This window comes from Gossypium arboreum, chromosome 2 (assembly GCF_025698485.1).
Source record: "Gossypium arboreum isolate Shixiya-1 chromosome 2, ASM2569848v2, whole genome shotgun sequence".
Classification (NCBI taxonomy): Eukaryota; Viridiplantae; Streptophyta; class Magnoliopsida; order Malvales; family Malvaceae; genus Gossypium; species Gossypium arboreum.
Window position 1 is genome coordinate 56,828,533 of NC_069071.1, and position 72,089 is coordinate 56,900,621.

At 33.6% G+C, this 72,089-nt stretch overlaps 1 protein-coding gene across 6 annotated transcripts; it reads left to right on the forward strand.

The window, feature by feature from the left end:
- The first annotated feature begins 22,122 nt into the window (after positions 1-22,122).
- On the forward strand, positions 22,123-47,495 carry LOC108466916 (protein translocase subunit SECA2, chloroplastic). 6 transcript variants are annotated; one of them, XR_008278455.1, is made up of 33 exons: positions 22,123-22,509; positions 22,624-22,758; positions 22,841-22,910; positions 22,999-23,063; positions 23,215-23,335; positions 23,659-23,750; positions 23,922-23,987; positions 24,138-24,202; positions 24,280-24,367; positions 24,573-24,638; positions 24,774-24,889; positions 25,198-25,288; positions 25,678-25,761; positions 25,864-25,956; positions 26,049-26,144; positions 26,254-26,339; positions 26,503-26,581; positions 26,734-26,847; positions 26,930-27,025; positions 27,094-27,157; positions 27,284-27,573; positions 28,665-28,720; positions 37,826-37,943; positions 38,055-38,135; positions 38,516-38,595; positions 44,956-45,010; positions 45,087-45,156; positions 45,274-45,463; positions 45,554-45,677; positions 46,012-46,086; positions 46,158-46,345; positions 46,881-46,956; positions 47,046-47,495. XR_008278455.1 is itself a non-coding variant. In XM_053024803.1 (32 exons), the coding sequence occupies exons 1-31, from the start codon at positions 22,327-22,329 to the stop codon at positions 46,320-46,322; spliced, it is 3,162 nt and encodes a 1,053-aa protein (XP_052880763.1). In that variant the 5' UTR covers positions 22,123-22,326; the 3' UTR covers positions 46,323-46,345; positions 46,881-47,495. The 6 variants fall into 6 exon arrangements, 4 of the variants coding, with proteins under 4 accessions (XP_052880763.1, XP_017622775.1, XP_017622776.1 ...); XR_008278449.1 differs by having other exon boundaries at positions 46,881-46,951; XM_053024803.1 differs by having other exon boundaries at positions 46,012-46,157; positions 46,241-46,345; positions 46,881-47,495.
- The last annotated feature ends 24,594 nt before the right edge of the window (positions 47,496-72,089 follow it).

The window sequence follows — 72,089 nt, forward strand, 5'->3', positions numbered from 1 at the left end:
CATGTTCATATTTGGTTTTGGAATAGATTAAGATATCATCGATAAACGCAACGATGAACTAATCAAGAAAGGGTTGGAACACTTGGTTCATTAGATCCATGAAGGCGGCAAGAGCGTTGGTTAAATTGAATGGCATTACAAGGAATTCATAGTGGCCATACAGGGTTTTAAATGCAGTTTTAGGCACATCTGCCTCCTTTACCCTAAGTTGATAGTTCCCCAACCTTAGATCTATTTTAGAAAACATGGCACCTCAGAATTGGTCAAAGAAGTCATCGATTCTGGGCAAGGGATATTTATTTTTAATGGTTAGCTTAATTAAAAATCCATAGTTTATACATAGCCTTAGGAAACCATCCTTTTTCTTGAAAAATAAATCTAAAATATTTACAGAGAATGAGGGATTATATGCTTGTTATTCCAGAAGAGATCTTACTCTTATCGAATATACAGATTATGACTTTTAAACATGTCAAGATTCGAAGAAATCAACATTAGGTTGTGTTTTGTCCTAGACAACGAGTCCATTGTGTGTTAAGTGTCAAACTATGGAGGGTCAAATATGAGGTATGAAAAAGCTATGGCACTATAACAGTGCAGATATAGTTAAGCCTAAAAGAAACCAAATAAGGATAAAACACATTAAGGGATATGGTAGTGTTTGATGGAATAGTGTAGTCAAAGATCGCATCTGATGAGAAACCTTGGGGCTTTGTTTTTCCAAGACTCTACTAGCTAGACAGCTCTTTGGGAAACATATGAAGGGGCATAGGAATGCGAAACATGACTCATCTACTTCACTAGGGCAAGTGAGAGACTGTTGGATCTAGTGCCCTAAGTGTTGTATTTTCAACCAAGTACACTTATAGTTTTTTGAACAGATTGGTTAATAAAATTATTCATGAATTAAATTAATACTTTGTATATTGTCCTCACATGGTTTTTGCACACAAAACAAAATGGAAGCAAATGTTGCTCACTGGTTGTTTAATGTTTAACTAATACTAAGCGGTATTACATAGTTAGATTTTAATACAAAAAGACAGCTTGTATTAGTATACAAAACTCAAAATGTCCTTAGTCTAATCAGAAATGAGCAAACTGATTGAAAAACTAATATGTCGTCTATTAGGTCAAATTGAGAAAATGTTTTGTCTAGGGCATCGGAGCAAATGGATCCTAAAAGATAAAGTCATAGATGTGATTGACTAGACTGACAATACATCAGACAGGAACCAAGTAGAATAGATCTTGAATTCATTTTTGGATTTATTCTATAACACCCTATACTCAACCTGATTTACCAGATCCGAATTGTAGGATGTCATAATACTTACATACTTAACAAAATTGTTCAACTGGTGAAATACCATACTGAATGTACTTCTTATTTATTTAAAAATCTTTTCTAAGTTAAAAGATTTGAATGAAACACTTATCATTTATAACAATCTTAAAAGTAGTATAAAATATTACAAATTAAATCTTTGATAAGACAGACATATTTGTGGTGTGTAATACTATTCACCATTTGAAAACATATTCCCAAAAGTTTCCCTCTATCTGTATAATATTTCACTACAATCAACCACCTTAGCCCATTCCTAGCTTGGTCCGTTCTAGTGAACTGGTTTAACTCAAAAACCTATATTACAAATAAACACCAATAAGTTCAATGGAACTTAGTGAGTTTTAACCATTTTTACCTTTAAATGATGATGTTGAATTCCTTGACTTAAGAATCTCGGACTTCCTTTTAGATTTTGGAGAATACTTTTCTGATTCCTGGAAGATAACTATACGTCAATCTCTAACTTGACCACATTGTACACATTCTACCTGATTGGCGAATTACAAACTTCCTACCTTATAGGGGATCTTATTTCACAATTGTTTAAAATAGAAATTGGATACATTCCTCATAATGATATACCTACAGACACTATTCTTAGTGGATTCATATAGTAGCTCTAGTGGTTGTCGAAATACCAATCACGTCATATCTTCATGTCGATCGGGACAACGAATTTGGTTCAATGAAGGTAATATTTTAGATCACCCAATGGAAGTTCAGATAACATCAGATACAAAAGGGAAAACTTCCAGATTTGGCGGACACTTACATCACCCATAATTACTTATATGTTAAACTTTCTTTCTGACCTAATGAGTTACTATGGAGGATTCATCAGTCGAGTACTCTGTTGAGGACACCTTCAGAAAATGTCTCAAAGGCATACCCAGTTCTCACCATAGAGGCAGACTAACAACTCGCCACTTAGGTGATACAAAATTTGCCTGACAGGCTTTTCAGACATTACACCACATAGGTTTTACAGGTAACTTGTCTCAAGGACTTCCCAAATAAATTTCCAAGAAGGCTTTACAGGTGACTTATCACAAAGGTACCACATAAACTATCGTGTTTGATGATATGGATTTGCCTAAACTCAGCATCACCTGAGGTTTTCCCATCAATGCCCCCGGGACACGCAAAAACCCTAGTAGACAAATGCAACTCATCCGCCATTCCCAAAATGTGCCATAGCCATTTTCTTTTTTCATTTTTGCCACACTAGCCTTTTCTCTACTTTTTTTTGTCCTAAGGACAATATCAAAGCACCACCGTAGGGTCTGTCATCGTATTATGTACTTTACTGACACTACGCCGGAACCCCCTTATCGCCAACCATTCGTGGTCTTACATCACTCAAATAACATAATAGACACATATACTCAGATTTCGCTCATAATCTTAACATAATCATACTTCCTAACACATAATTTCCCATGCATTCTTACCACACATTGTCATATTCATGCAGTGTATCGTACACTTCAATAGATACATACAAGATATCCATCATTGTCATATACATACAGACAAGATATACATACATACATACAGACAAGCTGGTTAACTGCATCACAGTCACTTTAAAAATCATATCTCGAGTTCTAAAACTTGAAAACTGATTCCGTAAATTTTCCCTAAAACTAGACTCAGATATCCATCCACAAATTTTTTTCTAGAATTTTTGGTCAGGCCAATTAGTTCAGTTTATTAGTTAAAGTCTCCCCTGTTACAGGGTTCGACCATTCTGACCTTCGTGCATTATGACTTGGATATCTCCCTGTACAGGGCTTCAATACTTATGCCGTTTGTTTCTAAAGAAACTAGACTCGAAAAGGAATCTATACATGTATGGCATGACTTCTAATTATCTCTGGTTAATTTATAATGAATTTCCAAATTTGGAACAGGGGATCCAGAAATCGCTCTGGCCCTGTTTCACGAAAACTTAAACATCTCATAAAATACGGCTCATATGATCGTTTGTTACTTTTATATGAAAATAGACTCATCAAGGTTCGATTACATAATTTATTCAATATGTAATTCCATTCCTACTATTTTTAGTGATTTTTCAAATTCACATCATTCTTCTTTGTCGACATCTGCTTTTAAGGTAGACTTTACCTATTTCATAATTTCCATGATTCAACTAGCCCTTTAACATACATAGCACGAAAATATGATCGTGATTAACCATTCCAATGGCTAATCATTGCCAAGCATTTCCACACCTCTCAATAACCATATATATACAAAATGATTATAATGCTATGCTCAAAATATTTAAGCCATTTTCGCATGGCTATCCAAATATATACAATACCAAAGTACTTGACTAACAACAAAATGGCGACCCTATACATGCCATTATCGAGTTCAACTAAAAGAGTACCAAAAGGGCTTTGATAGTGTGGACGACTTCGACTTTCACACTCCCGAGTCCGATAGTTGACGAACCAAAATCTATAAAACAGAGAATCAAAGAAACGGAATAAGCATTTAATGCTTAGTAAGTTTTGAGCAATGAAATTAGGCACAATCAAGTATAGCATTCATATGACTAAACGGATAATTTCATATACACATATTCTCAAAATCATACCTACTTCACATTTCCAACCCTTATATTCATACATAAGGGATCAATTTAACCAAAGGCCTAAGCTTATTAATCGATCGACGAATACTATTTAAAAGGAATCAACTATTCCAATGCATATCTGAAACATACCTCATCGTTGGGATTTTACGAGCGTATTAATTGAAATTATTACAGCAAGATCGCTCATTCCCAAACCAAGTACCTTCGGGATTTAGCCGGATATAGCTACTTGCTCAACTGCCTTCGGGACTTAGCCCGGATATAGTAACTCACACAAATGTCTTCGGGACTTAGCCCGGATATAGTAACTCGCACAAATGCCTTCGAGACTTAGCCCGGATATAGTAACTCGCACAAATGCCTTCGGGACTTAGCCCGATTATCATCCGAATATTCATGCACGTATATCAATAAATCATATCACATCTATATTTCATTTTCATCACTAGAACTCAAACACAAGACACTTATCAATCATTCCCATTTTCGGCTCAATAGCCACATACAAAGAGCATAAATTGATTTGCTTTATGACATGATCTTTATGCACATTCGACTACCCGTCATAGGTATAACTAATTATCTCGACATATAATTCAAGTAAAATCATTATATCACTGTTTATTTGTTATGCTTATACGTCATAACTTAATCAAATCATAAACTAAGTTCCATTACTCAAAGACTTACCTTGGATGTTGTCGAACGATTTCGACGGCTATTCGATCACTTTTTCCTTCCCTTATCCAACTTTGATCCTCTAGGCTCTTGAGCTAAATCAAACAATTTACTTTCCAAATCAAACATAGTCATCGACATCCATATACATTTTATACTAGCGAAATGTACCACCAAGATATACTTTACTCAAATAATTTACTTTGGCGAACATGTATAATGTTTTGTAGCTTAATAAATTTAACATACACCATGTATTTATAATATTTTTGGTAGCCAACTATCCATAGTCATGCACACACAATCAAAAATAAATACCCAAAATTTTCATATCCTTATGCCCTAAGCCGAATATACTTGTCATGTTCACCTACATTTTCTTTTTTTTTTCAAGTACAACATTCTCATATTCGGCATTAGTATCAAGCATAATAGCCAATTCTTCCCACTTTGAATCTATGCATCCATTTAATCATAGTTTGTTCAAGCACTCATACAATAAGACATATCCATATGACTAAAAATTCTAAGTTTAAACACAATACAACATTTTAGCACCATGGCCGAATACTTCATGAAGTTGTTAAGACCCATCCTTTTCAATTTCTCACACACACTCACATTCAATCCTTTTTATTAAGCACTCAAATTCAATCATCTTCATGCCTCATCACCATAACATCAAACACCAACCAAGAAGACAACACCCATGGCCGAGTATCATCTCCATCACATAGCAAAGATTTAAACTATGGGCTAGGTAGAACTCAAGCTAACAACTAAAAATATGCATGAATCTCATGGAACAACATCAAACATACCTTAGCCTAGTTACAAGCATGGCCGAACCTCTTCAACCTCTCTTCCTTTCTTTCCTTTGATTTTTCGGTCAAGAAGAACAAAATGAGAACCTTTTTCTTTTTTTTCATCACTCCCCCAATTTCCATTATTTTATTACTAACCCTTTTATTTTATTATTTCTAACATAAAGCATTAGCACAACATGTTTATAATAGGTTTTAACCCATAGCATGGCCGGCCACTAGTTCAAATTTTGGGTAATTTGACATGCAAACCCATCATCTTTATAACATGCATTAATAGGCCACTTACATTTGCCTAGCACATTTCTAAATTTTCTCACATAAGTCCTATTAACTAAATTCACATGCAATCGACTAAATCGAAGCTTAAAACTTTCACACATTCATATTCACATATTCTAGACAATAAATATCACATTCAAATACTTCAGTGACTCGGTTTAGCGGTCCCGAAACCACTTCCCGACTAGGGTCAATTTAGGGCTGTCACAGAATGTCTTCTCTCTTACTAGATATAAACTCCTTGCCCTTCTATTATGGACTTTAACAAGTGATGGTGCTTACCTTACCTAAATGTCCTAGTTTCCTATAAAGAAAAATCCAGAGGAAGGTAAAGAGAATCTGGCAAAGATCTTCGTTACTTTTTGACCAATCATAGGGAAGGTAAAATCAATTCAACTGACTCCCAACTAATCTCGTCACAAAAAACCAACTTGAACAGTGCTCAAGCAAATCGAGCGTAATTTACTTTGACAGTGACTCGCGTATGACGTAGTCATAAAGATAATTAAATCTCCTACAGCATCCTCAAGTACTTGATAGGCTTTTCGTGCTCAACCAATATTCTAGTCGTACTCTTCATTAGGCATACTCTTTCTTGGGCGTAATATTTCTTTGCTTGTAGATGCCCTGTAATTAAATCCTTAGATACTACTAACAAGCAGATACTTTAACACTAGTATGCGTCAACACTCTGATTCACCAACAAGCCAACAAGATGACAGATTATGCTACCATATTGCTAAATCAGTTTACATACATATCTTACTCACCTTTTTGGATCCGTCGTTTTTGGGGTGTAACGTATACGCTTATGACGTTCATAGTGTGGCATACCTAAATCTTGAGTGGATGATGGATTATGTATGCGTGACCCATACACTTTGATGTAAGTAAAAGCTTGAGTTCGAATAGATAAGGATCCGAAAGTTGGTGTGTTAGGTGTACAACTTCTATAGTATGTAGCGTCACTAACAATGATGAAATTCATAGCCTGATATGTGGGTAAATGATATCCTCTCATTGGCATTACATGGTTGTTGAAAAGTAAACATGGTCACGGGTTGTTCGTCTTTTGTGAGAATGACTTATTAATATTTTATAGTAATTGACTTTTTGTAAAGGAAGATATAATGGTTACCATGAGATAAAATATAATCATATTGGGAGAGTAGATATTATCTCCAAGAGGTCAAGGATATCCTATGAGGGTAGCACACTTATGTCAAGGTCATTGGACTAGTACTGAGTAAATTCTTTGGTAATGGAATGCCATTAAGGAGAGCTTAGTGACGATACTATAGTGGAATTACTTCGTGACTCAATGAGTTTATAAATCATTTAAGTTGTAATTACATATTTCCAATTAATCCCTTCACTAGCTTGTTGAAACCAGAAATGAATTACGTATTTTAATCAAAATGAGTAGAATGAATAGAAATTGAGAAATGGAAAACATAAAGAAATGACTATGGCTTTCTCTGAATTGGAGAAATGGAGTCATTTGGAAATAAATATGGTTTTCTCAAAAATGGAAATGGAAATAAGAAATGAGAAATGATTCATTTGCAAATGCACATAGATTACTTAGAAATGATCAAAAGAATGAGTTTATGTTTTGAGCTATTTTAAAGCCCGAAAATGAAACTAAACCATTTGGCCATAGTGAACAAATTGAATTATGAAATATTATATATATATATTTAGAAATTTTACCAGGGGTAAAATCGTTATAATTTCACCGGGGGTAAATTTGGGATGAGAAAATTATTTAATTGGAAAATAGAAAAATATGTATTGGGTTGGATTAAATTATAAAGTGTTGAGTTAAAAGTCCAAATAGCACATATAATTGGGCTCAATACAATGAGAGGCCCAAATCCCCATTATAATATATTTGAGGGGAAGCACACCCTATTAGCTCCTCTCCCTTTTCTATTTGGACTAAGAAGTTGTTTTTCTATTTGAAATAAACATCTACAATTCAATAAGGGTTCTACCTCCACTCCCTATAAATAGATGACATCGATAAAGTTATTTACATAACTTACAAAGATTGTTACTCTGCAAAAATATAGAGAGAATTTATTCGTAACTATTAAATATATTTTTTCCTAGAATAACAATTCTACCGGTTTCTATTAAAGAAGAGAGAATTTTTGTTTTCACCCCAAAGATAAAAGAAAACTTTTTTTTCTAGTTCTGTGTTTTGATTCAATTGGTTCGAGCCCACACTCAAAGTAATTTGTGGTACGAGAATAACGAAGACAATCGTTTGGTTGAAAGCCAGAAAACATCAATGATAAACTTATTTGAAAACACATGTATGATTTCGGTCTATGGTTTATTGCTATAAATATCACAAGCCGGGTTGATTTTCAAAATTTTAATTTTTATTGTGCAAGAAAATTGTTTTCAAACTAGAATTTTTCCAACAGAGAGATATCTTGTCTTGGGCATCGGAGTGGACGACTTCTAAAAGATAGAGACATAGATGTGACTGGCTAGACTGATGGTACATCGGACTTGACGCAAAAAGAATAGATCCTGAATCTGTTTATGGTTTTATTCATTTGTAACATTCACAGTGTGGCATACCTTAATTCTGAGTGGATGATGGACTATGTATGCATGACTCGTATACCTTGATGCAAGTAAAAGCCTCTGTTAAAATAAATATGGAACTGAAAGCTGGTGTGTTAGGTAAACAACTTTTGTAGTATGTAGCATCATTAACAATAGTCAAATTCATAGCCCAAAACACAGATAAATAATATCCTCTCATTAACATTACATGATAAATGAAAAGTAAACATGGCCACGGGTCATTCATCTTTATGATGAATGACTTGATTATTATTTGATAGTAATTGGCTTTTCATGAATGAAGATGTAATGGTTACCATGAGATAAAATATGATCATATTGGGAGAGCAAATTTATCCCAAAGATATTAAGGATATCCTATGAGGGTAACATACTTTTGACAAGGTCATTGGACTAGCACTGATTGTGTTGCTTTTGTAATTGTATGTCATTAGGGAGAACTCAATCACAATAATATAGTGAAATGACTTCGTAATTGGCCGCTGCCAAATGTGCGAATGTCTAGGCTGGAAATACTGCAGTAAAAAGATAATTAATTAAGTAGCGATGTTTGCAAGTATATGGGTCAAATTGTAATATAGTAAAATGTTACAATGAAACACTCTGGGAAATATTCCGAGGATCGTACCCAAAGGAGGTTGAATTATATTAAAACTCATTTTCTATACTAACAGGGCTAAACAATAATAACTTAAAACTATAGTACGAAGAACCAAATTAAAATTAATTAACTGAAATAACATATATTAAACAAAATTAAATTAATTAATCAAAATAACATATATTAAACAAAATTAAAAAACAATTTAACAATCAAAATTAATACAATTAAGTAAGTAGAAGATTAACTTACATCAATGTTCCTTATTAACTTCAGGATTCGAGTTTTAGCGAATTAGCTATTAATTAACCAGTTATTACCTTTCAGCCTCTAACTAATTAACTAATCGACCAATATTCACTTATCTTTCGACCTCACTTTCTTGACCAAGATAAATTATGATTTACACGGTAAACTTATCTTTCGATCTCATTTATCCTGAATTACTTCCTAGGTTCGTCAATCTTAGGGTTTAGTCGCACATTGCGCAAGCCAAGTTGTAACATCTTGTCTGATGAAACCTTAGTGTTCAAACAATATCTACAAAAGTAAGACATAAAGAGTAAGTTTTGAGTGTGTGTAATGTATAATAAGTTGACTAAGTATAAGAATTGTTTGAGAAGGCCTATAATGTCCCGGTTTCGACGGGCATAAGGTCCAATATAATCTTTGAAAAGTACGATTGGTAAATTGGTAATCTCCCAAGTGTTCTTTCCAGTGTAAAATGGGGGCGAACACTGTTGTGTGTTCAAGATGTTTAGAGTTCCATACCAAATAATTGTGATTTGATAAGAGAAGCATATGGTTAGGAAAATAGATACTGAAGGTATGAGCCCATGTTAGAAGTAATACACCCTTTTCCCCGTGATATCGTACAAGTTAAGTTAAAAGGTAAATTGATTAGGAACTAGCCGAACGAGAACTATGATAGTTAAAAGAGAAAGGAAAAGTACTCAATTAGTTTTCTCAGAAGTTGTAGACACTTGATAAGACAAGTCAATAGTGATGCGACATTTGTTAAGTTCCAATAAAGACTTGGACTATATTAATAGGCCATCAAGTTAAAATAAAGGGAGTTCTCTTCTTCTCTTTTGAAAATATTGAAATCTATGGTTGGAGTAAAGGTGAAGCATTTTTCTTTAAGCTGGATCTAAAATTCTAGATTCTTCTAGAAACTTCTCCATGTCGATTTGAGTTTTATGGCTCTAAAAGACATCTTTACATGAATGTCTGAAGAAGTAAGGCTTTTTTTATAGGTTATTTGTGTTTAAGATGATGGAAAGGTTATCTGAATGGATTTTTATGCTGTTCTTTTATTTCGAGAAGCAATGGTTGTTGCAACTCCTGAAAGGTCTTAGATCTAGAGCTTAAGCTATTATACATTCTTGTTAGGTGATTTTCAAAGCTGACTCTTGTATGTGATATGTGCATCTGAGAAACTTCTGTTAAAAGTAAATAGATTATAGGATAGAAGCCTAGTCTAAATTACATAAGACATGATAAACTAAGTATGTGATGTGAAACTGGAAATCAAAGGATGCTTGTATATGAACATTTATAATGTATAAGTGTATGTTGAGAGCATGTTATGATTTATGTCTATCAAAAGTGAGTTCGAGTATGGTAAGTCAGTATCTATATCCGCGGAGTCATTTAAAGGAGTCCGTCGAGACTTTAAACATGATTCTCTGAAATGAAAAGTCTATGGCACTATATTGTGTAAGACCATAGCTGGTGGGATACAGCATCATATAGAAAGACCATATCATAGAAGACCATAACTGGTGGGTTATGGCATCATATAGAAAGTACTAAAGGAAGGTTATTATCTAATAGAGTTTTCTACGCAACCCAAGACAATAAGGGGCAAACTTTATGTAACACCCCAAAATTCTTGTTTCGGCTTTTGTGAAAACTTGAAAAAAAATCTATCTACTTCAATGGTTAAGTATTCTAGGTGTGTTTAAAAGGTCTCAAGTTCAAGCCTTGGATTTGGCAAATTTTATTATTTTTCTGACTTAACCCCTATTTCTGGCTACTAGGCTTTTAATTAAAAGTTTCTAAACTATATCAAAATGGGCCTACTGGTCTGGTGGTTAAGACTTGTTTTAGTGTATTGGAGGTCTGGTGTTCGAATCCCTGCGTGAGCGTGGAAGTTTATTTTGCTCCTTTGACCGATAGAGTTTCAATCAAACAAAAATTCTGTGGAAGTTTTTGAGTAATGGTTTTGAATGAGAGAATTAAGGGATGTGTATCACATCTTCTTTTTCTCTTTTTCTTAAAATTTCGGTCATCTCCTTTTTCCCTTACAAATTCTAACATTCATATTTTTCCCTCTTCTTCGTTTTCTTTTGTTTTCTTGTTAATATTCATACTTTCGACTTGGATTTCATCTTACGGTAAGTGTTATTCATCGAATGGAGAGTAAGTTTTGTTTAGTACCATTCTAGTGTTAATAGTTTATTTTCGTTAGTCTAATTGTGGGGTTTTGGCAACAACCAATCGTCAAGAAAGGGGCTTTTATTCTATGGAAGTATAGCCGTAACTGTTCGAAGTTCGAGGTAAGTGATGAACAGTGAATTGGATCTTTGTCGGTTTGTGGGTTTGATTTAATCATGTTTTAAGCATGTTTTTGAACGATTGGCATGTCAATTTTTAGGTTTTGGGGTGTTAGTAGTTGCGGTAGCATCGAAATCGTACCAGGTGTGTACCCAAAAATCCAAAAAAAGGGTTTTGGCAAAAGCTGAAAACCCCACTGTCGATGCCACACAGGCGTGTGGTTAACCGCGTGGTAGGCCGTGTGCCATAACACGGGCATGTGATCAACAAGGCCAGGTCGTGCGCGCAAGACACACCGTGTGATGGCCAGGTAGGCCATGTGCGACATACGAGCTAGACTGATTTAGGCCGTATGGGCCACACAGGCTTGTAGGATTTTAAGCCAGATCACACGGCCAAGGCCAATTTGGGCCTTGGGCAAGCCACATGGGCATGTAGGCCCATTTATCTGAAATGATCCCTAAGGTTGCACGGGTCACCCAAGTCGACTGTGAACCTACTGTAGGGTTGGTAAGTGTTACCTAGACCCCTAAATATATGATCTGAGTGGATGTGATGCATGATAAATTATGCATGATTGCTGATATATATATGTATACGTATGACTAATGGTTGCATAAAAGCATGACATGCTGTATATTTGCATTGCATTGGGTTGGGATGATGATATTTGGAGGAAATGTACTGAAAGGCTTTAAGCCTATTTATCTGGAAGCTCAGCTGTAATATACTGAATATGTGCCGCATTCGGTACTACTTAGAGTGTAGGGATGGGTGGGTGTTTTAAACCCTACATGGAGTGTAGGGATGGACGCAAATGGTGTGTAGAGGCCAGTGGGTAGGACCCTGTTACTGATTACTATTTGCGTTACTGATACTGTGATGGGCTAAAAGCCCTAATACATATCTAATACTGGACTGAAATGGGCTAAGGCTCAAACTACTACTGAAACTGTAATGGGCTTAGGCCCCATGCTGCATTTGACTGTTTACTGCTAATTACCTGTATTCATGTTTTCTATTGGGATTACACACTGAGTTTACGTAAAATTGCACCTTCTATTTAATGTGTACAGGTAATCCCCAGATTTGACGATTTGGTGCAGTGGAGGACTCGATGGTGGCCACACATATTTTAAACTATTTTACTTTCGTTTATGGTTTTACCTGATTGTGGGGTATTTTTATGTAGTTGGACTTTATGGATTGTTTTGTTTTAACTTTGGGAATTTTACCTACTTTAATGGATTTACAACTACCTCTTAACAAAAATATAGATTTCCTAAAAGCTAAGGTTTTTCATAAAATGAATGATTTCCAAAGCTTCCGCTAAAAAGATATGTTTGAGTCAAAACAGTGGACACGCATTTTTTTAAAATTAATTAAATGTTTATAGGTGGAAATGGTTTTATCGTCAACTTAGTTTTCAATCACCCTATCATGTGACATCGCCAAATTCAGCTATAATGTCCAGGCTGGGTTTGGGGGTGTTACACTTCGCGCAATATGAGTCTAGGTGAATCCTTATCTTGAACACATTAGAAAATGAAAGTCTCTGTGGCAATCTATAAAATAGAAGCCTTTGTGGCAATCTATGAAGTGGAAGCCTTTGTGGCAATCTATGAAATGGAAGCCTTTGTGACAATCTCTGAAATAGAAGCATTTGTGAAGATTTATAAAATTAAAGCCTTTGTGGAAATCTATGAAATTAAAGCCTTTGTGGCGATCTATGAAAAAGAATGCCTTCGTGATGCACTCTACAAGAAGGCCTTTATAGAAATCATCTGAAGGAAATGCTTTTGTGGCGAACCCTAAAGGAGAAGAATGGTAAGTATGACCAACCCTAGAAGAATGATATGTATAGCTAAATCTGAAGCATGGTAAGTGTGACAAACCTCGAAGGAATGATATGTGTTGCGAACATTGAAAGAATAGTACGTATGGCGAACTCTGAAGGAATAGTACATATGGCAAACTTTGAAGAAACAGTTCTGCAGGAAATGTCGTAGCATATCCTATATAGTCTTAAGATATGTGCAAAAAAGATGGAACATGCCAAAGAATGTGGCAAATTCATAGTATAAACCAAATAGAATAGAAGAATAACTCAATCAATATTGTTTTATAGGTATGGGCTCCAATATGAGAATAGTTAATGAATCACAAAAAAGCTAGGTGAAGAATGTAAGTAACGTACTGAAGATGCTAAGGGTTAGGAATGATCACAAAGCAAGGCATGACGTCTATATTATGAATAAAAAGGTATTTGCCAAAGTTAGGTTAAAGAACGAAGAATAATGAGATGTTAATGAAATCACTAGATGCATAATACTGAGGCAATATAGGTAAATGAGGTTTAACTCACTAAGTTCTCATGAGCTTACCTTTGCGTATTGTGTCACAGATAAGCAGATTTGGGTTTGTGTCAGGAGGGACGATGTCAGGGCTACGCCAAAGGAGTGGCAAAGTGGGCTATTATACATACAAAACAAGTCTAATGTCGTGTTCGAGTTTGATTTGTTTGTAGAAGTCTCTCACACGGGATAATTACAATAGACTAGGACATCAATTCAATCATAATCGTAAACAGTCTCTTTGTGTGTATCAAATAAATTCTCGCATTAATCACACCTATGTATTTCTTAGACAAATTTATAATTAAATAGTTGTTATTGAATGTAAATTGTATATTTGAGTGAAATTCATATGTTTATGAGTAGTACCACCCTAGATTTGGATCCAATCATAGGACCGGGTTTAGGGTGTTACACAACTAACTCAAAAACAAACCCTAATTTTTCCATTAATTATTCCTGCATCCGATTGTTAATCTCCCTAAATAAATTAGCCACTCATGGATCTAAATGTAATTTTCCCTAATTTCATATTCAACATGCAAAGTAGATAATTAAATAGAAAAAGGGAATAAGAAAATTAATTTGTTTCGATATCGATTTGTGCTAAAGTCGAAATTCCTTTGGAAGTTGCAAAGATAATCTCAATTGTAATTGAAAACCAAAAAAGCAATTACTATAAACTAATTAAATAAAGGCTTGAATCCAAATTGAATCCAAGTTAGAACAATGGAAAGAAAATTTCATTTAGTAACTAAAGGACTAACTTGAAAGAAAAGTAAAACTAAAATAAAATCCTAAAACTAATCTAAACGGCTCACTCAGCCAAGCCTCCTAAACTGAGGTTCAACACCTTTATTCTTAGCCAAATGTTCTGTCCTAACTAGGTTAATTAACAGCCCTAAAACTGAATAATATTTATTGTGCAGACGAAAACACCTCTAACTTAAATTCCAGTTCATCGCTCTGGTGTTGCGACACCATAGAACCGGTGTCGCGACACTGCCTTTCGAGGGTGAATTATTTGGATTTGAATCCCGATGTTGCAACACCACATGCCGATGTTGCGATGCTGTTGTTGTGCTTCGCGTTCTCAGCTTAAAATAGTGTCTTGTGCACTCACTTGATTTGTTAGTTCTCAGCTAAAAATTGCGTAAAAACACTTATTTTACTAAAATTAAACATAAACTAATAAATACGGAAAATGTAATAAAATCATATAAAAGAGCTAGAAACAATTTCATTAAGTGTTGAAAAGACTAATTTTCCACAATGAATTGTGGCAGATTGGTGGCTAAATGAGTTTATAATTAATATGTGAAAAGATAGAACTTAATTATAAATCATTTGAGCTTTAATCAAATATGTTCAATCGATCCCTCCACTATCGGAAATAAATTGCATGTTGAATCAAATGAATGAAATGGTAAGGTTGGAGAAATGACAAACATTTAGAAATGAATGTGGTTTTCTCACTAAAAAAATGACCTAAAAATTAATTTATGGATTTTCAAATTATTAATTAATTAATTAAAGTTCAAAAGAATCAAATTAATTGGTCATAGTGAACCTATTGAATATAGAAATATTAAATATATTTTTTATAGATTCTTTTACGGTAAAGTTACAATGATTTTAATAAAATTAGAATCGGGTTGAGAAAATTATTTAATTGAGAAATTAATTAATTAAAATTAATTTATGATATTTATTTTGGAAAATAGAAAAACTTGTATTAGGTTGGATTGAATTATAAAGTACTGGGTTAAAAGTACATGAAGTACTTATAGTTGGAGCCAGTACTGGAGAGGCCCAAAAGCCCTTCATGCTAATACATGAGATGACAAACCCTAGTATATTTATCTAGGGTTACCGTCCTTCTCTCCCTTAGTTAGACTAGGATTTTATTTTTCTATTGGAATAGACTTATAATAATTCAACAAGGGTTTCACTTCTTGTCCCTATAAATAGACGGCACTGGTAGGGCTATACACACAAGTTTGAGATATTGTTGTTCAACTTGAAAATAGTGTGAATTTATTTTCTAAGTATAAATTCTATTTTCTGGAATAAAAATTCTACCGATTTTTTTTTTGAAGAAAGGTTTTCTTTCCCACTGAAAGTAAAGTAAATAATTTTTGGTTTTCTGTTTGATTTGAATTCATTCGAACCCACACTTGATGTAGTTCATGGTACGAGAACAGCGGAGAAGGTCCTTTGGTTGAAAGCCAGAAACGACAAGGATCCATCTAGCCAAAAACAAATGTGCGATTTCGGAAAAAAATTTATTACTATAAATATCACAAATTGGCTCAGTTTTCAAAATTTTAATTTTCCATTGTGCAAGAAAACCATTTTCAAACTAATTTTTTTTTCCAATAGCCAATATATAATAATAAGATCCAATATATAATAATGAGATATCTCATCAGATATGCGCCAATGAGTTATTGCCTCAGTTTGGTTGGTTGGAAGGTATTTGTTATCAAGTACTGTTTTATGTTTAACACAGCATCAAATGATGTTGAGATTCCTCTTCCATTCTTTATAGTTTTTTCTGTTCAATTTGTTCTCAATTAGGATGTTAACTAAGGGAGTTGGTGTCTTTTTTGAATTGTAAAATAAAATCACCTATTCAATTATATCTATGTATTAAACAAATATTCTAGAAAAAGTTTTGCAACATACGACAAGCATTTAAACGATGCATGTGTCTTACATTAAACCTTGAAAACATTTGTAATCCGTTGGAATGATAATTCCTACACCCATTGAATTAAGTTACCATGGGGTAATCTTAATCAACTAGTAAGAGTATGGATTTCCATCCAATTAATATGTTAACCTAATTCCTTAAATATTCACATGTACTAACAATTGTTTCACGTTTGACCATTATTATAACTTAAGTAGAGCTGGAAGCTACTTAATAATTTTGATTGTATAACCATTAATTTAGCACCTATCATAATATGTACTACAATAGAGTCATCTTGGGACAATTTCAATGAGTAACATACATGACTAGTTATCCTCTTAAAGGAAATCTCCCCAGTGAAATCCACATGATAATACTCACTGTAGGGTGAGGCTAGGGGAAAACTGGCTTGAAGCATTATCATGCCATCACGCAGTGACCATTGATGGATGTCGTAAGTCTTGTTTAGGGACATATTTAAAAACATGCAAGATTTTTATTTTGATTTCAATCAGGAATGATTAAAATGCAATGACAATTACATGTGGCATTTTTTCCCTAAACTATATGGCATGCTTATCTCATACATATACATGAACATACTTTTCTGTCAATTTCAATTTCATCAAATTTGTATTATATAACATGCTATAGTATATGAAGAAAATAAATTGACTCTGACCAACCAAAAGTTTCCATGATTCCATCTTAAGAAAATTAAATAAAAATAAATTAAATTACATTTATTATTCCCAAAGCATTCTTTGGGTCTTTTAGGTTAAAGCTAAATATCATTTTTGGGTTTCTTAAAATTAGCCCAAAACTCCAAAAAAACTCAAATAGTCCACCAAAGGAGTCTACCACTGAAATTTCGTCACCATCATTGGGTCAACCATTGGCCATTGTCTTCACCAGCCACCACTGGTTGGCCCACTATTGGTCATTTTCGATCACCTTTGGTTGGCTCACTACCGATCTCTTGCTAACTGGTTTGGTTAGGTTTGGTTGTCTCAATCATTTTGGGTTACATCGTTAGTCACCTCATTTCTTCGAATTTCATTGAAAAACTTAGGTTACACAAATTCGTAGCCCGTTTTCGGCTCACATAAATTATTCTAAAATAAAAAATTCAAATAAAACCCATGTGGAGTTGATAGTCCACAATCTAAATACATATTCGAAAATTTATGAAAAACCCAAAAAACACCGGATCTAATTTCTAGCACAACTTTTGGCAAAATTACTTTATCACAAAAAATAGAACAATGACATACATTCATTCACATATATATTCCAAAACATGCATACAATTTAAAGAACGTCACACCTTATCTAATTTAATGGAACATGAGATATAGAGATGAAATTGATATTGGTTTGTACTATAAACATAACATAACCTGGCTTTGATACAAGTTGCTAGAAAATCTGTTTAGAAAATAGTTATTTTAGGTACAGCGAAAGTTTAAAATTTTCTAAAACTGAGCTCTTTTGTTACATTTATAGTAATAAACTTTAACCAAAATCATACATGTGCTTTGTATGAGGCAGACTAAAGTCGATCTCGACTTTCAACTAAACAACTTTTTCTCTATTCTCAAACCACGAATTGTATCAAGTGTGGGCTTGAGCAACACGAACCAATTCATAGAATGAAAACAATTTATTTACTTTTAATGGGAAAGTAAATTCTCTCTATAAACTGATAATTATTCATTTTTCTCAAAAAATAGAATTGATTCTTTGTAAATAAATTACCACTACTTTTTGGTAGAATAACGACGTTTATGAATTGTGTAAATTGCTTAACCGAAGGTCTTTATTTATAGAAAAAAGTATAAGAGTTTTGCTTGAATAAATCCTAAACAAATAATACTATTTTAATAAAAAAAATATAATCCTACTCTGAGTAGAGTAGAAGGGGCAGTGACACCTTTGTAATAGGGTTACGACCCTTGTAGTACATACAAGGCTTAGTTGGGCCTTTTATGTATTGGGTCCAATTATATGTATTGGGTCCAATCATTTAATTTAATTAACTAAATTAATTTCTTAATTAGATAATTTTCCCAAAACCAATTCTAATTCGTTAAAATCATAACAAATTTACCATAATAAAATCTATGAGAAAATATATTTAATTTCCTTATTTAATAAATTCTTAATGACTAATTAATTTAATTTCATCTTCAAACTTCAATTTTTAATTATAATTAATTAAAAATTTCAAGAATATTAAATTAATTCCTTAGTCATTTCTAATACTTAGTGAGAAAACACATTCACAGTGGATAGTGAGAGATGTGATCATTTATCTTACTCTATTGTTTTCATCCATTTTTATTCATTAGTCCTACATGCTATTTGTTTCTAGTATCTCGAGCCAGCGAAGGGACCGATTGAACATATATAATTAGATCTCAAATAATTTATAATTAAGTTTCGACTTTTGCCTATTAATTATAACGTTATTTAGTCATGAAGTCATTCTACTAAAATAGTGTGACTGAGTTCTCCCTTATTATATACCATTACGAAGCTATTTAATAAGTGCTCGTCTAATAACCTTATCATAAGTGTGTTACCCTCATAGGATATCTTTAATCTCTTTGGGATAAATCTGTTCTCCCAGTATGATCCTTTTTTATCTTATGGTAACCATTGCATTTTCCTTCTAAAAAATCAATTACTATCAAAGAGTAATTAAATCATTTATCACAAAGACAAATGACTCATGGTCATGTTTATATTTTTTATCTATCATGTAATGTTAATGAGAGGATATCATTTACCTTATAGTTGGGCTATGAATTCCACTGTTGTGGAATGATGTTACATACTATTGAAGTCTTCTACCCAATGTACTAGCTTTCAGTTCCTTATATAATTGAACTCAGGCTTTCATTTACATCAAAGTATACAAGTCATGCATATATAGTCCATCATCCATTTAGGACTAAGGTATGTCACATTATAAGCGTCACAAGTGAATAGATCTATAAACAAATCTAGGATCTATTTGACTTGGGTCATGTCTGATGTACTGTCAGCCCAATCAATTACATCTATGTCTCTATTTTCTGAGAGTCATCTATTTCGATACCCAAGACAAAGGCAACTCCCTAATTGGACTTGATAAATGAAATATTAGTCTTTCAATCTATTTTCTTATTTTCAATTAAACTAAGGACATGTTTAGATTATCTACTAATACAAGTTATTTTTTTGTATTATGATCTGATCACGTAATACCGATTAGTATTATTTAAACGTTAGATAATCAATGAGCCAATATTTTCTTTCATTTTACTTTGAGTGCAAAAACCGCTGAGGAGAATATAAAAAAGATATTAATGTAACTAATGAATATTTTATTAAACCAATTTGTTTGAAAAATACAAGTACATATAAACGATAATGCAACACTAAGGGCACTAGATCCCAACAAAAGGGATTACAAGCAAAGGTAAAGGCAAGCTTGCATATTGATGTGGAAAACTGGATTTTCCACTTATTTTTATTTATTTTGTTGGTAAGTTCTTTTGGTAAAATCTCAAATTTTCTTGTTAATTATGTAGATGTTTCTAAACAAACTACTATAGGTTAAGGAAAAACATTTAAGGAAAAACATGTGATATTGATTTACCATTAAATTTACTAAGCTTTGTGTTTAACATGTTGTCATTTTGCGCATAGGTTTTTTTTTTTTTTACCTCAAAAGCTCGACTCATCTCGTGGATCACCACCTCACACCATAACAAGACTACAAGAGTATGTAATTTTTGTTTTTGTGTATTTGACTCCTAGTGGCATGTACTAGGAGTTCTTAGTTTATGCATATATATTAGTTTAATTCTACTCTTGGCGTTATATTTGGATGTGACAATTGACTTTCATTTTGTGGCAAGGATAGTTGGCTTGTGTCTTAATATTTATTGAACTTGTTTAAAACGATTTCATAAGGTGCTATCATGTTTTCAATGTTATTTCAATGATTTTATATTGTAATGCATGATTGAGCATGTTTTAGGGATAGTTCTTACACATATTTTGATAATTTTTAAGCATGTTTTATGTCTACCATGTTTGGGGTGATTTGGGGATAATTTGGAGTGTTTTTGGGTTACTTAGAAGGTGACATTGTGATCTCATATTTGTGATGTCACAACATTCACCTACAACATTGTGATCTCATCTTTGCAACGTTGTGACATTGCTCAATCAACAAGGGGCATTGCATCTCCCATCGCTAAATGATTTTTTTCAACTACTCCTAAATGATTTTAAATTGATTCTAAAGCCTCTAAACTTTCTTAAACTCGATTTATTGATCTTATAAAAATGTTTTAAAGTTTTTTTTTTAAATTTTTTTCAATATTTCTTGTTTGTACTTGTTCCGGTAGCATCTCCTATCCATACTAGACGTCGGAATGATTAAGGGGTGTTACAATCCACATATCACTTTAACCGTTTTGCCTAAAAGGTTGCTTACAACCATCATCTTTTCTTTGTTGACAAGCCTGAAAGATGAACCTAAACTATTGTCTTCTTAATTTTCTCCAAGAATGGGCAAAACAAAGGTTTCTATTTTAGAACTCTCAAGTAATGGCCTGCCACAACCCATGAACTGTTAGGCAACACATAAAAATAATTATCTCATTCTGAACCCTAATTAGGAAGTAGTCATTTCCTAAAACAATTAAATCAAAATCTTATACAAGCTGCCAAATTTGGTTCAACCTATTGTTAAGGAACGATACCCAATAAATTCCCCCAAGACTTGGGTATACACAAATCAATATGTTCTTGTTCAATGATCTTTAACGAAGGCCAACTCAAGCCTCTATTTTCTTCCCAACTCCTATGATCAAAGTCAGATCCTAATACATCAACCCACGAAAGCTTGGGAGCACAACTCTTATTGAACATTAAATCCCTAAAACTCATACCTGGTTTGTCTTGGGGAGGGAGCCCTTCGGCAACATAGGATGATCAATTGCATTGTGACCATCCAAGACTTGATTACATGAATGCTTGAAAGCTGGGTTACGAACCAACACCAAACCAGACACACCAGTAGGCAAGCCCTGGATCACCGCCCCGACGAGAGAAATGACTACCTTGGCCACAAAATTTCAAGCAGTAAGATTCCCAAGACTTTGGAGAAAAAGGTTGTGTTGCACCAACAGAAATACTTTGATTGAACGGGGTGTAAATGAATTTTATTTTGTCAATATTGATACTTAGTCTCTATAGTATAATGCCATGTTAGTTTTTTATTTTTACATAAAATTCATAAAAGTTATTTTAGTTTATGGATTAATGATTATTAGATTGAAATTTCAAAATTTATAAGAACTAAAATGATAAATTAGAGCATATATTAAATTCATAACTCACTTATAATATGAGAGAGATAATATTTGATCTAATAGATTTAATTGCTATTGTTTAGGACCACACTCAACATTAAAATTTTAAATTTTGGAAAAGATATAGAGACTAAATTGATCAAATTAGAGTATAGGGAATAAATTTGAAACTTAAATATAATAACGGGACTAATGGCAGCATTTTACCTAATTAATTAAGATGCACGAACACTTGGTTCTTTCCTAAAACCCAGCAAATACACGAAAGTACTCGCCAGTGGAAGGAAAGCCGAGAGCCCAAAACCTGCAAGTGCCAGAAAGGGCATGCTCTAGACAACTGCTATCATCTTTAAAATTCATAGGGGAAGCCAACGGCAACTTCAGCTGAAACTCAAATGGTCACTGCGCTTTCTCTTCTCAACGCTCCTTTCCTCACCCCCAAACCCCGCACTCAACTTAAAACCCTCCCCTCTGCAAAACCCAATTCTCCTTTCTTCTTCCCTTCGTCTTTCCCTTCTTTTCCCAACCTTCAAGGACATCGTTTTAATGTACAACCGCCTATAGCTGCATCTCTCAAGGTGCTCTTCTGCGTCATTTTTCACCATTCCCAATTGCTGACCAACTGTTTGATTTTATGTTTCTGCAGAGTTGCTTCTGTTCACTTTTGACGCCCCCCCTTTGTTTTGTTTCAGGAGAAGGTGGGTTGTTTTAAGAAGACTTTGAGTGATTTTACTGGCTTAAACTACTGGGTTGTTCGGGACTATTATCGTCTTGTCGACTCTGTTAATGCACTCGAGCCAGAAATTCAGAGGCTATCTGATGAGCAGGTTGGTTGGGTTGTTTAGAATCAAGTACTTGGCTTGCTTTGTTTGGGTCATTGGGATGATGGACTAAGCTTGTTTGTTGTAGTTGGCTGCTAAAACTTCCGAGTTTAAGAAACGGTTGAACCAAGGAGAGGCTGTTTCGGATATTCAAGCTGGTTAGTCTTTATTAATGCTTCTGTTTCAGAGGGTTGATTTATGAAATTTGTATGACAATTAATGCTTCTTTTATTGATTGTTATATAGAGGCATTTGCTGTGGTTCGTGAAGCTGCAAAAAGGAAACTTGGCATGCGCCATTTTGATGTGCAGGTATTGATCTTTTTATGTATAAAGATTAAAGACCAAAGCATGTATGACTGTGCGGTCATTTATCTTTGATTACATCACTGTATACAGGTATCTTTTCTTTTTAAAATTCATTTTGAAGTCAGGTATTAATCTAAAGATCTTTTACTGGTAGATTATTGGTGGAGCGGTGCTTCATGATGGGTCTATTGCGGAGATGAAGACAGGGGAGGGAAAAACATTGGTCTCCACATTAGCTGCATATCTTAATGCACTGGCTGGTGATGGTGTCCATGGTATGCTCTGCATTCTTCCTCTTTTTGGAAAAGAAATTAATCTAAAGATGTTATTCTTTATTGTTTCTGTTGATATTCTAAAAGTTTGACTATGAGGCTCACAGGTTTGTGTGTATGTCAGATATTGGAGATATAAGGATCTAATAAAATATTTAAAAAAGGGACAACTTTTTCATCTGGTTTACCTCTAACTAGATTCTCAGCAGTCCTTTGAATTCCCTTTTGTTGCAGGATTTTTGGGTCACAACTTTTTACTCTTTTAATGTTCTTTTTAATCAAATGGTAATGTGTTAATTTGACATCGTTGCTTTTGTTGTTAACAGTGGTAACTGTGAATGATTATCTTGCTCAACGTGATGCTGAGTGGATGGGTCGTGTTCATCGCTCCTTAGGTCTTTCAGTTGGGCTTATTCAGGTATTTGTCTACTAAGTTGCAGAATGTTGTTAAACTTGTGTCATTCTTGCGGAGAGTCAACCACTGAACAATTTATTTTCTTTATGCATGAGAAGCAGATCTCAGTAACTGTTTACATACTTATATACTTCTAATTGTAATAGTTTTTGCCTGTTTTGATTGCATATATAGAAGGGGATGACAGCAGAAGAGAGGAGAATCAACTACCAATGTGATATTACGTACACCAACAATTCGGTAAGTGTTCCTAATTTGGTTGGTACAATTGAATGTGACTACTGCTGATGCATTTTTTTTCCCTGCAGCCCATCTTTTTTCCTTCCCTTCCCATGCCATGCTATGCCATATATCATGTTTCTCATACCATTATTTCTGAACATTTTTTAGGAACTAGGTTTTGATTATCTCCGAGATAATCTTGCTGGAAACAGTGATCAACTTGTGATGAGATGGTATGTCCCAGAGCGCTATTTCAATTTGGTCTTTGATTTTTTTTAATGGACTACTAGTGATAGACTTACGAAAACAGGCCAAAACCATTTCATTTCGCAATTGTTGATGAAGTTGATTCTGTTCTGATTGATGAAGGAAGAAATCCTTTGTTAATAAGTGGTGAGGTAATATAAACTAATCTTTCTTCCTTTATTAACTGTTTTCTGATTCCACGAATAATACTAAATGTTTTGATTCACAAAATTACTGAAACCTATTTTAAACTGTTTAACTGATTGCCTCTGAAAATTTTTGGAAATGTTGGGAGGACATTGAGAGCTGTAGAAATAGCTTGTAATAGCCTGTTGCCTCTTCTCTATTGTGTTCCAGGCTAGTAAAGATGATGCGCGATATCCTGTTGCTGCTAAAGTAGCTGAGCTGCTAATGAGGGTTCTGGTGAGTTCAGTTGGTTGTCTTCATCTTTCGTTAAACCATATTATTTGTTGCCATCAAGCTGCCAATGTAATTTTGTACTGTTATTTTACACACAGTTTACGGCTAAAGTAGTTTCCATGTAAATTCTGGTAACAGCATTATAACATTGAGCTTAAAGATAATTCAGTGGAGTTGACTGAGGAAGGAATTGCACTTGCTGAGTTGGCTCTTGAAACAAATGATCTATGGGATGAAAATGATCCCTGGGCTAGGTGAAATTGTTGGCCTTTTTTCTTTTGTACTTATTCTCGGGATAAGCAATTTGTACTACACGTTTTGTTCTGAATATCTGTTTCCTTTTTAGCAACTTCTCAAACTATTGTTTCAAGTTAATTAACTTATGTTACTTTTAAAACATAAAAGGCCCCAAAAGAAAATGTTTGACCAACTTCAATCTGATATCTTTCTTTCCTTTGTTGTATATTAGCACACTCTCTCTCTACCTTGATACTTGGTTCTCTAGTGGTTGAATGTGATCCAATCCACAAATTATTTGATGTTAAAATTTATGTTGTTGCAGATTTGTGATGAATGCTTTGAAAGCTAAAGAATTTTATCGGCGGGATGTCCAATACATTGTCAGAAATGGGAAAGCTCTCATTATCAACGAGGTTTTTATGTAGTGTTTTTTGATGTTTCAGTCTCTTTGTTGCAGCACCACGTCTCCATTGACCATGTTTGGATGTAATTACTGGTTCCTGCAAACTGTTTAGCTAGCCACTAAAGACAAATCAAAATTTTAGAATTGATTCAGTTGATACTTTAATCATGTCTATATATCCATCACAAACATTCTTAGGAGCAAAGTTAATGATTTCTTTATGTCGAAAATACATTTGATTTCATTAACCCTTACTTGAGGTAGAACCTTATCATGTTGTTTTTTATGTTCAAGGCTAAAGCTTCGGAAAAAGTAAAAATTGTTGCTTTTGGTGTTTGTATGTTTAGCAGTATTTCTTTTTCCTTGTGATGGCAATTAAACATTTATGAGAATCTGCAGCTGACAGGCAGAGTTGAAGAAAAACGGAGATGGTCTGAAGGGATTCACCAGGCTGTAGAAGCAAAAGAAGGTTTGAAGATTCAGGTAGATATGATATCTGAAAGTTCTTAACTTCATCTTGAGCCATATCAAGTATAAAAATTATAACTTTCTCATTCAAAATTGTAAATTTTCTATATTTGTTAGGCTGATTCAGTTGTGGTGGCTCAAATCACTTATCAGTCTCTATTTAAGCTCTATCCCAAGCTCTCTGGAATGACCGGGACTGCAAAAACAGAAGTATGGATGATAAGTGGATTTCATGTGCTATATTTGGCCATTTCTACTTTTTTAATGCAACTCAAAAAAGAATGCAAACTTGTTGTTTGTAGGAGAGGGAATTCTTGAAAATGTTCCAGATGCCCGTTATTGAAGTGCCCACAAATCTTCCAAATATTCGTAAAGATTTACCCATACAAGCGTTTGCCGTAGGACATTTAATACTTGAGTGTTTTCTTAATAGTGTTTATATTTTTTTAATATTAGTTTGTTACTATTTTTTTTTATTGTTGTTTTTGGTTTGTCAATTCTTCTAAGACTGCTCGAGGGAAATGGGAATATGTTAGTCAAGAAGTGGAATACATGTTTAGACAAGGGCGTCCAGTTTTAGTTGGGACCACTAGGTAAATTCTCTAGCAGCCGTCATTGTGATATATCCTTTCCTCTTTTCTTATTTTTTATTCTTGCTATTGTATAGAAAGTTCAACAATTGGTCAAATTTTATCTGTTAAGAGTGTTCAAAAACAAGAACATCCTTAGATATGATCTATCACCTTCTTGATGCAGTGTTGAAAATTCTGAACACCTGTCAGATCTGCTGCAGGAGAGAAATATCCCTCACAGTGTCCTGAATGCTCGTCCCAAGGTTTGTTATTGTTTTAATTCAATGATACCTTGCAGTTGGATGAACAGTTTACCGTATGTGCAGGGTTCTTCCTTGGCATCAATCATTTTACCTTTTATGTTTATGCAAGCTTCGTTCACCAGCAATTTTCTTTTTTCCCTCTATTCTATCAGTATGCAGCAAGGGAAGCTGAAATTATTGCTCAAGCTGGGAGAAAATATGCTATAACCATTTCTACCAATATGGCTGGCAGAGGAACTGACATTATTCTTGGGGGAAATCCCAAAGTAAGTGTGGTTGTGAAGTCTTTTTCTTTTATGCGAAATACATAAGGAAATGACATTACACCACTTCTTGTGCCATATCAAGATGCTAGCGAGAGAAATTATAGAGGACAGCTTGCTTTCATTTCTGACGAGAGAAGCTCCTAGTATTGAAGTCAGTGACATGTCAATTTCAAGAAAGGTAATTCTTTCTTGTCGCTGTTAGTTGGTAAGAAATAAATCTTTAATTCTTCGAGATTTTTGGCGTAGGTGTTTTCAAAGGTAAAGGTTGGCCCATCATCAATGGCTTTGCTAGCTAAGTCTGCTTTAATGGGTTTGTGATTCTTAAAACTTTCTGTATAGCTTGATTTTTCTGTGTAATATACATTCTTTGTAGTGATGTTGGAATATTTATTTAATTATTCTGATACCACTCTTCCTTTCAATGTGAATCAAACAGCAAAATTTGTTGGCAAAAGTGAAGGAAAGAGCTGGACACATGAGGAGGCAAAATCTATCATTTCAGAATCTGTGGAAATGAGTCAGTTAAAGCCTTTGAAAGAGCTGCAGAAGCTTATTGATGAACAGTCTGAGATGTACCCTCTTGGCCCTTATATTGCGATTACTTATTTATCTGTTCTTAAAGATTGTGAAGTACACTGCACCAAAGAAGGTTCTGAAGTGAAAAGGCTTGGGGGGCTTCATGTGATTGGTACATCTTTGCATGAATCCCGTAGAATAGATAATCAGGTAAGTGATTAAATGCAGAAAAGATTTGAGTAATTATGCTACATCTAAAGTTCTAAACCATTATTTAGTTAGCATTTCTGAATTATCTTCTTTTTGATAGACATTTCTGAAGTATCTTGCTTTAAGAAAATTGCATCAATTTTTGCTATTGGAAGATGGAGACTCAAACTTCCATAACAAAGTGACAAAGTATCCAATTTAGAAAATTGATTTCCTAAGGATCAATATGGTAGTTCCCTTTGATCATTTGCATCAGCTGATCCAGATAAAAGTACTGGTTAGATGCTTTGCTAGATTGAGTACAACTTATTTGTCGGTCATCCCTTATGATTTTCTTTCTTTCTGCTGAATCACTCAACATATTGTTTTGTTGGTCAAATGCTGCAAGCATTTACTGTGGAGTAAAACTTTATCTATACAGTACCATGGTCATTATATTTCATGTACTTTCAAAATGCACCTTGTATTCCCCATGATTCACTTTGATGATAGTTTGACTTCATATGTGCCATGCCAAACAATTATATTTCTCTAGGAAGATTGAAATCTAGATGTAACTGTATATGCAAATGCCAGAGAAGGCTGAAATTTTCAGTTCAGTGATGTTTTTGTTCACAAATGTAACATGTAAATTACAAGATACGGACTATTATTATACATGTATAAACGTGCATGTATATGTTGGAGCCATAAGCTTTATTCTATGAGATCTAATTATGCCCAATTCATTAAAGATGCATTGTCAGTTGACAAATTGTTTGAAATTGGAAACTTTGGGATGCAGTGAACTATCTAAAATTTGATGGTCTGACTAGTCAATGAACATACTCTTTTCCCCTCTTTTGAGAATCACTTCATGTTACTCTTGAGAGCATGTACTTCCAGCAGCATAATATGTGGTGTTAAAATATTACATGAAAAGCAATAATGTTAACCTTGTTCATGTAGGGCCATCTTTTGTTCTATTTTGGTTTTTTTTTGGGGGGCTGTGGGTAGAGAGAACTAAAAAGTATCTTTTATTTCTTTTCTATTTATTGCATTTTAAACATGGCTCTAATTTTTAACATAACAATGATGATGGTTTTTTACAGCTTCGTGGTCGAGCAGGAAGGCAAGGGGATCCTGGATCTACACGGTTTATGGTGAGGTAGTGTTCAATTATTATTTATTTGAATATTTAAGACTAAAATGACTTTTGTGGCAAAAAAATTTAAAAAAGAAAGTTAACTGGGCTAGTGTTGCCCAGTTACTAGGGATTGGTTAAATGAATTTCTTTTCCATCATGCAAATATCAGCCCTTCCAATCCATTCTGATTTAGATACAAGACAATCTGGTATGAAATTAGGAAAAAAAAATAAGTTCAGTATTGGAAGAGATTTTCTCAGCAGTTAATGGCCTAGATCTGTAACTTAGGTCAGTACCAGTTCAACCTCTTGTATCTTGTTATGGGCTAGTGTAGTTCTATTCATAGCCTTGACCCACTATTTTAGGTCTTCTTTTGGCCTACTGATGCTTTGAGGTGAAACTTCTGCTCTAACGTTCCCTGGACTACTAATTGTTAATGGTTAGAGTGATTTCTTTATTTTTTGTTGTTGTTGGCCAAGGTAGTGGTAGAAGTGAAAAAAATAAGATTAGAAATGAGTGGATCTGAAAACCAAATTGCACTTGCGTTGCATTAATTGAGCATAAAATGCAGGAAATGCACTAAAAGTAATTTGTACAAGTGAGTTGAAGAGGTGTAATATGCTTCTGTAAAAGATGCAACATAGTGAAAGATGTTTGTGCCAAAAATGGGAGGTGGAGATCGAAGAAGGCATCATTGGATAATGGGGGCTATTGTATTTTCATGGATCTTATTCACCACATGGTTACAAAATGCACGTGTGGTGTAATATGGTTCACGCGGTCAACTGGAAATATGACATATCAAGGAAAAAGCCTTATCTCTGAAATGTTTGTTCTTGTGCCCAATGGGAATAGCGGTTGAAGGGTTGATTTCAGAGTGGGTAATAACTAATAGAGGGAAAATTGTGCACCATGTATATGAAAATGAGGTAATCACTTGAGAGATACATGAATAGTATGTGACAATAATTTGATTATGATTTCTTGGGGTTAGTTGGATTCTCATGTAATAGCCACCATCACTCTTGTTGATGGCCTTTTTAAAAGATAATATTGGGCTCACCTATTATTATTAACAATAAGGTTATGTATATATACACACACATGCACGTAGAAAAGAATAAGTGACTAGGGTAAATTGAACAAGATAGGAGAAGTCCATCTACATAAGAAATCCTATTTACAAAGTCTATCTACATAGGAGCCCTATTTACATTATATTATTATCTCGCACACTCCTCAAGTTGAGTGAGGGAATCGCACGATCAACTTCTTTCCAAGGACTTAAAGCCAAGACTTAAGCAAGGGCTTGGTCAAAACATCAACAATCTGTTTATGAGAGCTAATATATCAAACATCAAGGGTCTTTATCTTGCAAAAATGAAAGATTGTCTCCTTATGCTTTGTACATGAGTGAAAAACATGATTGGCTATTAAATAAGTAGCAGCCAAATCGTAAACAATTGAGGAGACTGATGAAGAGGAGAAATAATTTCATGAAACATAGGTTGAAGCCAAAGAATTTTAGGAGTAACACAAGCCAAGGCACAATAATCAACTTAGTAGAAGAGCGATCTCTAGCTCGCAGCTTTCATGAAGCCCAAGAAATAAGATTATTGCCAAGAAAAACCACAAAACCAGTAGTCGGTTTTTTTATTATCATAAACTAAATTAGCTCAATTGGAGTCAAAAGTGTTAAAAGCAGAGAAAGGGCATCAGAAAAGAAGAATATGAGAAGAATTTTTGTCTTGTTGATTTCAGTGAGTAAGTTACATAGCTATTTATATACACAAAATAGGAAGAGAATGAAATTAGTAATGACTAAAATCCTTAAACATAAGCTAATTGAATCTAATTAAAGCCTTAGAGATCAGCTATATACATTGCCAATTATATTGTTAGTTGTCAATTAGTTGACACTCCCCCTTAAGTTGGTGCATAAATATTGCACATGCTCAGCTTATAATCCAAAATAGATCTTATTGGCAAGTCCTTTGGTGAAAAAGTCAACTACTTGCTTGTCGAATGTCAAATGCAATAAGTTAAAAGAATCTAGTAGTTAGCTTTTCTTTAATGAAGTGTTGATCAATTTCAATGTGTTTGGTTTGATCATGTTGCAATAGATTTTGCGCTATGTTGATGGCTAGAGGTGAGTATTCGATCGAGTCAAGTCGAATCGAGTCAAAAAATTTTGAGTTAGTCGAGTTGACGAATCTTATTCTAGCAACTGAACTCAATTTGATTTTTTTTTTTGAATTTAGTTGAATCGAGTTGAGTCGAGTTAACGAATCTTATTATTTATACTTAATGTTACGTTTACATGGACCTATTATTTAACTTGTAGACGAACTACAAGCTTTTAGATTAATTTTGAGTAAAGAAAAAAGGGAAAGTGGGGCGATTCAGGAAGGAAAGTAAGACTACCGGGTAAAAATTTATTAAAACAATGTAGTTTTGCCTTTTAACTTGATAGTTTTGACTTTTAACTTTAGATAAGGTGAACATTTATCAAAACAACGTAGTTTTGTCTTTTCTTATTTGGATTTTTGAATAACTCGAATTAAGTGTGAGCGTTTGGTCGAATCGAGTGAAATTGTTCGAGTTAAATTAGAAAAATTAATAATATCAAATTAAAATCTTGTTACAATATAACTATTTCCATGTTAGAGTACATAAATTTGAAACCATATATATTTGAAAACTTTTTAAAGTATAATAATAAAGATATTTTAGTATGATAAACTTGAATCATTAATCACTTATTTAGATTCCAAAATTATTATTTTATAAAATTTTAAAATTTGAAAATTTCAACTTTTTTATATATTTTTAGATTTTTTAAAATTTATAATTTTTTAAAATACATATTTTAGAATTTTTATAAATATTTTGAATTTTAAAATTATTTTCAATTTTTAAAATTATTTTGATTTTTTTTGTAATTTTGTTAAGAGACCAATTTGCTCATTTTCAAAATTTATAGGGACCAAAAGGGTTTTATACTAATCTGTTATTTGAATTATAAAAATTTAACTCGACTCAAACTCGAACTCGAAATCCGAAATTTCTTAATTGAGTTGACTCGAATAATTCGAATAATTCGAATAATTCGATTCGATTAACTCGAAATTTAAAATTTTTTTTGATTTTTTCGAATCGAATCGAATTTTGCTCACCCTTGCTAATGGTGACCTTGTTGTCATAATCTAAGGATAATTCGTCTTTTTTTGGCAAATTTAGTTATTTGAATACCTTTCACAGCCACAAAAGCTCATAGACACCTTGAGCCATAACCTTGTACTCTACTTCCGCACTTGATCGAGCAGCTACACATTGCATCTTTCTTCTCTAAGTGACTAGGTTTTGAAAGTTTTCAGGAGAGTTTTTAATAAAACTGTTTTATTTTTATTAACTAAAGAACTGAACTTAAATAGAGAAAGAGTCCTAATCCTAATTGGGAAAATAATTCTCTTATTCTAATAAACTACTAAAACATAAGGGAAAATAGTTCCCTTATTCTAATAAACTACTAAAAGATAAAATAAAATATTTTTAGAATATGAATAAAACTTATATGCCTAAATAAGGTTTCTCTACCTACATAATTTTAAAATATGTACATATTTCAACACCCTTCCTCAAGTTGGTGCATATATATCAATTATGCCCAACTTGCTTACAAGAAAATCAAAGCTTGTTTTAGAGAGCCCTTTGGTGAGTATGTCAGCAATCTGTTATTTTGAAGGAACAAACGAAGTGCAAACTTGGCCTTCTTCAATCTTTTCCTTGATAAAGTGTATCAATCTCAACATGTTTGGTTTTGTCATGCTGGATTGGGTTGTGAGCAATACTAATGGCAGCTTTGCTATCACAGTACAACTTCATTGGTGAAGTTATTGGTTTCCTCAGCTCTTCCATAATTTTTTTTAATCATATCATTTCACAAATTCCTTGAGCCATTGAACTAAATCAGCCTCTGCACTATTTGCTACAACACTTTGTTTTTTACTTCACCAAGTCATAAGGTTTCCCTAAACAAATGTACAGTATTCTGATGTAGTTCTTCAATCTGTTATTGAGCTTGCCTAATTTGCATCTGTATAAACTTCAATTCCTCTTTGTTCGGGTTTCATGAAGAATAAGCCCATTCCGGGTGAATTATTCAAGTATCTTAGAATCCAAAACACTGCTTCTTCATGTTCCTCCATTGGGGAATGCATAAATTGACTCACTAAGCTCACTGCGATAGCTATGTTTGGCCTTTATATGTGATAAGTAAATTAACTTACCAACTAATCTTTGGTATTGCCATTTATCAATTAATCGACCTTATTTATTTTCGATTTTTACAGTTGGATCAATTAGTGTGTTAGCTAGGTGGCAACCACTCATCCCAGCCTCTTTTAAAAGATCAGTCACGTATTTTCTGAAAGACTACAAGACCCTTCTTTGATCGAGCAACTTCCATTTCTAAGAATGTATTTCTAAGGACCCAAGTCTTTGATCTCAAACTCTAATGCTAGATGCTCCTTGAGATGCCTTATTTCATCCACATCATCTCTTGTAAGAATGATATCATCAAGATAAACTATAATAACTGCTATTCTACCTTTTTGTGAATGTTGATAGAACATTGTGTGATCAGTTTGCCCTTGTGAGTAACCTTGTCTTTTAACAACTTGATTGAACCTTTCAAACCAAACTCGAGGACACTGCTTTAGACCATAAAAAGATTTCTTGAGTTTACATACTCGAGTTCCAAATTTTTCTTCAAAACTTGGAGGAGGATCCATGTAAACTTTTTATTCAAGTTTCCCATTTAGGAAAACATTCTTCACATCTAGCTGTTGTAAAGACCAATCAAGATTAACAGCAATTGATAAAAGAACTCTTAACAGAATTTAATTTGGCTACTAAAGCAAATGTTTCAAGATAATCTATCTCGTATGTTTGAGTGTACCCTTTAGCCACTAACCGAGCTTTTTATCTATCTAAAGATTCATTTAGTTTGAATTTGGTTGTGAACACCCATTTATAGCCCACTATTTTTTTCCCTACAGGTAATTCCATTATTTCCGATGTACCTGTTTTTTCAAGAGTGCACATCTCCTCTAAAATAGCCTTCTAAAATAGCCTCCTTTCATTCAGGAACTTGTAAAGCATTTTTCACATTTTTGGGCATTTTTACAGTATTAAGACACGAAACAAAGGCTGAGAATGTCGAAGATAAGGCTTTATAGGATACAGAGTTAGACATGGGATATTTGACAATATTTCTAACACCTTTTCTCTTAGCAATTGGAATATCTAAATAAGAAAATTCATTAGCTGGATTATGAGCTTTACCTGGACTTTTAACAAGATTTTGCGGGTCGGATTCTTGGTGATAAATCTAGTAGATTCTATTTTCTTAATTTCGATTTCTTCTTGAGTAAACAATTAACTCCTTTGTTTGTTCTTTATTCTCATGATCAGACTCTACACCTTCATACTCCTTTTTATTAGCGTTAACACTATTAATTTCTGTGTTAATCATAAATTCGCCTTCCCCATTATTACAATCCCTATGTTGTATATTCTTAGTCTTTTTTTGATCAATTATAGAATTTTTCTTACTATAATTCATTGCCTGAAGATTAGAATTAAAATAAGATTGCGTTTTAACAAATGTGACATTCATGGTAACAATTATCTTCTTATCAATTCAATCATAACATTTGTAACCCTTTTTATTAGAAGCATAGCCAAAAAAGACATTTTTTCCTCTAGGATCTAGTTTACCTTAGTTGTGAAGATGAACAAAAACACTACACCCAAAAACTCGGATGGATAAACCTGTGATCAATTTAGAGTTAGGAAAGTTATCTTTAAAGAGACGAAAAGGAGTTCTATAGTTAAGAGTTTTACTAAGCAATCTATTAATAAGATATGTGGCTATTAACAAGGCTTTGCCCTAAAAATAATGTGGTACTTGACTGATGAACATCAAGGCTCTAGTTACTTTCAAAAGATGTCGGTTTTTTCTTTCTGCAATCCATTTTGTTGTGGTGTATTTGTACAAGAACTTTGGTGGACTATTTCATGTTGGATTAAGAAAACACCTAATTGGTCACAAAAAAATTCCCCATTATTCACTCTGAAATACTTCTATTTTCACATCAAATTGTGACTATAATGCTAATTCACAAAATTCACAGTGATATGGACTTTTATTTTTAAATAGATTACGTAACAAATATCTTAAATAGTAACAATTAGGATCTTCAAGCCTATAATGTCAAATCATAACCTTATCAAAATAAGAAACAGAATTTAAACATAAAGTAGTTGTTGGTTGACTTAGATGGCCGTCGTCAAAAAAGTAAATTCCACAATTATTTAGCATTGCCAATCATCCTCCTCGAGACTGTCCTGAAATTTACACATAGAGGAGTCAAATATAACATGAAAATTCAAGTATTGGGATAATTTATTGACCGATATGAGATACAAACTAGATTTGGCACATGTAAAACATCATGTAAAACCAAAGAAGACGAAATTTTAGTAGCTCCTTACTCGCTATTGCTGAGAAGGACTCATCTGCTACTTTGATCTTTTTGTTTTCTGCTCAAGGTGTGTAAGTTGTAAAAAGAAAATGACTACTAGTCATTTGATCACTAGCTCTAGAATCAACGATCGACGTGTTTGTTTTACAAGGCTTGACACTGAAAAAAACAGAAAAACCAGTATCTGATTGGTCATAAGAGGAAGAAGGATTATTGGATGAGTTAGGAATAGAAGAATTCATCCGAAATTGTGGTGATTGAAAAAGTTTGTGTAGATGCTCTAATTGTTCCTTAGTGAATGGAGACCTTTCCAGAGAACTTTGACCCTCATAATTTTCATTAATTGTTTGGAAAGCTCTGCTATTCCCTGATTATGAACCACGACCATTGCCACTATTTTTTCTTCCATTTGTCGGTTTCCTATGGAGCTTCCAACACGTTTCTCGATGTCCCAATATTTTTTGCAGTGATCGCACCAAGGTTTTTTCCTTTTTTCACTATCATTATTTTTAGTAGTTAAAAGAGTAGAATTATCATCATTAGCTTCAAACCCTGGCCTTAACATTACTTTTTTTCTTGTCTCCTCTCTTCTAACCTCAAAAAAAATCTTACGAAATTTTGGAAGCGGTTTTTTCTCTAAGATCCGAGATCTTACTTCATCAAATTTTTTATTTAAACCAGCCAGAAACAAATAAGCTCGTTCATTCTCTTCTTTTTTCATAGCTTTTACACCATCTTCGGGACATTCCCATTCATCATTATAACACTGATCCAGTTCTTGCCAAAGAGTCATCATCTCGTTATAATAAAAAGTAACTTCTTTTCCCCTTGCCTAACTTTCTAAAGTTTTATTTTTAATTCAAAGATCTGTAAAGCGTTTTTTAACTCTGAATAGATGTCTTTTACAGCATCCCAAACATGTTTAGCAGTTGGGAGAAAAAGAAAAGGTTTACCTATGGATGCTTCCATGGAATTAATAAGCCACGCAATTATCATAGAATTTTCTAACCTCCACTGGCTATCTTTGGATCGCCCACCTGTGGTTGCTTGACTTCTCCATTTAAATGACTTAGCTTACCGCTCCCATCAATTGCTAATTTTACGGACTGCGACCAATCCAGATAATTCTTGCCATTTAACTTGTGAGATGTTAGCTGAAAAGAAAGGTGAGACGCCTTTGTCCTTTGAGTCATTGTACTCTCAGTAGTTGTTTCAAAGGTAGAACTCTTTTCCTCTGTTTGATTGTTGGATCTCTTATCTCCAGTAAATGTTGTTTTAACCATGATGTTACTAGAGATTTAACCTAGCTCAGATGCCATAAAAGTTTTCAAGAGAGCTTTTAATAAAACTGTTTTATGTTTATTAATTAAAGGACTAAATTTAAATAGAGAAAGAGTCTTAATCTTAATTGGGAAAATAATTCCCTTATTCTAATAAACTATTAAAATATAAGGAAAATAGTTCCCTTATTCTAATAAACTACTAAAAGATAAAATAAAATATTTCTAAAATATGAATAAAACTTATCTATCTAAATAAGATTTATCTACCTAAATAAATTTAAAATATATACATATTCAACAGTTTTCCTCACACAAATGTGTAATATCCAAAGGTAGATCTATTATTTGGAGAACTAGCTCAATCTGCATTTGTAAAGAGCCTCAATACAGAGATGACCATGCTTGGAGAAAAGGTGACCCTTTACTATGGCAGATTTAGGTAGCGTAGAACCTGAAAAACGGCTTGCATGTGAAGTTCTAGAGGATCATGCTTAAATTGGCTTACCAAACTAACTACGTATGCTCTATTTGGTCTAGTGTGCTAAAGATAAATAGTTGTCCAGCCAGTCTCTGATATCTCTCCTTATTCATGGACTCTCTTCTTGCAACTGATGATTTGCTCTCAATAGGCGATTCTGCTTGTTTGCAATCTATCATGCCTGTTTTGTCAAGAGATCTAGACTCTATTTTCTTTAGGAGATAAAGATTCATTTTCTCAATTTGGGAACTTCAATTCTCAGGAAATATTGCAATTTTCCCCAATCCTTGATTTCAAATTCCTGAGTCAATTGCTTCTTTAGCTGAGTCATTTTTTCTTTTTCATCTCCCATCATTACTATGTCATTAACATATATTATACGGTGAGTGATTTTACTCTTGTGATGTCTCATGAAGAGGATATGATTTGTGTTTATATGTTGATAGTTGTTGATATAATCTTATAATTGATGTGTAGAGATTTTAGGGATTGACTAGCATATAATTAGGGTGTATAATATCTTTACACATGAATTATAAGATTATGTCAACAGCTACCAACATATCAACAATTTGCATTGCTCTATTGATAACCAAAAGACACTGTGGGATGGGAATTTGATAATTGTGCACCCTTATTATCTTTCCATAAAGTGAATCCTTTGGAGAACTTAGTGAGTAACTGAAATTTACATTATCTTCTCAATTCTAAATTGTTTAATTATCTATAATGGACTTCTTTATTTGCATCCTTCTTGTCTTTTATGGGTACAATTAGCATTATTTAGAATAACCTTTTCTATTTATTGATGTTACAGCTTGCAAGATGAGATGTTTCAAAAGTTTAATTTTGATACCGAGTGGGCTGTGAAGCTTATTTCGAAAATTACAAATGATGAAGATATACCTATTGAAGGTGATGCAATTGTAAAGCAGGTATGCATTGACCTCATCTATTTGAAAGCTAGAAACCTTATCTATTTCAGAGCCTTAAAAGTTGGTAGCATCTTCTCCATATTAGTGATTTCAATGACTTCATATTTGTAGCTTTTGGCTCTTCAAATCAATGCAGAGAAGTACTTCTTTAACATAAGAAAGAGCCTGGTTGAGTTCGATGAAGTTCTGGAGGTATGCACTTGGAAACAACAACCATATTTGAACATCTTGCCCAACTAGTTGACATGATCTTGCCTTGATAAGAGTTTGACTAGATATGTTGGTGAAGTTCTTAAAGGACCATCTTGTAGGTTCTGGTGTGATTTTTAATTGGATAAGGATTATCGACAAAGTACTTTGAAATGATGTTACTGCAACATTTAGTTCATTATTTTTCATTAACTGATACTCTTTTGTACTAGATATATCGGTGACTGATTTCCATTTGAATTCTTCATTTTATAAACCAGGAAAGAGTTAACTTAAATCTGAAACTAAATCCATGAATGTTCAATTTAAACAGAAGACTAACCATCAATTATCTCATTAAGTTATTTGACTTTTTTTCTCAGGTTCAAAGAAAGCATGTCTATGATCTCAGGCAATTGATTTTGACGGGTGATGATGAAAGTTGTTCACAGCATATATTCCAGTGAGTATTTGATATAGATGTTTTCATTGGAAAACAATATCAACGGAGGAATAGGAATTAGAATTCTACATATATTTAATTTCTTTGGGAGTTTTAGTTTTACTAGGGTTTTATTTCCTTATAAACTTTAAATTAGGAATTCTATTAGGACTTTAAATTAGGAATTAGATTAGGATTTTCCTTTGTAATTAACAGCCTATAAAAAGGCTGCCAATATGAAATAAAAAGGGGGTTTTATTTTTTATCACAAACGTTAGTTTGGGAAGGGGGTTCAGTCAAAGACGAATCTGCCTTTGAGTAACCATAGGTCGAAGCAAGGATACTTTCTCGTCTAGACCTGTGACTAGATCTTACGCCAAGGCGCATAACAACTTGGTATCGGAGTCAGTTGTCATGGGTGACGAAAAACTTTGATGACCAAGTCGGAGGCATTTATGGAACAAATGGCTACAAGGCAACAAGCATTAGAGGAGCAGATGGCGATTTTATCTCTTTCGGTCCAAAAGACAACGAAAGAGAATTTAGAAAAAATAATGAAGAACAAGGCAAAGCGGTGGAGGCAAGAAAAGAAATTGATTCACAACACGGTGGGGCATGGTGCCAAGATACTCCAAGATGGAATTTCCACTTATGATGGTGTTGGTGATCCTTTAGGATGGTTAAAAGATGCGAAAATTTTTTGGCAATCACGGACCAACGAAGAAGACAAAGTCGGCTTAGCTTCATTCCATCTCTTAGGAGAAGCACAATTGTGGTTTGATCAAATCGAGGAAGAGGAGGCAAATTTGGATTGGGAGCGTTTTAGAGTGTTGTCATGTCGGTTTGGGCCACCTATGAGTAATAACCCTTGGGAGAACTTGCAAACTTGAGACAAACCGGGACGGTGAAGAATATCAACGTCAATTTCAATCACTCTTGGCTAGGACTATTGATCTTAAACCTCGACAACAAGTAAACCTTTTCTTGTCGGATTAGTAGAGGAACTTAGAATTGATTTGAGATGCAACAACCGGAAACCTTGGAGTTGCAATGAATATGGCTCGAGCTTTGGAACGAAATAAAAGTCTCTTCCAAGATGTTATCTCAAACCAATCTAAACCGGTCACTTCCCAAAACACCGGCAAGAATTCCATTATTCCAACAACTAAGAGCTTTGCAAAGGGAGGAGGACAAACAACGAAACCAATAGGGAATAACAACAAAATAGGTTCTTCCGCACCATTTATCAAAAGATTGACACGAGCAGAGATGGCGGAAAGAAGGGCCAAGGGATTGTGTTATAATTGTGACGAGTCTTATTCCATGGGGCACAAATGTAAAAGGCTATTTTGGATAGAAGTACCAGATATTGAAGATGAGCAAGATGATGAGGTAGATGATCTTGAAATTTCCTTACATGCCATTAGAGGAACTTGCAATTCATCTACTATGCAACTACCAAAGAAAGGTGTCGGAAAACAGTGTTAGTTCTCGTTGATTCAGGCAGTACACATAACTTTCTACGCGAAGGTCTAGTGCCAAGATTGGGACTGAAAATACAAAAGAAAAGGGGGTTGCAAGTATGTGTGGCAAACGGAGAACGGGTTTCTTGCATTGGCATTTGTAAATCAGTACAGTTCGTTGTGGCCAATGACAACTTTCAAGCTGATTTTTATACAATACCATTAGAAGGGTTTGATATGATTTTGGGGGTTAAATGGTTGTGTACCCTTGGTCCAATTTTATGGGATTTCAGCTCCTTAATTATGCAATTTGCAGTAAACAAGAAGAAGATACTCTGGCAAGGGCAGCACCCAGAGGAAGTTCCACGACTCAGCTTGATACAGGGACAGGATTTAACTAATATAGTATTAGATAAGCTACTGGTAGAATTTGCGCATTTATTCCAAGAACCGTCTGGTTACCTCCTAACCGCAAATGTAACCATCGATAACTCTCAAACCAGAACGGACCAATTGTAGTCGGGCCTTATCGATATCCACATTTTCAAAAGGATGAGATTGAGAAGCGCAGTGACCAAATGTTACAACAAGGAATCATTCGACCCAAGAGATCACCATTCTCTTCTCCAAGACTATTAGTAAAGAAGCATGACGGGTCATGGCGTTTTTGCATCGATTATCGAGAGCTTAATGCTTGCACTGTTAAAGACAAATATCCGATTCCTGTCGTGGATGAATTGTTGGACGAACTTCATGGGGCAAAATATTTTACAAAATTGGATTTACAATCGGGATATTTTCAAATTAGAATGGCAACTATTGATGTGGAAAAGACAGCCTTTCGAACCCACCATAGACACTTTGAGTTTCTTGTCATGCCATTCGGGCTTACCAATGCCCCTTCCACATTTCAGAGTTTGATGAATGACATTTTTCGCCCTTACTTGCGTAAGTTTGTTTTAGTCTTCTTTGATGACATATTAATTTATAGCAAAACATGGACCTGAACATATGCATCATGTAAGATTAGTTTTTGAACTCTTGCGGATAATATGTTGTTCTTAAAGAAATCCAAGTGTTTCTTTGGAGAGTCTCAGGTAACCTACCTCGGTCATGTCATCCATGGTGAAGGGGTCGAGGTTGATCACACTAAAATTAAAGATGTCACCGATTGGCCAACTCCTAAAACTACCAAGGCTCTACGAGGCTTTCTTGGGTTGGCAGGATATTACAGAAAATTCATCAAGAATTATGGACAAGTGGCTGCACCCTTAACATCTCTTCTAAAGAAAAATGCCTTCAACTGGACTAAAGAAACTGATGTTGCTTTCACCCAATTAAAAACTTCTCTTTCAGCAGCCCCAGTTTTGCAATTACCCAACTTTGCGGAGGAATTTGTGGTTGAATGTGATGCTTCGGACAGCGGGTTTGGAGCTATACTACAGCAAAAGGGAGACCCCATTGCCTTTTTCAGTTGCAAGATTGCAGATCGACACCTTAAGTTGGCTGCCTACGAACGTGAATTAATTGGTTTGGCAAAGGCAGTGACTCATTGGCGACCCTATCTTTGGGGAAGGCATTTCCTCATCCGTACTGATCACTTCAGTCTTAAGTATTTGTTAGACCAACGACTTACGACATCTCCACAACAACATTGGATCAGCAAGCTAATGGGGTTTGATTTTCGAGTGGAATATAAAGCAAGGAAGTTGAACAGGGCTGCAGATGCTTTATCTAGAAAAGACGAAGACTTACCACACCTCATGACTGTTTCATTCCCTCAAGTTGAAATTCTTAAAGCCATCAGACGAGAAATAGAAGCTTCCCCAGAATTATCACAACTCCAGCAAAGAATTCTACAAGGAGAGTTGGGGCCCGATTGGGTTGCACAAGATGGGTTGATTTTCTTCAAAGGGAGGTTGTACCTTTTACCTACCTCACCAATTATTCCCACTCTTATCTCCTCTATACATGCTATGGCACATAAAGGGGAATTGAAAACATTGCATCGTCTTCGCCAAGATTTTTTTTGGAAAGAAATGAAGCTTGCAACCTCAGAATTTGTGCAACATTGTTTAGTATGCCAACGCCACAAATGGCAAAATTTACAGCCCGCAGGTTTACTTCAACCTCTTCCAATACCACAACATGTTTGGGCTGATATTTCTATGGATTTCGTGGAGGGTCTACCCAAAGTAAAAGGGAAATCGGTACTTATGGTGGTTGTGGACAGACTGTCGAAGTACGCTCATTTTTTACCTTTGTCCCATCCATTTACTGCTATATCTGTTGCTACCGTCTTTTTTGCAGAGGTATTCCGACTTCATGGCTTGCCTGAATCCATAGTTTCAGACCGTGATAAAGTTTTCCTCAGCCTGTTTTGGAAGGAATTATTTCGTCAAAGTGGTTCTAAGCTCGCTTTTCCTCAAAGATACCATCCCCAATCGATGGTCGACAGAGGTAGTTAACCTAACAATAGAAATGTACCTACGATGCCTCTCTAGTGATCGTCCCACGACGATTGGGTCGATTGGGTTCCATAAATGAGTATTGCTACAACACCTCATATCACACCGCCTCTAAAGGCCACTCCTTCCAATTAGTATACGGTAGGGATCCACCTCGACTTCTCTCCTATTCAGCTGGTTCTACAAGGATTGAAGCTGTGGATAAGGCTCTACAAGATAGGGATGCACTTTTACACAATGCTCGGGATAGACTCTTGCAAGCTCAAAGAACGAATGAAAGCCACTTATGATTTGGGGCACGAGAGTTGAATTTTAAAGTCGGGATTGGGTTTGGTTACGGCTTCAACAAAGATCGACAATTGACGATAACTAAATGAAGCATCACAAGTTATTGCCAAAATATTTTGGTCCTTTTAAAGTCTTGAACAAAATAGGATCGGTGGCCTATCGACTTGAATTACCTACAGCAGCGAAATACATGATGTATTTCATGTTTCTTTCCTCAAAGAATACAAGGGACCTCAACCAGATCATGGTAGGAGACTTGCCCTTAGTATATGATGGCAAGGCCTTGCCTACTCCACAAGCTATTATTAATACCGGGCTTAATCGGGTCGTGGGAACTATTAGTGCAATGGGCAGGATGCCCTCAAGAAGATGCCACTTGGGAACCAATTGATAATTTTCGAGCAGCTTATCCTGAATTTGAGCTTGAGGACAAGCTCAACTCCGAGAGGGGGAGTAATGATATAGATGTTTTCATTGGAAAACAATGTCAACGGAGGAATAGGAATTAGAATTCTACATATATTTAATTTCTTTGGGAGTTTTAGTTTTACTAGGTTTTTATTTCCTTATAAACTTTAAATTAGGAATTCTATTAGGACTTTAAATTAGGAATTAGATTAGGATTTTCCTTTGTAATTAACAGCCTATAAAAAGGCTGCCAATATGAAATAAAAAGGGGGTTTTATTTTTTATCACAAACGTTAGTTTGGGAAGGGGGGTTCAGTCAAAGACGAATCTGCCTTTGAGTAACCATAGGTCGAAGCAAGGATACTTTCTCGTCTAGACCTGTGACTAGATCTTACGCCAAGGCGCATAACAGTATTCTAATATGCTTAGATTTGTATGTGTGACCTAGCCTAGTAGATTTCCCAAGTTCAAATTGCAGCCAATGAACGGTGCCTGGCTCTCTTTTATTTATCCTTTTAGCGTATATGTGGTAGCAGGGTCGAGCAAGAAAAACTGAGAGACCAAAAATTGATCCAAACTGTTATGTTGGATATTTTTTGGTTTCTCAAGTTCGAAACAGTTAGAACCGAACCAGATTCTACTTTTATTTAATTTTTAATTAATTTTAATTTTTATGATGCACAAAATAAATATTTTATATTTAAAATTGTGAAAATAACTTAAAATACTATATAGAAGTTTTTCAAAAGATACCATATAAGAGTTATTGATTATATTTTATTTACTTGAAAAATTATTTTTAGAAATATTTATGAAAAAGACTTTGAAACTTTACAAATAATGCCCAAGTCATAACATAAAGTCCATTTTGTCAAAATAAAGTTCAAAAGCTCAAAACCCAAAATTAATATGGGAAAACCAAGAACCGGACTGGATTGTCATGGATGGTTCAAAAAAGTCCAAAAAACCTGACAGAACCGACCGAACTTAGCCCTAGATTGGATTGGATCAATATAAAAGCAAGTCAACCCTGCTATTGTGTTTCTTGGAATCTGAACTAGTTCTAAGGTACAAATTTTGGAAAATAGGTTATTTGGGATGAAAAGGGCCTTCATAAATTGCCATGTAAAACCAGGCAATATGTTCTTCAAATTATAGTTTCATTGTGCTTCACTGCTTTTTAGGGTGTGTTTAGTCAATTTTGACTAGGATAAGGCAGATATTCTAGGTAACTTGGAAGTTGTTCAGTATGAGTATGTCATACATCTAAAAAATTTAAAGATGAAAAAGGAAAAGAACAGAGCAGAATGACGTTCCTGGTTCAATTGCATGGTTGCCCCCTTTTTTCCCCTGTCATTAGAGTTCATTTCAGTTATGTTGGCACAGGAGCTAGAATGCATGTTAAGTAATCCATACCAGCAAGGAATTTATAAATAAATTGATCACAAACAACAGTTATATCATGTAGAGAATAATTGTGATAGCTTTTTAATATCTCTTTCTACCTTTTCCTGCTGGTCAGATTTTATCAATTGTTATTTGTTGTATCACGCTAGATTTCTTTTTATACACAGGTGTCTGTGGTATCATGATGTTCGGTAAAATGTTATACATGTATATCTAACTCACGCTGGCAATTATTAGTTTGTTGCCTGGCAGAATACAGCTTGTCAATGTACTTTCGATCTGACTATTTTTAAAGATTTAGCTTTGATCTGTCTTTTGAACATTAAAATAGAAATGTTGTTTAACAGGTACATGCAAGCAGTTGTAGATGAAATTGTTTTTGGAAATGCTGATCCACTGAAGGTATTGAGTGTTTCTCTTCAGATGCCGTCAACTCCTGCTCAACATTTTAGACTAATCACACTAATTCATCATGTAGCATCCAAGATACTGGAGTTTGTCTAAGCTTTTGAAAGAGTTCATCAATATTGGAGGGAAGCTATTGGATGGTAAGCTTATTTCTAAGCACCACCTGAGTTATTTTATATCTTTTTGGAATATTTATTACTTATTGGATTAGGATTACTACCTATCAAAAAATTCCTTATGTCATGGGATTTCTGCAGACTCATTTGCGATGATCTCAGAGGAAGATTTATTCCAATCTCTTAAACAGCTACGTGAATCAAATTCTGTAGATGTTGACAATTTTCACCTTCCAAACTTGCCAAAACCTCCAGATGGCTTCAGAGGAATCCGCAGAAAAAATTCTTCACTGAAACGATGGCTGGCTATTTGCTCTGATGATTCAACGAAGTTAGTAGAATAATGATACTGCATCTTTAAGTTGGTTTAGTTCTACACTATTTTGATACTGAATAATAGCCATTTGTGTTTTAACTATAGGAATGGGAGGTATCGGCCAACAACTAATCTTCTTCGTAAATACCTTGGGGATATCTTGATTGCTTCATACTTGAACATTGTACAAGAATCTGGCTATGATGATGCGTACATAAAAGAAATTGAGGTCAGGTGCTTTACATGTTAACAATAATTTGGGAATTTTTAAATTCGTGCCTTGAGCCTATGCCAGTTATTGTGGGAACAAGGATTGGTGTTCCTTTGACCTAACTTTTTTCACTTTCCAAATTCTAGTTAATATCTGTAATTCTGTATTAGAGTTTGACTTGTTTTGCTTTAATAAAGTGAAATATATTGTTGTTTGGAGAAGCCATTTCAACTACTTTATTAATTATCTGTTTATTTTTCAGAATATCTTTTTACTGCCTCGTACATGTCATCCAAGATCTTGTCTATTTCCTCCCCTTTTTGCTGCTAATTTTCTTCTTATTGGAATTCAGAGAGCAGTTCTTGTCAAGACTCTGGATTGTTTCTGGAGGGATCATCTCGTAAACATGAATAGGCTGAGTTCTGCGGTATTTAATCTGAAAATGTTGTTATCTTCAACTGTCAAATATAGATGCATTCTTATGCCAGACTTTGACAGGTAAATGTTAGAAGCTTTGGGCACAGAAATCCTCTTGAAGAATATAAAATTGATGGGTGTCGATTTTTTATCTCAATGCTTAGTGCAACACGAAGGTTAACTGTAGAATCACTCTTGCAATATTGGTCATCACCTATGGAATCCCAAGAGCTATTTTTTTCATGAAAGCTGATGTTGCTCAAGCTAAGGTTTGGTTATTCACATGTTTGTCTATTAATTCCTAGATGAGCTTGCTTTACAACTCTTTCGGTTTTATTTCAAGGTTATAGTTTTTTGTTATCTTAGCATCTAAACTGGAGTCTTAGGCCCAGCTATTTTTTCTCTTTGGAATGCACTAATGGTTTTGACATCACCCTCTTCTGCTAGGATAGCTTGTTTAACTTAGCTCTTCATTCATATATACACACTAAAAAACATACTTTTTACATAAGTCCTTACCAAACATTAGCAACTCTTACTACATTTTTTCTGTCAACAAGTTGCTTAAAGCAAACCTATCACTTATCTCAAACTATCTCAAGCTCTCAACTAAAACCATACAAAAAAGATTAAATATATACGTATCTCTTTCTCTCTCTCTCTCTCTCTCAGAATGAGAATGAGGACATAGCATGTCATAAGACCATTTTCCTTTCTGGTGGCTGTGGATATTTGATTATGTACACCCTCTGGGAATGTATCTACTGCATTTGATTGATATAGTTGTTGTGCTGGTCTTTTCAGTGAACTGCCATTAGATGAAACCTCATCAATGGTATGCCCAAGAAAGATCAAGTAGTATCATTCTGACTGGGGTATCGTATGTTTCTTATTCCATTTTTACTCTCAATTCTTAATGCAAGTGCTTAAGTCTGCTTTGAGAAGAAATACTCTTCATTGATGGGCAAGGTGACCAATGGGATCAGCACAATGTCTGCCGACAAGGTTGTGGATATTCTTTTTAGTTCAAAGGAACAAGGTTCCCTGTGTTCTACTGTGGCTGTATCAATACAAGAAAGCTGTGGTTTGGGCCAACAAGTTTCACACTGATTTTGAGATAATCCTGCAATTTTTCCTTCTACGCAAACTTCACTTGTAGCATAGATTTCATCTCCAATGAAGAGTATATCAGTTGTACAATGGCATTGACGTTTTCAAAGTTCATTCTGGCTTATATGTGCATATATACACACTAGCGCACACAATTGAGATGATGGGACTTTTTACATTTGCTGCGCTGAAAGGAAATTTGATATATATATATATATTTATATATATATATTATTTTTACTGGGAACATATTGAAGTAATAATTGAATGACTTAATTTCAGTTTACACTGGCAGTTGATGTTTTCAAATGCACGACTTAATAATACTAAACTATTGCTGTGTGTATGTTGTCAATCAATGTTATTGATTCTACTTCTATGTATTAGAGACTGTAATGATCTATTTCCATTCTGCATCTGTATGTTACATGGTATTTAAACCAGTTCCTTGCATACGGAACCATAAGATCTATTTTTTTTCAGTATGAATTAAATATAAATAATACATTTTAAGGTATTGAGCAGTAGAACCGGGTTTAAGGCTATCGGATTTAGCTTGTCCAAAAATTAGAGTTTACTCATTTGTTAGTGCACAGTTTCTTGTATAATGTCGCAGATTGTATTTTAAGAAAGAGCAAAATGATTTTATGTAGGTTAAAAGAAAATGAGCAAAGATGGTCCTTTTTGAAATTGAAGTTAATTGTTTATGTTAAGTGGCAATTTAAATAATAAGATAAACGGATTTAATCCAGAATCAATAATTTAAGTTTTAACTCGAAAAGTCCAAATCCTAGAGCTGTAATCAGAGTTGGAAACCACCATTTAGTGCATGTATTTCTCAACATTGAAAATTGCCGTTGTGCATGATTGGAGCATCAAAATAGTAGAGATGGAAAGTGCTTTTACAATGCATTGTATATAAAGACATTAAATTTTTATGAGAAAAAGAGATGATTTGTATTATTAGAAATGTTTAGGTAAAGAAATGAATATGTTCCTAACTTATGAATTTATGACTAAATTGAATAATAATTATTTACATCCAATTGAAAATTGCAAAGAATCATGGAAAAGTAAATATTTTCATTAATACAGTTTCTAGATGGTAAGTAGTTCAATTTTGAAAATTCATCAAAAATTGTAGATATTAATTTAGAAAGTTGAATCAAATATGAAATTAAAGCTTGTTGAGATTAGTTTTGTATAGCAAAATATGAGATAAATAAAAGTGTGACATGGTTAGATTGATTTTGGTTCTCTTATTTTGATTTTGAAAAAGAGTAAAAAATTTTATCAAAATATTTAGGAGATGAAATTTGTATGTCTAAAACGAAAACATTATATGAATCATGTATCGAAAGATTAATAAGTTTTGGTGGAGAAGGGTTGGAGCTGTCTAGCAACTAAACATAGGAAGAAATGAAGAAAAAAAATTGTATTAATTGACTTATGTGAAAATTCTAAAATTTTTATAGTAAAAAGTTCATTGAGTCTAGTTTCAAAAGCAATAAGTAGATTTTAATTTTGAATTCTATAGGCCAATGTATAAATAATTTAGTGACTACGCAAGAAAATAACATTGTTAAGAATATATATATATATATATATATATATATATATAATTAGTGAAAGAATAATTGATATTACATATAGATATGTAATGGAGAGGAGGAAAATAATAAAAGAGTTGTAACGCTAAGAAGTTATTATAAAAGAGTTGTAATGCTAAGAAGTTATTATTAGTGATGAAATTGCTAACAAGTAAGATAAGTTTAAATGAAATTGTTGAGATATTAAGTAATTGTATTATGATGAATTGATGAAGTATTACTTGATAAATTAAAGAACTTTATGGATTTAAATTGATTGGTACATGTGTGGGGTCATGTGATATTGATCTTAACACAAATATAAAAAAAGTTTTGACTTGTTTAGCATAAGATAACTGAAGGCTACAATGCTGCCTTATTTTATTTTGCTTTGTTCTCTTTTTATCTGAAATAGTCCTAAAAGAACTTCGAATGCAATCAAACTTTAGAAAAAGCTTAGGAGTGTTACAAAAAGCCTTAAATAACATTAAAATGGTCTAAAAGATGAGGAGAACTTGAATAACATAAATTGGCTCTTGAACAAAATATTTGTCTCGAAATGTAACATTCCTTGCTCGGATTTAGGTATGAGCTCAAGTAAGCGATCCTACAATTTTCTAACAGAATAGCGACATTCAATAATGTGTGTTTTGTGTTCAACACATAATTCTTATTTATAGAGAAATGACACAAAAGGTCTGTTCGAATAAGGTTTGATTAAATACTAATATTTAAATAAAAAACACAATTTCTACAAAAGTAAAAGAGCTAGGGGTGTAGGGTTTGTCGGCCCTTGTGTTTCACAAGGTCTATTTAGACTTTTCATGTATTGGGTCCTATTGTATGTGTTATTTAGACTTTTATCCAACACTTATAATTTATCTAACCTTATAACAACTTTTTATTTCTCAAAATATTGTTATTTTAATCTATTAATTTAGTTAATTAATTTCTCAATTAAATTTTTTTCAACCCAATTCTAATTCCATTGAAGTCATGCCAATTTTACCATATTATAATCTATGAGGAAATATATTTAATTGCTTTATTCAACAAATTCATGATGACTAATTAGTTTAATTCTTATTTTGAACTTTAATTATTTAATTATAGTTAATTAAATAACTATTCAACAAATTAAATTAATTTTTAAGTCATCTTTTGTACTTAGTGAGAAAACGCATTTATTGCAGATAGAGATACATGCTATTTATTTCTCTTACTTCATCATTTTCTCCATTCCATATTTCTTGGTTCTACATACAATTCGTTTATGGTTATCTCGAGCTAGTAGAGAGATTGATTAGACATATATTATTAGGGCTAAAATAATTTGTAATAAAGTTTCTATTCATTTCTTATTAGTTATAACATTATTTAGTCATGATGTCATTCTACTACAGTGTCATAATTGAGCTCCCCCTTATTATATACCATTACGAAAGTTATCCATCAAGTGATTGTCTAATGACCTTAGCATAAATGTGTTACCCTCATAGGATATTTTTAATATTTTTGGTATAAATTTGTTCTTCCAATGTAATTTTATTGTATTTCATGGTACTATTACATATTTCTTCATGGAAATTCAATTACTAACAAATAGTAATTAGATCATTTACCTTTAGGGAAAATGACATGTGGCCACATTACTTTTAATCTATCATTTAATACTGATAACAAGATATCATTTATCCTTTATTGGGCAATGAATTCCATTGTTGTGGAGTGATGCTACATCATGCTGAAGTCGTATACCCGATGTACGAGCTTTTAATTCTTTATGTATTTGATCTCATTCATTTACATCAAAGTATATGAGTCACACATACATAGTCCATTATCCACTTAGGATTAGGTATGCCACACTATAAACTTCTTAAGTGAATAAATCCACAAATAGATTCAAAATTTATTCTACTTGGGTCCTATCCAGTATAATGTTAGTCTAACCAATTGCATCTATGTCTCTACATTCTAAGAGTTATTCGCTCTGATATTCAAGACAAAGTACTTCCCAATTAGACTTGATAGACGATGTATTAGTTTTTCAATTGGTTATCATTTTTTATTAAACTAAGGGCATGCTTATATTATCTACTAATATAAGTTGTTTTTTTGTATTACGATCAGACCACGTAATACCGCTTAGTATTAATTAAATTTTAGATAATCATTGAGTTAATATTTGCTTTCATTTTGTTTTACTTGTAAAAATCATTGAGGACAATATACAAAGGATATTAATTAAACTGATGTATATTTTATTAAACTAGTTTGTTCAAAAAAAAATATAAGTACATAGACAAAATCACTACTCTAAGGGCATTAGATGTAACACCCCTAACCCGAGACCGTCACCGGAGTCGAACACGAGGTGTTAACAAACTTCAAACCACTTATTGATAATTTCCCAGACAAGCTGCCAATCTGTGTACTAGTCGCTTCAAAAATCATAACTTGAGTTCTACAACTCGAAAATCAGTTTCGTAATTTTTCCCTGAAACTAGACTCATATTTCCATCTACAGATTTTTTTCTAGAATTTTTGGTCTAGCCAATTAGTACAGTTTATTAGTTAAAGTCTCCCATGTTACAGGGGTCGACTATGCTGACCTTCGTACGTTGCAACTCGAATAACTCCCTGTGCAGGGCTTCAATACTGATGCCGTTTGTTTCTATAGAAACTAGACTCAAAAAGGAATCTATACATATATGGAATGATTTCTAAATGTCTCGGGTTAATTTATAATGAATTTTCAAAGTTGGAAAAGGGAATCCAGAAACCGTTCTGGCCCTGTTTCACGAAAACCCAAATATCTCTTAACATACAACTCATATGACCATTTCGTTTCTTCTATATGAATATAGATTCATCAAGGTTCATTTACATAATTTATTCACTATTTAATTCCATTCCTACTATTTTTAGTGATTTTTCACATCCACATCACTGTTGCTGCCAGCATCTATTTTTAGGGTAGACTTTCTCTAACACATAGTTTCTATGATTCAACCACCCCTTTTTCATATATAGTCCAAAATATAATCATGATGACCCATTCTAATGGCTGGTCATTGCCAAACATTTCGTGCCTCTTAATGAGCATATACATACCAAATGATTATAACATTATGCTCAAAACATTTATAAGCCATTTTCGCATGGCTATTCAAAATTTTACATACCAAGTTCAAACAAAACATAATAGCCTATACATGCCGAAATGTTCTCTTAGACCATTTAAGAAGAAGATACCAAAAAGTCGCTAGTCGGTGTGATGACTTCGATGACGGTCCCGAATACGCAAAAATTCGAGTCCAAGAAACCTAAAATAGGTGACAAGCAAACACCGAATGAGTATATAACTCAGTAAGTCATAAGCAATGCACTACCAACCATTAATAACATTATCGCAAAAGGAAACAAAATGGAACGAGGCTAATTACTCCATTCAAACCGAACTATACCATAGTTCCTTAGACCATTCGATTCAACCACATACCAAGTTACACATTCACATTCCATATACTAATCAATAGGATATTTGAAGCATTTCTATACACCATTTTGTTTTCGTCACAATCATACATCTACATGACCTTTCACTCATTCCACGATAATTCTTATGTACGTGACTTCAATTTACATTGTCACATAGGTTCAAACTTACCAAGCTCAACCCCAAATATAAACATAGCGCCTATTAGCTATGAACTCAAGGTACTTACCCGATCCGCTGTCCGTGATCAACTCAATAGTGTCGCACACTTAGTGTCAATAGTGATTCAAAAGCATATAGTGAGTCCGCACACTTAGTGCTATATAATCAACTCGCACACTTAGTGCTATATGATCAAACTCGCACACTTAGTGCTGTACAAGTTTTAAACCTGCACACTTAGTGCCATTCTCATGATCACAAATGTTTATACCCGCACACTTAGTGCCGAAATCAACAACTCAATACATCTCACCTCTTTTCCTTTCATTTAATACTTCCATCACCACATACATACATGTATATAAATTCATCATTCCTTTCGGCATAATTATATAGACATTATGTCTATTCAAATCAATACAAAATATATGCTTAGTGACTTACCTTGTGTTGGGTAAAATAGTCCAAGTCGGCTACTCGATGACCTTCGTCTTTCCCTTGCTTGATTCTCCTTCTTTAACTCCTTGAGCTTAATCAATAAATCAACTAGTTTAACCATCTTGCTAAACATTCATAATTCAATTACACATGCATATGTATGTTTGTATATTCGCAACCATCCTCACTTATTACCCATTTAGTCAATAATCTAAGCCAAGATAAGGCTTCAATATGGTTGCCTCTAACCGAATACATGCACACCAATCTACTTCATTTGGCGAATATGCATGTCTATGTTGAGGCCAATTTTACACTTAATACTACACAAAAAAAAAAACAGCATACATTTTACTAACTAACGATTACATATTGTAGCTCAATACACATCTCTCGTTTACTTCATAACCAAACAACATCACAAGCAAATATACACCTTAAAATAGTATATATGTCATACCAATACATCATGTGCAAACATATATTCATGTAGGTGCAAGGGTCAATCTCAAGTTGTTTATATCCAAATATAAACACATATCCAAAGCTCAAATCTTACCTACCATGCAACATGCATGAATCATACTTATGGATATACCATGACCGAATACATCACAACACCATAATTTTGGTCATGATTAAGCAAAGAACTTAATGTCTTACTCAAAATACTAAAAAGAAAGTCCAAGAGCCATCAATCCACCATCACATATACCATTAGCAAGCTTCATATTTAACATGCAATGACATTAACACAAAATCCACCTTGGCCAAATACCATCCCCATGATATAACAAAGATTTGAACCATGGGCTAATAAGAACATCAAGCTAGCAACTAAAAACATGCATGAATCTCATGGCACAACCTCAAACATACCTTAATCTTGATGCAAGTATAGCCAAATCTCTTCCTAATCCCCTTCCAAACCAAACATGAAGCAAAAATTCCTTCCTTCCTCTTTGGTATTTTCGGTCAAGAGAGAATGAAATGGATGAGCAAAATTTTTTTCTTTTCTTTTCTTCAATGCACGGCAATGGGGGGGGTTCACTCACACACATTTTTTTTCTTTCTTTATTACCCATACTTATTTGTTTATTGTTTCTCCCTAATGCACCAACAAAACATGTTTCATGACATGTTTAGCCCATACTCCTTTGTCATGGCCGCCACCTCCTATAAAAGAGGGATATTTGACATGCAAGGCCATTGTTTTGCATGCATGCTTTAATTAGTCATCGCACATTTCCCCATCATACTTTCAAAGTTTTCTACTAGGTCCTTTCTAGTGAAATTCACATTTATAACTCTAAATCAAACATCAAAAATGTCACACACGAATTAACACATATCATAAGCATCAAAATGAGCATTAAATTATTTTTATGCCTCGGTTTTGCGGTCCCGAAACCACATTCCGACTAGGGTCAATTTTGGGCTGTCACATTAGATCCCTATAGCCTCCCACATGCTCTAGTGAAGTAGATGAGTCACATTTCGCATTTTTATACCCTCTACATATTTAACAAAACTCCTAGTCACTAGTCTTGGTAAATGGATTCATAAGATTGTCCTCTGATGCGGCTTTGACTACCTCCACCATCCCGTTTGTTTTGCCTGCCTTATTGTAACACCCCTTACTCGTATTCGTCGTCGAAATAGGGTACGAGGCATCACCAAAGTTTACTGAATTAATTTTCTATTATTATGAATTAAATACTGTTCATTTACCGAAATATGTCATAACGTCCTTTAGATGGGCCTCCAAAGTCCAAAACATACTTCAGGACCAAATCAGAATTGAACTGAAACCATAGGAAATTTTTCGCAAAATCGCAATTTTTTTATAAGCTCAATATAACCCCTTTATAAATATTCAACCTTCCCTGCAATTTTTAAAATCAAAACCAATCCAAACCAGCCAATCCATTTCAACCAATTTGATACCAAATCATACTTTTATTATAATTATACCATTTAGCATATTCAGCACTCTTTACTTTAATACATATTCATTAAACAAGTTTTAGCATTTATATAATCATCAAACCATATACATGCCATATAAATTAAAAAGAAAAATTTACAAAAGCTACCGGAGATAATTTGGATAGTTTGATTGTGACATCCCAAAATTGACCCTAGTCGGGGTGTGGTTTCGGGACCACAAAACCGAGGCATAAAAATAATGTATAATTTATTTTGATGCCTATAATATGTGTTAATTCATGTGTGACATTTTTTATGTTTCGATTTAGAGTTATAAATGTGAATTTCACTAGAAAGGACCTAGTAGTAAACTTTGAAAGTATGATGGGGAAATGTATGATGACTAGTTGATAATGCATGCAAAAATAAGGGATTTGCATGTCAAATTCCCCCCCTAACATGAAGTGGCCGGCCATGACAAGAGGGTATGGGCTAAACATGTCATGAAACATGTTTTGTTGGTGCATTAGGGTGAAATAATAAACAAAGGTGTATGGGTGATAAAAGAATGAAAAAAATGTGTGAGTGTGGTATTCCCCCTTGCCGTGAGTTGAGAAAGAAGGAAGAAAAAAAATTGTTGTGTTCATCCTTTCTCATCTTTTGGCCGAAAATCATAAGGAGGAAGAAAGGATTTTTGCTCCATTTTTGGTTTAAGAAGAGAACTAGAAGGAGATTTGGCCATACTTGTACCAAGATTAAGGTATGTATGAGGTTGTGTCATGAGTTTCATGCATGTTTTAGTTGCTAACTTGATGTTCATGTTAGCCCATCGTTCAAATCCTTGTTGTGCCATGGAAATGGTATTTGGCCAAGGTTGATATTGTGTTAAAGCCATTGCATGCTAAATGTGAAGCTTGTTGATGATGCATGTAATGAAGGATTGACTACTCTTGAAATTTCTTTTAGTATTCTTGAGTAGGACATTGAATTCTTTGTTTAACCATGACCAAAGTTAAAAGGGTATGGTTGTGATGTATTCGCCATGGTGCATTCATGAGCATGATTTATGCTTGTTACATGATTGGTAAAATTTGTGTTTGGATGGGTATGAACCCTTGAGATTCGACCTTGCACCTATATGTGTGTATATGTTTGCACATGATGTTTTGATTATGAAGTAAGTGATAAATATGTTTGTTTAAAGAAGAAAATGTTGAAGAATGGTTGTGAAATTGCAAGTACATTCGCCTAGTACACATATGATGTGAAAATCTTGGGATTTATTGTTGATTTGGTGCAAGAATGACTAAGTATAATCGGCCATATGAGTGCTTGATGCTATATTATAAGTATTGAGCTACAATATGTAAAGCATTAGCTAGTAAAATGTGTGCCATTCATGTGTGGTGTTAAACATGTAATTGGCCTCAACATCAACATGCATAATCGGCCATGAATGAGTACCTAAGAGGTTGTGTTGTTCGCCATGAGTAAGCATGTTGAAGGCTTTGTGTGTTGAGTCGATACATGAATTCGTACTTATGTGACTTTAATGTCTAGTGAATATATGTGGGCTAAGTGCCTTGAGTTCTTCTTTTCGATACTCAAATGATTGAATCAAATTATTTGTTAAATTAAGCTCAAGAGCAAAGGGGACCAAATCCGATAAAGGGAAGGAAAAAGTAGTCGAATAGCCATCGGAATCGCTCGACAACATCCGAGGTAAGTTTTCGAGTATCGAAACTTAGATTTTGATTCGATTGAATGAAGTAATAAGCAATCAAAATTGTGCCCTTGTATATGGCCATTGAGCCGAAATGATATTTTGATTAAGTAAAATGTGCATTAAAGTTTGTTATGAAATTGAAACAAAGATGTGAATGAATGTGCGACCAGATATTCGGGCTAAGCCCAAGGCAATTGTGCGACCAGATATCGGGCTAAGCCCAAGGCAATTGTGCGAAGCTATGATATCCGGCTAAGCCCAAGGCAATTGTGCGAGTTGTGATATCCGGTTAAGTCCCAAGGCATTTGTGCGGGTTACCATAATCGGGCTATGTCCCAAGGTGTTTTGAACGAGTAGCTATATCCGGATAAACTCGAAGGTATGTGATTTGAAATTTATAAGCTGCTGGAAAATTTTCAGTTAATGCACTTGTGAAATTCCCAACAACAAGGTATGTTTTGTGTGCTTTGCACACTATGAGTAAGTGCGTATGAATATTCGCTCTAATGATAAATGAGCTATCGGCATTAACTAGGCCGTTATTTGTGTATGAATATAAGAGTTGGGATTGTGAAGTAAGCATGTCTTTGAGAAATTGTGCATATGAATTATTGTTTAGCTACTTGAATGCTATGCTTTGGTTGTGTGTATATTATGGCTCAAACTTACTAAGCATAAATTGCTTACTCCGTTTCTTTGTTTCTCTGTTTATAGATTTTGCTCGTTAGCGATCGGATTCGGGATCATAGAAGTTGAAGTCAACCACACTATCAAAGCCCTTTTGGTACTCCTTTAGTTGAGTTCGGATATGGCATGTATAGGACTACCCTCGGTTGTTTTAAGTACTTGTGATGTATATGTATACGGCCATGCGAAAATGGTTCGTAATAGTGGAGTATGGAATTAGACCATTTGTGGTTTGTAATTATATTTGGTTTCATGATGTGATTATGGTTTGGAATGAGAGAGTTGGTCACATGATCAGCCATTGGAATGGCTAAATATGATCATATGTGGACCTAAGTATGACTAGACTATAGTTGGTTCATGGGAACTACAATATAGGTAAAGCCTACCTTAAAAACAGATGCTGCCAGCTGCAGTGACGTGGATGTGGAAAATCACCAAAATTTGTAGGAACGGTGTTAAATAGTGAATAAATTATGTGATCGAACCTTGACGAGTCTATTTTCATATGAAAGTAACGAAACAATCATATGAACAGTATACCAAGAGATATTAAAGTTCTCGTGAGATAGGGCCAGAACGGTTTCTGGGTCCCCTGTCGCGACTTTGAAAATTTACCATAAATTATCCAGAATGAATTAGAAGTCATGCCTTATATGTGCAGATTCATTTTTGAGTCTAGTTTCATTAAAAAAAAACGGAATCAGTATTGAAACCCTGTACAGAGAGATATTCAAGTTGTAACGCGTGAAGGTCAGTGTAGTCGACCCCTGTAACATGGGTGACTTTAACTAATAAACTGTACCAATTGGCCTGAACAAAAATTCTAGAAATAAATCCATGGATGGATATATGAGTCTAAATTCAGGGAAAATTTACGGAATCAGTTTCCGAGTTGTGAAACTCGAGATATGCTTTTTAAGGCGACAGCGATGCAGTTTTCCAGCTTGCCTGGGAATGTCAAATTGGTCGGTGCCATAAGTGGTTTTGGCTTGTTAGCCCCTCGTGTCCGACACCGGCAACGGTCTCGGGTTCGGGGTGTTACATTGATCCTCAGTGTTGATCCGATCCTCCGTATATTTTCACATCAATCTACAAGAGACATTGAATACACTCAAGTAAGCTTATAGAAGCTTAGTAAGTTCATTGGTATAAAACATAAATCTTACCAAACATTCATACATTTATACAATATACACAATTACTAAGTTCACCTGTCAACCACAATTTCACATGATGAATTCATTTCATTGAGCTCAATTTTAAAACATCAAATATCCAATCATATTCCAGCATTTAGCTTCAAGTAGCACTTACCAACACTTGTCCAATTAGAGAACGTCTTACGGATTTGAGTACGTTTTTCACTCATTGTCACATTTCACTTTGTCATATTTGGCCCACTTTATCACTTTGCCATGTTTGACACACTTTTCACTTTGCCATAGTTCAACTATGGACTTGAACTTTCACATTTTTCACTTGAACACTTTGTCGCATTGCCATAGCTTAGCTATGGTCTTACACTTGAACACTTGCACTTTGCCATGATATAATCTGTAACGCCCCATACCCGAGACCGTTGCCGGAGTCGAACACGAGGTGTTAACAGACTTAATTCATTACTTAAACAGCTCAAACAATTTATTTTTAAAATTTCCAGTCAAGCTAGCAATCTGTGTCACAGTCGCTTAAAAATTCATATCTCGAGTTACGAAACTCGAAATCAAATTATGTAAATTTTCCCTGAAACTAGACTCATATATATATTTACTAATTTTTTTCTAGAATTTTGGTCAAGCCAAGTAGTACAGTTTATTAGTTAAATTCTCCCCTGTTTCAGGGTTCGACTACTCTGACCTCTATGTATTACGAATCCGATATCTCTCTGTACAGAGATTCAATGACTATGCCGTTTGTCTCTAATAAAACTGGACTCAATAAGGAATTTGTACATATAAAGCATGACTTCTAATTATCTTTGTAAAATTTATGGTGAATTTCCAAAGTCAGAACAGGGGATCCAGAAATCGCTCTGGCTCTGTTTCACAAAAATTTAAACATCTCATAAAATATAGCTCATATACCTGTTTCGCTTCTTCCATATGAAAATAGACTCATCAAGCTTCGATTCCATAACTTATTCATTATTTAATTCCATTTATACTATTTTTAGTGATTTTTCAAATTCACGTCACTACTGCTGTCTGAATCTATTTTATGGTAAATTTTACCTATTTCATGGTTTCCATGGATTGGCTAGCAATTTGACATACATAACACCAAATATGATCATGATTAGCCATTCCAATGGCTAATCATTACCAAGCATTTCCATACCACTCAATAACCATATCATAAGACCATATATACAAAATGATTATAATGCTATACATGCCATACTCAAAATATACAAGTCATTATGCCAAGATGGTATACGGATAGTGTGAGCGAGCCTCCGACCGTTCCCGATTTTCGAGCTGACTTGTCAAAACTACAAGGAATGAAAAGGAGGGAGTAAGCATAAATGCTTAGTAAGTTCACATGCAAATAGCAAGTAACACAACTATATAAGCAAACATAAAACATCATTTGCATAATCATCACCGAGATATTCATATCACATTTTCATTTATCATCTTACCATATTGTTGTTATATCGAGTTTTCAACCCGAGGGTTAAGTACATACCTGTTCAAAGTACCCATTTCACAATACTTACCAATACATCCCTTTCATCTTGAGTATTCCTCCATTTCAGTAGAACTTTACCCGTTGAACACATCGGAATATAATTCGGATACATGGAAAGTTTGCACATAAGTGCCATATATGTAGCCAAGCTACCATGTAACCCGCCCATAAGTGAACTTGGACTCAACTCAACGAGCTCGGGCGTTCGCATCCATAAGTGAACTCGGACTCAACTCAACGAGCTCGGATGCCTAGTTACATCTCTCGAACTCGGACTTAACTCAACGAGTTCAGACATTTGCATCCATAAGTGAACTCGGACTCAACTCAACGAGTTCGGATGCCCAAACATCCTAGTGACATGTCACTTGTATCCTAATCTATTCCTAAGGTTCAAACGGGCGTTTTCCTTGATCACACATCTTTGCCATCTTCCACGGAATATCGAAATTGATACTTCGGTGATAGTTCATACTCATCAAGTAATTCACATAATTACATATTATTCAACAATAACCACAAAGCATAATATTTCATGATAATAATCAGCATCATATCATATAAACAACATTAAATTGCTTAAAATGACAATTATGTTACTACATTTACACATGAACTTACCTCGTATGCGAAAATGGCTACTTTTACCATTTCGTCCACAACTTGGTATTTTCCCCATTTTAGCCCGAATTTCAATTTTCCTTGCTAATCGAGCTTGGAAGCTTGAAAAACCCTAGCCATGGTTTCTCCTTGCTACATTCGGCCATGGGGTTGAAGATGAGCAAAATTGGCTTTTAATTTTGTATTTTAATTCATTTTACCCCTAAATGACCAAAATGCCCTTACTACTAAACTTTCCAAAAATTCCATCCATGTCCAATTTTTGTCCATAGACTTAGAATTGGTAAAATTGCTATTTAAGACCTCCTAATTAATATTTCAAAACAATTTCATTCTAGAAACTTCTAGAATGCAAGTTTTGCAAATTATTCGATTTAGTCCCTAATTTCAATTTAAGCACTTTATGCATAAAATTTCTTCACGAAATTTTCACACAATCATGCAATCATATCATAGACCTCAAGATAATCATAAAATAATTATTTCTATCTCGGATTTTGTGGTCACGAAACCACTATTCCAACTAGGCCCAAAATCAGGATATTACATAATCATGGTTTCATTCGTCAATTCGTCATTATTCACTAAACAACAGTACTCAATCCTGCGTTCTGCTAAATTTGAACTTTTGCTTCGATTTTCATGTTATTACAATATTCATGATTCAATAACAAATATATATAAAATAATACATTTAACCATTCTTAGTTTAGCAAATAATTATGAAAGTTTAACCATATGAACTTACCTGGGTCGATTTGCAAAATTTGTGAAAATTCAGGGACTAATCAGCTACTTTCTCATTTCCTCGATTTGCTTCGGGTTCTCGATCTATCATTGTAAAATCATTCACTTATCAGTATTGAATTCACCTTCATTCTATTTCACATCGTTAATGTTTATAACCCGCTTATAAGTAACATTATCTGTAATTTCACTATTTACTTATGTATATTCAATGCTGTCCATCCGTGTCATAGTCACTAAATTATTTTTATTTTGAGCTACAGAACTCCAAATTAGGATCTGCTAATTTTTCCTGAAACTAGACTTACATACTTTTTACCATAAAATTTTCAGAATTTTTAGTTTTGTAATACCCTGAAAATTTTTACAGTAAGATATTATCCTTGATATAGTAAAATAAGGAAATAAAGTGACATAAAGGGAAATTTTGAGTTATGTCAATATTAAGAAGTATATTATGATATATTAATTCAAGAAAGGACTAAATTGTAAAAGTGAGAAAAGTTTTGTTGCACAAGAGTAAATACTCAAAATTTAAGGGGTTAAAGTGTAAATATGAAAAAGTTGAAGGACCAATAGTGTAAATATTTTAAGAGTGGAATGATCTAGAAACTAAGGAAAATGGATGAATTAGGACCAAATTGAATAGGTGAAGAACTATGAGGGACTAAATTGCAATTTTATCAAAATTAAATGATGACTCAAGGATGAAATTTTAAAAGATAATAAAGGGCAAAATGATCAATTGGAAGAGAGAGAAATCTAGAAAGTAATGATGATGTTGATGATATTTTATGATTATTTAATTAGATATATATTATTTTAATGAGATATTTTATTATTATTTTATTATTAATTATTTAGTATAAAAGGAAGGAAAGATGAATAATTTTCATCATCTTTCCATGCATGCAGCCAACGTTAGAAGAGAAGGAAAAGAAAGAAATTTTCTTTTCTTTACAATTTGGTCCTTCCACCAAAAATTCACCATTTTCACCTAGAAATCAAAAGAATTTCCATTGCTACTAAGAGAGAGAAATGTTAAGGAGGCCATGGAGAGTTAGAATATCAAGTTGGATTCAAGAAATAGAAGTTGGAGGAGAGAAAAATCAAGTTAAAGATTAGTATCAATAGAACAAGGTAAGTATATCAAGATTTCAATATGTTTTAAGTTTGTTATTATTGATAAAACATGGAAATAATGTTATAGTAGAGTTTTCTTACATAAGGTATTATGTTCTTGATATGTTAGTGAAGAGAAAATAAGAGAAAGTGATGAGAAATGGTGTAGAAAAAGAAAATAAGGATGTTATAACATGGTAATTAATATCTTGTACTAAAACAGTATTGGACAGCAGCAGTAGACTAACTTTGAAAAATCACCATAAATTGTATAAATCGAATTAGAAGATGAAAAAAATATGAAATTAAAGCTAATTGAGTATAGTTTCTCATAGAAGAAACAGTGTAAGCAATAGATTTGTAAATTATGAGATATAATAAATTTTGTGAGACAACATCAGAATGATTTCGGGTTCCCCTGTTCTGACTTTGAAAAATCATAAAAAATTGGATAATCATAATTATGGGCTTAAATTTATATTTTTAGAATATCGAATGAGTCTAGTTTCAATATAAATAAACGGGAACATCATTCAAATTCTGTACGAGAAGATAATTAATTTTTAGTGAAGAAGGGTCACAACTGTCAGACAGCAGAATAGGGGTAACTTTAAAGAATAAACTGTACTTATTGACTGAACCAAAAATTCTGAAAATTTTATGGTAAGAAGATATATGAGTCTAGTTTCAGGGAAAATTATCGGATCTTAATTTATAGTTCTATATCTCCAGATATAAATAATTTAGTGACTATGACATAGATGGACAGCTTGAATATTCATAAAAGTAAATAATAAAAATTATGGATAATGTTACTTACAAGTGTGTTATCTACATTAAGGATGTGGAATGGAGAGGAGGAGGAGGAGGAAAAATATGTATGAATATTCTCTAGCATGGCTAATTTGCATATTTTAGGCTCAGGGACTAAATTGAATAAAAATAAAACTTTATGGGCAATTTTGTAAAAATGTCAGAAATGACCAAATTGCATGAAATGGATTATTTTATTATTTAAATCACAAAATTGAATGAAATTATTAATTTAGTTCAAGATCCGGGGAAAACATGTTTTAGGGATTAAATTGAAAAGTGTTGAAATTATGGAAAATTATGATATTTTATAGAATTCATGGATCATTATCAATATATATATATATATATATATATATATATATATATATATATGAGAATAATAGTTGGAAATAAGGATTAAATTGCAAGAATTTTATTTTCCGACCCTAAGGACGAAATCATCATTAATTAAAGTTAGAGGCAAAATGATAATTTTGCCTAGAGCATTAATTAAATGCATTAGAATATGAAATGAATGAAAATGATGATCAAATTTATTTATAAAGATCCGACGACTCAAATATGAGACTTGATCGTGGAAAAGAAAAGATATCGGATTAATGAAATTATAAACACAAACAAGCAATGAGGTAAGTTTGTGTAACTTGAATTGTATTTTAAATACTTGAAATATGTGATTATGTGATGAAAATATGATTTGAATGTTCAATTCATGATATTTGATAAAATATTGATAATACTCGATATAAATTGAAAATAAATCCGGTTGAATGAAAGGAAAATTCGATGGATCTCTCGAAAAGGAATTGATGGTAAAAGGATCTATCCGGACGGGTGATCCTATCTGATATAGCCCTCCAAAAATATGTGTAAAATGGATTTAGCCAGACGGGTAATCCAATTAGGGTCTCAATTTAGCTCGATCGGTAATTCAGATACAAGCTCATTAGAGCAATTGTCGTGCAGAGGATTTAGCTCGGACCGTAATCCCGACAATACTCTATGAGTTTATATTACGGATTTAGCTTGGACCGGTAATCCCATTTGTAAGGATGAGGTTCATGGAGTGTGCTCTCGATATGAAATGTAAGACCATGGTTGAAAGATACCATGGCAACTCGATATGAAATGTGTAAGACCATGGTTGAAAGATACCATGGCGACTGATATGAAACGTGTAAGACCATGGTTGAAAGATACCATGGCACCTGATATGAAACGTGTAAGACCATGGTTGAAAGATACCATGGCAACATGACGGGAAATAAATAAAACCATGGTTGAAAGATACCATGGCAGCGTGACATGAAATGAATAAGACCATGGTTGAAAGATACCATGGCAACATGGCAGAAAATGAGTAAGACCATAGTTGAAGATGTCAAAGATAAATAAGACCGTGGATGGGAGACGCTATGACATCTGTTGAACAATTGATATTCAGGTAATATGTATCAGATGACGAATGGTTATATGAAATAATTATAAAGATAGATAAACGAAATAAGTATAAGTACATGGAATATAATTTATGTTAAGTTTGATATAAACTATTACCGGAATAAATATACATAAAATATATGGAAATGATAGAGCATGAAATATTGATATAATGAAATGAATGATATATGCTTATGAAGAAAAGGTAAGAGCATGATATGTTTCATTGTAATATCCTGATTTTGGGCCTAGTCGGAATAGTGGTTTCGTGACCACAAAATCCGAGATAGAAATAATTATTTTATGATTATTTTAAGGTCTATGATATGATTGCATGATTGTGTGAAAATTTCGTGAAGAAATTTTATGCATAAAGTGCTTAATTTGAAATTTGGGACTAAATTGAATAAATTGCAAAACTTGTGTTCTAGAAGTATTTTGCATAAAATTGAATTAGATTATTAATTAGAGGTCCTTAAAGAGCAATTTTACCAATTTCTAAGTCTATGGACAAAAATTGGACATGGATGGAATTTTTGGAAAGTTTAGTAGTAAGGGCATTTTGGTCATTTAGGGGTAAAATGAATTAAAATACAAAATTAAAAGCCAATTTTGCTCATCTTCAACCCCATGGCCGAATATAGCAAGGAGAAACCATGGCTAGGGTTTTCAAGCTTCCAAGCTCGATTGTAAGTTCGTTCTAGCCTCGTTTTTAATGATTTTACGCTTTTGGAGTCCCTAGCTCGATTTAGCTTATGCTAGCAATAATTTAACCTAGGGTTTATATTTGGAAAAATACCCATAGGTGAAATTTGTGTATTTTGGTGTTTTATGATAGAATATGAGGTTTTAAATTATGTTAGACAACTTGTGCTACTCGGTTTTAAGTGAAAACGAGCAAAGGGCTTAATCGGTAAAATACCTAATAGTCATAAGTACATGTTAGAGTGAGAATTTGATGTTGCCATAGAAGGGAAAAATGATCAGCATGTCATAAAACATAAGAAAATAGGCTGAATTTTAATTTACGAGCTTTGGGGCAAAAGTGTAAATATGCAAAAGTTTAGGGGCAAAATTGTAATTTTTCCAAAATATGATTTTGGGTCAATTTGAATAATTTGAGTCCTAATTAGACTATATTTTAAATGATAGAGCAAGGAAAACTGAAATTGGGCTAAAATGGGGAAAATACCAAGTTGTGGACGAAATGGTAAAATAGCCATTTTCAGATACGAGGTAAGTTCATATGTAAATGTTGGTAACATAGTTATTATTTTAAATGTTTTAATGTTTTTAAATGATATGATAATTATTATGAAATATTATACTTGTGATAATTGTTTGATAATATGTAATTATGTGAATTACTTGATGAGTATGAACTATCACCGAAGTATCGATTTCGATATTCCGTGGAAGACGGCAAAGATGTGAGATCGAGGAAAAAAGCCCGTTTGAACCTTAGGAATAGATTAGGATACAAGTGACATGTCACTAGGATGGTTGAGCATCCGAACTCGTTGAGTTGAGTCCGAGTTCACTTATGGATGCGAGCGTCCGAACTCGTTGAGTTGAGTCCGAGTTCGTGAGATGTAACTAGGCATCCGAACTCGTTGAGTTGAGTCCGAGTTCACTTATGGATGCGAACGCCCGAGCTCGTTGAGTTGAGTCCGAGTTCACTTATGGGCGGGTTACATGGTAGCTTGGCTACATATGTGGCACTTATGTGCAAGTTATCCATGTATCCGAATTATATTCCGATGTGTTCAACGGGTAAAGTTCTACTCAAATGGAGGAATACTCAAGATGAAAGGGACGTATTGGTAAGTGTTGTGAAATGGATACTTTGAACAGGTATGTACTTAACCCTCGGGTTGAAAACTCGATATAACAACAATATGGTAAGATGATAAATGAAAAGGTGATATGAATGTCTTGGTGATGATTATGCAAATGATGTTTTATGTTTGCTTATATGGTTATGTTACTTGCTATTTGCATGTGAGCTTACTAAGCATTTATGCTTACTCCCTCCTTTTCATTCCTTGTAGTGTTGACAAGCCAGCTCGGAAATCGGAAACGGTCGGAGGCACGGCATAATGGCTTGTATATTTTGAGTATGGCATGTATAGCATTATAATCATTTTATATGTATGGTCTTATGATATGGTTATTGAGTGGTATGGAAATAGAAATGCTTGGTAATGATTAGCCATTGGAATGGCTAATCATGATCATATTTGGTATTATGTATGTCAAATTGCTAGCTAATCTATGGAAACCATGAAATAGGTAAAATTTACCATAAAATAGATTCAGACAACAGCAGTGACGTGAGTTTAAAAAATCACTAAAAATAGTAGAAATGGAATTAAATAATGAATAAGTTATGGAATCGAAGCTTGATGAGTCTATTTTCATATGGAATAAGCGAAACAGGTATATGAGCTATATTTTATGAGATGTTTAAATTTTTGTGAAACAGGGCCAGAGCGATTTCTGGATCCCCTGTTCTGAATTTGGAAATTCACCATAAATTTTACAAAGATAATTAGAAGTCATGCTTTATATGTACAGATTCCTTATTGAGTCTAGTTTTATTAGAGATAAAAGGCATAGTCATTGAAGCTCTGTACAGGAGATATCTGATTCGTAATACACTGAGGTCAGAGTAGTTGAACCCTGAAACAGGGGAGACTTTAACTAATAAACTGTACTAATTGGCCCAACCAAAATTCTAGAAAAAATTAGTAGATATATATATGAGTCTAGTTTCAGGAAAATTTACAAAATTGGATTTCGAGTTTCGTAACTCGAGATATGATTTTAAAGCGACTGTGATGCAGTTAGCCAGCTTGTCTGGAAATTTTAAAATGAATTGTATGAGCTGTTTAATTAATGAATTAAGTCCGTTAACACCTCGTGTTCGACTCCGGCAACGGTCTCGGGTACGGGGTGTTACATTCATGACATGTACATATATGATTATCTTTGATATGTTGATACAAGGAAATTATGTAAGTTGAGACTATTATTAAACTCAAGTGCGATATGTCGAGAAAATAGATATATCAATGTTGAATTTATATGAGATATGTGCAAGTATACTAACAATGCTGCTGTTTGATGCTTATACAAGTGTCAAAACTGTTGATTGAATGGTAATATATTTATTTATATGATGCATCGAATCGGTAAGTATTTAAATTTTTTTTAGTGATCTGTAAATGGTAGTAATGCTCTGAAACCCTATTCTGGCAGCGGATACGGGTTAGGGGTGTTACAGGTTTAGCCAATAAGTACAGTTTATTCTTTAAATTTACCCCTGTTATGTTATTTGACAGTTCTGACCCTTCTTCACTAAAAATTAATTATCTATTTGTACAGGATTCGAATGATGTTCCCATTTGTTTCTCTTGAAAATAGACTCATTCCGAATTTTAAAAATATAAATTTAAGCTCCTAATTATTTTTCTCCAAGTTTTTATGATTTTCCAAAGTCAGAACAAGGGAACCCGAAATCATTCTGACCTTGTCTCACAAAATTTATTATTTCTCATGATTTACAATTCCATTGCTTCCACCATTTCTTCTATAAGAAACTAGACTCAATAATATTTAATTTCATATTTTATTCATTCTCTAATTCGATTTATACAAATTTTGGTGATTTTTCAAAGTTAGATTACTGCTGCTGTCCAAAACTGTTTTAGTGCAAATGTTGATTTCGATTTTGCCCCAAATTTCATAGTTCATACAATTCAGTCCTTGCTCAATTAACCCCTCAATTAAGTTAATTTTTCCCAATTAATACTTTACCTAGAAATTAAAATTTATTTCACAACTATTGAAATTCAAAACTTCCACATAAAACCCTAACTTCAAACTCTTTTACAATTAGGTCTCAAACATTCACTTTCTATTCAATTCTTTCAATAAAATCAGCATATAAACAATGTAAAGCTCTAATTCCATGCTAAATAATCATATACTTCCAACACATATTCATAGCAACTTTCAATTTCTTTCATAGGATCAAAAACTAATAAATTCAACAAGTGGACCTAGTTGTAAAAGTCACAAAAACACAAAAATTTTAAGAAATAATCAAGAATTGAACTTACTTGCAGTAAAAATATGAAAAACCAGCTTAAGGAAACCCTTCTATGGTGTTTTTGCTAATGAGAATACAGGAAAATAAAGAGAAATCTAGATAATTCCACTTTAGTCTTAGCTTTATTAAGTAAATTTGCAATATTCCAATTTTGCCCTTAATTCATCAATTTTCTTGCTGATTTCATGCCCCTTGCTGTCCAGCCCAAAACATTTTGGGTCTAATTTCCTTTTAAAACCCTTCTTAATAGTCACCTAAGCTTTTCAATCATTATTTAACTAATTTTGCATTTTTTCAATTTAGTCCTTTTTAACCAATTGACTATCCAAACGTTAAAATTTTCTAACGAAATTTTAATACCAACTCAATGACACTCCATAAATATTTCTAAAAATATTTATGGCTCGATTTATGAACTCGAGGTCTCGATACCTCGATTTAGACCCAATTTACTTGTTAATTTCTTTTTAAATCATAAAATCCACTAATCCAAAAATTCCCTTTTCATCACACTTGACTCATATGTATTTACTTATTAAATTTTAAAACTTGTTTGTCGGATTTAGTGATCTCGAATCACTATTTTCGACACCACTGAAATTTAGGTTGTTACACTTATGTTGTGATACTTTCTATTAATGTATTTTTTTTCCCTCTTGTGGTTTCTAGTTTATTTGGTGTTAGCTATTGTCGTACTATTATCATAATATAATGTGATAAGATTTCCATATTAGGAATGACTACGAGATCTGTAAGAAAATTTTGAAGTCATATTCTTTTTTTGTTGTCTCAAAAGCTACCATATATTTGACCTCCATAGTGGAGTTAGTAGTGCAACCCTGCTCGATACTTCTCCATACTCTAGACCCATCACCTAGGACAAAGATGCAACTTGATGTTGATCTCCTTAAATCTTAATACGTTTGGAAGTCAAAATCTATATAATTGATAAAGAGTAAGATCTCCTCTAAAATATACAAGTATATAATCCCTCGTTCATTGTATATACTTCGATATATGTTTAATTGCTTGTCAGCGTCTTAGACTAGGATTCACCTGATATCGAATAACCAATCCTACTGCAAAGTAGATATCTGGACACATGCATACATGGCATACATGAGGTTTCCTACTACCGGAACAGTAGGAATCTTTCTCATATGCTCTCTTTCTTCCGCTATCTTAGAACAGTCCTTTAAAGAAAGATAGAAGTCCGATATAGATGATTGAGTTCCTTTCTTTAAATCGGTTATAGTAAAATGTTCTAATTTCTTGTCTATGTATGAAACTAATGATAAAGCTATCATTATTTTCTTTTGATCCTTTAGGATTCGAATACCTAGAACATAGACCTTTTCATCTATAATCCATTTATAAACACAAGTTTCATTGTCGCTTTTCTCAAATCCAAAAGTTTTTATCACTTGATCAAATCCTTGATTCCATGAGCAAGATGTTTGCTTAAGTTATGGATCTAAGCAGTTTACAAACTTTATACTCATTTCCTTTAGCTATATAATCGATGGGTTAAACCATGTAGATGATTTCTTTAAGAAAGCCATTCAGAAATGTTGTCTTGACATCCATTGTAAGACCTCATAAATGAGAGTCGTTGTAATGGATGATAAAATGTGGATTGACTTGGGTATGGCTATTGGAGAGAAGGTTTCCTCGTAGTTGAGACTTTCTTTCTAAGTATACCCCTTTGCTACAAGTCTAGGCTTATAAGTTTTAACTTTTCCTTCAGCAATTTTTTTCTTCTTGTAGATCTATTTACACCCTATGGGTTTTATCATTTTCGGTAAGTCTACAAGCTCTCATATTGAGTTAGATTTCATAGAATCCATTTAAGCTTTCATAGTTATTTCCCAAATTTTGGATTCAACACTCTGCATTGCTTCATTAAACGTTAGGGGGTTATCATCTTCTTGTTCGAAAGACTCAGTGTTAAAAATACTTCTACTAAACGGGAAAAATCAGACCTACGAGAGACCTTCCTTATAACACCCTCAAAATTTTTTATTTGACACATGGCACAATACCAATGTCGAATAAGTGAATTTACTAGAAAAAGTGGTAAACAAATTAGAAAAGGGAATATTTTGAGAATAAAGTTTATTCCAGATATGAGAATTAGTGGGAAGAATCTTGAAAATGAAAATATGACAAAGTACTAAGTTGTAAAATATTGAAAAGTTTATGGATTAAAGTAAAAATTAGTCAAAATGGAAAAAAATAATTATTATTAATTAATTTGCAAGAAAATTTATTGGGTTATATGTTAGTGGGTTAAAAAACACTTTTGGGACCAAATTGGAAGAAATTCAAAAGTATAGAGATTAAATTATAAATTTCCCAAATTTTCCAATTTTCACCACATGATTATACTTACTATGGGTGTGACTAAGGTAAAACTGGCTCGAAGTATTATCATTTCATCACACAGAGACCATTTTTGTGAACCTTCTACTTAATCTTTTAAAAATAATGAACGGTTTTTATTCCAGTCTCAATCATGAATGATTAAATATGCAATGACAAGTACAAGTTCCATTTTTTTCCTAAACTATATGGCATGCTTATATTGTATATGCATGAATAAACTTTCATCAATTTAATCTCATACAATTCTCATATAGCCTGCTATAAAATTTGCAAAAAATTAAAATTACAATATTTTTTTCAAAACATTCTTTGGGTCTTCTAGGTAAAAGTCAAGTATCTATTGGGTTTCTCAAAAAGATGTCCAAACCTAAAAGTAACATGTTCACCCAAAATTAATCTCAAAACTCGAAAATTTGAATAGTTAATCGAAAATAGGATCCATTGTTGGACCGTTGTCGTTGGCCATCACCATCAGCCATTGTTGTTGGTCCACTAGCCATCCCTTACCACTATTGACCACCACCAGTCGGCCTTCATCGTCGATTTTGTAGGGTTTGCATTGTCTTGTTTGATTTTGGTCTCGTCGTCGGTAGCCTCTTTTTTTTGGTTTGTCGAAAATTTTAGATTAAAAAAAACTTCTAGTCCATTTTCAGCTCAAATGGATTCTGTACTTTTTTTACAACAAATAAAAGAAATTAAAGAAATTAAAATAAGTATGTGTAGAGATGATAATCCATGATCTAATTACAAACTCAAAATCATGAAAACCTAAATTATAGCCAATTTAATTTCTAAGAACCATAATCATCGGCAAAATTACTTTATAACAAAATATATGAAATAATCCATACATTCATCCACATCCATAATAATCCAAAATATGCATACAATTTAAGAATATCACTTATTATCTTTATTTAATCAAACAATG

Coding starts and splice junctions, on each gene's coding strand:
- LOC108466916 (XM_017767286.2), top strand. CDS start 22,327: ATGGTCACTGCGCTTTCTCTTCTCAACGCTCCTTTCCTCACCCCCAAA. Junction 23,988..24,137: donor TTACGTACACCAACAATTCG/GTAAGTGTTCCT, acceptor AACATTTTTTAG/GAACTAGGTTTTGATTATCT. Junction 27,158..27,283: donor AGCTAAGTCTGCTTTAATGG/GTTTGTGATTCT, acceptor TGAATCAAACAG/CAAAATTTGTTGGCAAAAGT.